The 67,918-nt window shown below is 45.8% G+C and overlaps 2 protein-coding genes and 1 pseudogene across 2 annotated transcripts; all 3 read right to left on the minus strand.

Annotated features, from left to right (window-relative positions):
- Window positions 1–851: 851 nt before the first annotated feature.
- On the minus strand, window positions 852–42,299 carry LOC146643020 (uncharacterized). Its single transcript, XM_085396884.1, is given in 35 exon segments — window positions 852–1,105; window positions 5,006–5,309; window positions 5,595–5,885; window positions 6,523–7,407; window positions 7,504–7,566; window positions 7,687–8,098; window positions 8,627–9,245; window positions 9,363–9,513; window positions 10,708–10,934; window positions 11,766–11,915; window positions 12,021–12,356; window positions 12,579–12,791; window positions 14,514–14,771; window positions 15,129–15,267; window positions 16,015–16,132; window positions 16,274–16,731; window positions 17,794–18,233; window positions 19,146–19,468; window positions 19,634–19,991; window positions 21,474–21,654; window positions 22,648–22,947; window positions 23,152–23,330; window positions 23,445–24,040; window positions 24,182–24,639; window positions 25,702–25,865; window positions 26,004–26,492; window positions 27,522–27,866; window positions 28,056–28,226; window positions 28,722–29,665; window positions 30,356–30,887; window positions 31,110–31,405; window positions 32,363–32,824; window positions 33,509–33,827; window positions 41,689–41,938; window positions 42,083–42,299. Coding segments are annotated over 35 exon segments (11,736 nt in total). The 3' UTR covers window positions 852–1,017.
- LOC146643021 (uncharacterized) lies at window positions 16,781–17,415 on the minus strand (annotated as a pseudogene).
- Window positions 42,300–62,370: 20,071 nt separating the features above from the next.
- On the minus strand, window positions 62,371–66,867 carry LOC146643022 (uncharacterized). Its single transcript, XM_085396885.1, has 3 exons — window positions 66,828–66,867; window positions 62,873–66,740; window positions 62,371–62,806 (listed from the first exon to the last, which is right to left on the minus strand). Exons 1-3 carry the CDS (start codon window positions 66,865–66,867, stop codon window positions 62,371–62,373), a joined length of 4,344 nt encoding a protein of 1,447 aa, XP_085253011.1.
- Window positions 66,868–67,918: the final 1,051 nt, after the last annotated feature.

The raw sequence follows: 67,918 nt of genomic DNA on the forward strand, positions 1-67,918 counted from the left end.
TTCCTGAATATTTTTGTTTTCTTTTTTGTTTTTATGTGATGAGAAAGAAATTATTTTACCTCTCATCACAGCTTTCCCTGCTTCCCATAGAACAGAAGCTGATGTTTCGGGAGTGTCATTATAGTTCAAATATGAAGTCCACTCTTTTTTAAAATATTTAATAAAGTCTTCATCTTTAAGTAGTGATATATTAAATCTCCAGTTTTTTCTTGGCGTAGTATTATTCTTGTGCATTAGTGTTAAAGATACAGGACCATGATCGCTGACAGCTATAGGGTGAATCTCAGTGTCTGAAATGTCACTCAGCAGTGAGCTGCTGACCAAAAAATAATCCAGACGAGAGTAGGAGTGATGGACATGTGAGAAAAAAGTATATTCCTTACTGGTGGGGTGAAGGGAGCGCCATGCATCGCGAAGACCAAAGTCACTCATATACTGTTTGATTATATTTGTGGACTGCCAATTACGCTGAGTTCGCGCTGTATTGAGCCTATCCATGTCTTCATTTAGTCCAAGGTTGAGGTCGCCTCCAAGAACAAGTGTGCCATCTAAGTGTTCAGAGAGTGCACTGAAAAAACCGTGAAAGAATGAGGGATCATCAACATTGGGACCATATACACTTGCAATACATAGCTTTTTATCACGTATAGATAGTTTAATGATTAAGAATCTGCCCTTATTCTCATCCTTAAAAAGTCAGGGGACATTTATTAATCAATGCAAAAAGACTTTATTTATGATAGTTTTGAAAAGTGCCATGATAAGATCAGTGTTGAGATAGCAGACATTACAATATTTTTATCAGTTATCAAATCAAACGTTTGGATGATACATACACAAACATCATCTCGAGGAGGAAAACACTAAAACTGTTAAAATTAACTTTTCTCTGTCAAACCAAAAGTGATGAACCCACAATGAAGACAAATTAAAATTTACATACTTAATTATTTTACATTTCCACATGTATTTTGGTTTGTGACTTCATTTAACGAATGTGAACGTAAGAGAAAAATATTAAAAATATGAGCTAAGAACATGTGGTATTAGAGCCAGAACTAGGGACAAAAAGCTGAAGTTGTTAACAATAGCAGAGGAGGTGGTTTTTGTTGTGGTTGATGATTTAGTTGGGGTTGATTTTGCTGTACTTCGGGTTGTTGTTGGTGCAGTTGTGGTTGTTGTTTTCACAGTTGTGGCTTTTGTTGGGGTGGCAGTTGTGGTTGGCGCAGTTGTGGTTGTTGTTGGAGCAGCTGTGGCTGTTGTTGGGGCAGCTGTACTTGTTGTTGCAGCACCTATGGTTGAGGGTGCAGTTGGTATTGAGGTTGGAGCAGCTGTGGTTGTTGTTAGAGAAGCTGTAGTTGTTTTTGGAGCAGCTGTAGATGTTTTTGGAGCAGCTGTGGTTGTTGTGGGTCCAGTTGTGGTTATTGTTGAGGCAACAGTTGTGGTTGTTGTTGGAGCATCTGTAGTTGTTGTTGGAGCAGCTGTCGTTGTTGTTGGAACAGGTCTAGTTGTTGTTGGAGCAGCTGTGGTTGTGGCCGCAGTTGTGGTTGTTGTTGGAGCAGTTGTGGTTGTTGTTTGATGAGGTGTGGTAGTTGGAGCAGCTGTGGTTGTTGTGGGTGCATCTGCAGTTGTGGGCGCAGTTGTGGTTGTTGTTGGGGAGACAGTTGTGGTTGTTGTTGGGGAGACAGTTGTGGTTGTTGTTGGGGAGACAGTTGTGGTTTTTGTTGGAGCAGCTGTGGTTATTGGTGGAGCAGCTGTGGTTGTTGTGGGTGCAGCTGTGGTTGTTGTGGCGAAAGTTGTGGTTGTTGTTGGGGCGACAGTTGTGGTTGTTCTTGGAACAGCTGTAGTTGTTGGAGCACCTGTACTTGAGGATCTAGTTGTTGTTGTTGGTGGCAAAGCTGTTGTTGTTGATGGAGCAGCTGTAGTTGTTGTTGGAGCAGCTGTGGTTGTTGTGGGTGCAGTTGTGGTTGTTGTTGGAGCAGCTGTGGTTATTGTGGGTGCAGTTGTGGTAGTTGTTGGAGCAGCTGTAGTTGTTGTGGGTGCAGCTGTGGTTGAGGGTGTTGTTGTTGTTGTTGGGGAAGCTGTGGTTGATGTTGGAGCAGCTGTAGTTGTTGTTGGAGCAGCTGTGTTTGTTGTGGGTGCAATTGTGGTAGTTGTTGGGGAGACAGTTGTGGTTGTTGTTGGAACAGCTGTAGTTGTTGTTGGAGCAGCTGTGGTTGTTGTGGGTGCAGCTGTGGTTGAGGGAGTGTTTGTTGTTGTTGTTGTTGAGGAAGCTGTGGTTGTTGTTGAGGCAGCTGTAATTGTGGCCGCAGTTGTGGTTGTTGTTGGCGCAGTTGTGGTTGTTGTTGGAGCACCTGTAGTTGTTGTTGGAGCAGTTGTGGTTGTTGTTGGGGCAGCTGTGGTTGTTGTGTGTGCAGTTGTGGCTGTTGTTGCTGTTGGGGAATCTGTGGTTGTTGTTGGAGCAGCTGTAGTTGTTGTTGGAGCAGCTGTGGTTGTTGTGGATGCAGTTTTGGTAGTTGTTGGGGCGAGAGTTGTGGTTGTTCTTGGAACAGCTGTAGTTGTTGGAGCACCTGTACTTGAGGGTGCAGTTGTTGTTGTTGGTGGCAAAGCTGTGGTTGTTGTTGGAGCAGCTGTGGTTGTTGTTGGAGCAGTTGTGGTTATTGTGGGTGCAGTTGTGGTTGTTGTTGGAGCAGCTGTGGTTATAGTGGGTGCAGTTTTGGTAGTTGTTGGAGCAGCTGTAGTTGTTGTGGGTGCAGCTGTGGTTGTGGGTGCAGTTGTGGTTGTTGTTGGGGAAGCTGTGGTTGTTGTTGGAGCAGCTGTAGTTGTTGTTGGAGCAGCTGCAGTTGAGGGTGTTGTTGTTGTTGTTGTTGAGGAAGCTGTGGTTGTTGTTGGGGAAGCTTTAGTTGTTGTTGGAGCAGCTGTGGTTGAGGGAGTTGTTGTTGTTGTTGTTGTTGTTGTTGTTGTTGTTGTTGAGGAAGCTGTGGTTGTTGTTGGGGCAGCTCTGGTTGTTGTTGGTGTAGTTGTGGCTGTTGTTAGGGCGGCAGTTGTGGTTGGCGCAGTTGTGGTTGTGTTTGTTGGAGCAGCGGTTGTTGTTGTTGGAGCACCTGTAGTTGAGGGTGCAGTTGTAGTTGTTGTTCGGGCAACAGTTGTTGTTGTTATTGGAGCAGCTGTAGTTGTTGTTGGAGCATTTTTGGTTGAGGCCGCAGTTGTGGTTGTTGGGGCAACAGTTGTGGTTGTTGTTGTTTGGGCAACGGTTGTGGTTGTTGTTGGAGCAGCTGTAGTTGTTGTTGGAGCAGCTGTGGTTGTTGTGGGTGCAGTTGTTGTAGTTGTTGGGGCGGCAGTTGTGGTTGTTGTTGGAACAGCTGTAGTTGTTGTTGGAGCACCTGTAGTTGATGGTGCAGTTGTTGTTGTTTTTGGGGAAGCTGTTGTTGTTGTTGGAGCAGCTGTAGTTGTTGTTGGAGCAGCTGTGGTTGTTGTGGGTGCAGTTGTGGTAGTTGTTGTGGCGACAGTTGTGGTTGTTCTTGGAACAGCTGTAGTAGTTGGAGCACTTGTACTTGAGGGTGCAGTTGTTGTTGTTGGTGGCAAAGCTGTGGTTGTTGTTGGAACAGCTGTAGTTGTTGTTGGAGCAGCTTTAGTTGAGGGTGCACTTGTGGTTGTTGTTGGGGAGGCTGTGGTTGTTGTTGGAGCAGTTGAAGTTGTTGTTGGAGCAGCTGTGGTTGTTGTTGGAGCAGCTGTGGTTGTTGTGGGTGCAGTTGTGGTAGTTGTTGGAGCAGCTGTGGTTGTTGTTGGAGCAACTGTAGTTGAGGGTGCAGTTGTAGCTGTTGCTGGGGAGGCTGTGGTTGTTGTTGGAGCAGCTGTAGTTGTTGTTGTAGCAGCTGTGGCTGTTGTGGGTGCAGTTGTTGTAGTTGTTGGGGCGGCAGTTGTGGTTGTTGTTAGGGCGGCAGTTGTGGTTGGTACAGTTGTGGTTGTGGTTGTTGGAGCAGCAGTTGTTGTTGTTGGAGCACCTGTAGTTGAGGGTGCAGTTGTAGTTGTTGTTGCTGTTGGGGAAGCTGTGGTTCTTGTTGGAGCAGCTGTAGTTGTTGTCGTAGCAGCTGTGGCTGTTGTTGGGGCAGCTGTGGTTGTTGTTGGTGCAGTTGTGGCTGTTGTTAGGGCGGCAGTTGTGGTTGGTACAGTTGTGGTTGTGGTTGTTGGAGCAGCAGTTGTTGTTGTTGGAGCACCTGTAGTTGAGGTTGCAGTTGTAGTTGTTGTTGCTGTTGGGGAAGCTGTGGTTCTTGTTGGAGCAGCTGTAGTTGAGGGTGCAGTTGTAGTTGTTGTTGCTGTTGGGGAAGCTGTGGTTGTTTTTGGAGCATTTGCAGTTGTGGCCAAAGTTGTGGTTGTTGTTGGCGCAGTTGCTGTTGTGGTTGTTGGAACAACGGTTGTTGTTGTTGGAGCACCTGTAGTTGACGGTGCAGTTGTTGTTGTTGTTGCTGTTGGGGAAGCTGTGGTTGTTGTTGGAGCAGCTGTAGTTGTTGTTGTAGGAGCTGTGGCTGTTGTTGGGGCAGCTGTGGTTGTTGTTGGTGCAGTTGTGGCTGTTGTTAGGGCGGCAGTTGTGGTTGGTACAGTTGTGGTTGTGGTTGTTGGAGCAGCAGTTGTTGTTGTTGGAGCACATGTAGTTGAGGGTGCAGTTGTAGTTGTTGTTGCTGTTGGGGAAGCTGTGGTTCTTGTTGGAGCAGCTGTAGTTGAGGGTGCAGTTGTAGTTGTTGTTGCTGTTAGGGAAGCTGTGGTTCTTGTTGGAGCAGCTGTAGTTGTTGTTGGAGAAGCTGTGGTTGTTGTTGGAGCATTTGCAGTTGTGGCCAAAGTTGTGGTTGTTGTTGGCGCAGTTGCTGTTGTGGTTGTTGGAGCAACGGTTGTTGTTGTTGGAGCACCTGTAGTTGACGGTGCAGTTGTTGTTGTTGTTGCTGTTGAGGAAGCTGTGGTTCTTGTTGGAGCAGCTGTAGTTGTTGTTGGAGAAGCTGTGGTTGTTGTTGGAGCAGCTGTAGTTGTTGTTGGAGCAGCTGTGGTTGTTGTGGGTGCAGTTGTGGTTGTTGTTGGAACAGCTGTGGTTGTTGTTGGAGCAGCTGTAGTTGTTGATGGAGCAGCTGTGGTTGTTGTGTGTGCAGCTGTGGTTGAGGGTGTTGTTGGTGTTGTTGAGGAAGCTGTGGTTGTTGTTGGGGAAGCTGTAGTTGTTGTTGGAGCAGCTGTGGTTGAGGGAGTTGTTGATGTTGTTGTTGTTGTTGAGGAAGCTGTGGTTGTTGTTGGGGCAGCTGTGGTTGTTGTTGGTGCAGTTGTGGCTGTTGTTAGGGCGGCAGTTGTGGTTGGCGCAGTTGTGGTTGTGGTTGTTGGAGCAGCGGTTGTTGTTGTTGGAGAAGCTGTTGTTGTTGTTGGAGCAGCTGTAGTTGTTGTTGGAGCAGCTGTGGTTGTTGTGGGTGCAGTTGTGGTAGTTGTTGTGGCGACAGTTGTGGTTGTTCTTGGAACAGCTGTAGTTGTTGGAGCACGTGTACTTGAGGGTGCAGTTGTTGTTGTTGGTGGCAAAGCTGTGGTTGTTGTTGGAACAGCTGTAGTTGTTGTTGGAGCACCTGTAGTTGAGGGTGCAGTTGTAGCTGTTGCTGGGGAGGCTGTGGTTGTTGTTGGAGCAGCTGTAGTTGTTGTTGTAGCAGCTGTGGCTGTTGTTGGGGCAGCTGTGGTTGTTGTTGGTGCAGTTGTGGCTGTTGTTAGGGCGGCAGTTGTGGTTGGTACAGTTGTGGTTGTGGTTGTTGAAGCATTTGTTGTGTTTGTTGGAGCACCTGTAGTTGTTGTTGGAGCAGCTGTGGTTGTTGTGGGTGCAGTTGTGGTAGTTGTTGGAGCAGCTGTGGTTGTTGTTGGAGCAACTGTGGTTGAGGCCGCAGTTGTGATTGTTGGGGCAACAGTTGTGGTTCTTGTTGTTTGGGCAACGGTTGTGGTTGTTGTTGGAGCAGCTGTGGTTGTTGTGGGTGCAGTTGTGGTAGTTGTTGGGGCGGCAGTTGTGGTTGTTGTTGGAACAGCTGTAGTTGTTGTTGGAGCACCTATAGTTGATGGTGTAGTTGTTGTTGTTGTTGGGGAAGCTGTGGTTGTTGTTGGAGCAGCTGTGGTTGTTGTTGGAGCAGCTGTGGTTGTTGTGGGTGCAGTTGTGGTTGTTGTTGGAGCAGCTGTGGTTATAGTGGGTGCAGTTTTGGTAGTTGTTGGAGCAGCTGTACTTGTTGTGGGTGCAGCTGTGGTTGAGGGTGTTGTTGTTGTTGGGGAAGCTGTGGTTGGTGTTGGAGCAGCTGTGTTTGTTGTGGGTGCAGTTGTGGTTGTTGTTGGAGCAGCTGTGGTTATAGTGGGTGCAGCTGTGGTTGAGGGAGTTGTTGTTGTGGTTGTTTTTGAGGAAGCTGTGGTTGTTGTTGGAGCAGCTGTAGTTGTGGCCGCAGTTGTAGTTGTTGTTGGAGCAGCTGCAGTTGTGGCCACAGTTGTGGTTGTTGTTGGAGCAGCTGTAGTTGTTGTGGGTGCAGCTGTGGTTGTGGGTGCAGTTGTTGTTGTTGTTGTTGGGGAAGCTGTGGTTGTTGTTGGAGCAGCTGTGTTCGTTGTTGGAGCAGCTGTGGTTGTTGTGGGTGCAGTTGTGGTTGTTGTTGGAGCAGCTGTGGTTGTGGTTGTTGGAGCAGCGGTTGTTGTTGTTGGAGAAGCTGTTGTTGTTGTTGGAGCAGCTGTAGTTGTTGTTGGAGCAGCTGTGGTTGTTGTGGGTGCAGCTGTGGTAGTTGTTGTGGCGACAGTTGTGGTTGTTCTTGGAACAGCTGTAGTTGTTGGAGCACGTGTACTTGAGGGTGCAGTTGTTGTTGTTGGTGGCAAAGCTGTGGTTGTTGTTGGAACAGCTGTAGTTGTTGTTGGAGCACCTGTAGTTGAGGGTGCAGTTGTAGCTGTTGCTGGGGAGGCTGTGGTTGTTGTTGGAGCAGCTGGAGTTGTTGTTGTAGCAGCTGTGGCTGTTGTTGGGGCAGCTGTGGTTGTTGTTGGTGCAGTTGTGGCTGTTGTTAGGGCGGCAGTTGTGGTTGGTACAGTTGTGGTTGTGGTTGTTGGAGCATTTGTTGTGTTTGTTGGAGCACCTGTAGTTGTTGTTGGAGCAGCTGTGGTTGTTGTGGGTGCAGTTGTGGTAGTTGTTGGAGCAGCTGTGGTTGTTGTTGGAGCAACTGTGGTTGAGGCCGCAGTTGTGATTGTTGGGGCAACAGTTGTGGTTCTTGTTGGAACAGCTGTAGTTGTTGTTGGAGCACCTATAGTTGATGGTGTAGTTGTTGTTGTTGTTGGGGAAGCTGTGGTTGTTGTTGGAGCAGCTGTGGTTGTTGTTGGAGCAGCTGTGGTTGTTGTGGGTGCAGTTGTGGTTGTTGTTGGAGCAGCTGTGGTTATAGTGGGTGCAGTTTTGGTAGTTGTTGGAGCAGCTGTACTTGTTGTGGGTGCAGCTGTGGTTGAGGGTGTTGTTGTTGTTGGGGAAGCTGTGGTTGGTGTTGGAGCAGCTGTGTTTGTTGTGGGTGCAGTTGTGGTTGTTGTTGGAGCAGCTGTGGTTATAGTGGGTGCAGCTGTGGTTGAGGGAGTTGTTGTTGTGGTTGTTTTTGAGGAAGCTGTGGTTGTTGTTGGAGCAGCTGTAGTTGTGGCCGCAGTTGTAGTTGTTGTTGGAGCAGCTGCAGTTGTGGCCACAGTTGTGGTTGTTGTTGGAGCAGCTGTAGTTGTTGTGGGTGCAGCTGTGGTTGTGGGTGCAGTTGTTGTTGTTGTTGTTGGGGAAGCTGTGGTTGTTGTTGGAGCAGCTGTGTTCGTTGTTGGAGCAGCTGTGGTTGTTGTGGGTGCAGTTGTGGTTGTTGTTGGAGCAGCTGTGGTTGTGGTTGTTGGAGCAGCGGTTGTTGTTGTTGGAGAAGCTGTTGTTGTTGTTGGAGCAGCTGTAGTTGTTGTTGGAGCAGCTGTACTTGAGGGTGCAGTTGTTGTTGTTGGTGGCAAAGCTGTGGTTGTTGTTGGAGCAGCTGTGGTTGTTGTTGGAGCAGTTGTGGTTATTGTGGGTGCAGTTCTGGTTGTTGTTGGAGCAGCTGTGGTTATAGTGGGTGCAGTTTTGGTAGTTGTTGGAGCAGCTGTAGTTGTTGTGGGTGCAGCTGTGGTTGTGGGTGCAGTTGTGGTTGTTGTTGGGGAAGCTGTGGTTGTTGTTGGAGCAGCTGTAGTTGTTGTTGGAGCAGCTGCAGTTGAGGGTGTTGTTGTTGTTGTTGTTGTTGAGGAAGCTTTAGTTGTTGTTGGAGCAGCTGTGGTTGAAGGAGTTGTTGTTGTTGTTGTTGTTGTTGTTGTTGTTGTTGTTGTTGTTGAGGAAGCTGTGGCTGTTGTTGGGGCAGCTGTGGTTGTTGTTGGTGTAGTTGTGGCTGTTGTTAGGGCGGCAGTTGTGGTTGGCGCAGTTGTGGTTGTGTTTGTTGGAGCAGCGGTTGTTGTTGTTGGAGCACCTGTAGTTGAGGGTGCAGTTGTAGTTGTTGTTGGGGCAACAGTTGTTGTTGTTATTGGAGCAGCTGTAGTTGTTGTTGGAGCATTTTTGGTTGAGGCCGCAGTTGTGGTTGTTGGGGCAACAGTTGTGGTTGTTGTTGTTTGGGCAACGGTTGTGGTTGTTGTTGGAGCAGCTGTAGTTGTTGTTGGAGCAGCTGTGGTTGTTGTGGGTGCAGTTGTTGTAGTTGTTGGGGCGGCAGTTGTGGTTGTTGTTGGAACAGCTGTAGTTGTTGTTGGAGCACCTGTAGTTGATGGTGCAGTTGTTGTTGTTTTTGGGGAAGCTGTTGTTGTTGTTGGAGCAGCTGTAGTTGTTGTTGGAGAAGCTGTGGTTGTTGTTGGAGCAGCTGTGGTTATAGTGGGTGCAGTTTTGGTAGTTGTTGGGGAGACAGTTGTGGTTGTTGTTGGAACAGCTGTGGTTGTTGTTGGAGCAGCTGTAGTTGTTGTTGGAGCAGCTGTGTTTTTTGTGGGTGCAATTGTGGTAGTTGTTTGGGAGACAGTTGTGGTTGTTGTTGGAACAGCTGTAGTTGTTGTTGGAGCAGCTGTGGTTGTTGTTGGAGCAGCTGTAGTTGTTGTTGGAGCAGCTGTGTTTTTTGTGGGTGCAATTGTGGTAGTTGTTGTGGCGACAGTTGTGGTTGTTCTTGGAACAGCTGTAGTTGTTGTTGGAGCAGCTGTGGTTGTTGTGGGTGCAGTTGTGGTAGTTGTTGTGGCGACAGTTGTGGTTGTTCTTGGAACAGCTGTAGTAGTTGGAGCACTTGTACTTGAGGGTGCAGTTGTTGTTGTTGGTGGCAAAGCTGTGGTTGTTGTTGGAACAGCTGTAGTTGTTGTTGGAGCAGCTTTAGTTGAGGGTGCACTTGTGGTTGTTGTTGGGGAGGCTGTGGTTGTTGTTGGAGCAGTTGAAGTTGTTGTTGGAGCAGCTGTGGTTGTTGTTGGAGCAGCTGTGGTTGTTGTGGGTGCAGTTGTGGTAGTTGTTGGAGCAGCTGTGGTTGTTGTTGGAGCAACTGTAGTTGAGGGTGCAGTTGTAGCTGTTGCTGGGGAGGCTGTGGTTGTTGTTGGAGCAGCTGTAGTTGTTGTTGTAGCAGCTGTGGCTGTTGTGGGTGCAGTTGTTGTAGTTGTTGGGGCGGCAGTTGTGGTTGTTGTTAGGGCGGCAGTTGTGGTTGGTACAGTTGTGGTTGTGGTTGTTGGAGCAGCAGTTGTTGTTGTTGGAGCACCTGTAGTTGAGGGTGCAGTTGTAGTTGTTGTTGCTGTTGGGGAAGCTGTGGTTCTTGTTGGAGCAGCTGTAGTTGTTGTCGTAGCAGCTGTGGCTGTTGTTGGGGCAGCTGTGGTTGTTGTTGGTGCAGTTGTGGCTGTTGTTAGGGCGGCAGTTGTGGTTGGTACAGTTGTGGTTGTGGTTGTTGGAGCAGCAGTTGTTGTTGTTGGAGCACCTGTAGTTGAGGTTGCAGTTGTAGTTGTTGTTGCTGTTGGGGAAGCTGTGGTTGTTTTTGGAGCAGCTGTAGTTGTTGTTGTAGGAGCTGTGGCTGTTGTTGGGGCAGCTGTGGTTGTTGTTGGTGCAGTTGTGGCTGTTGTTAGGGCGGCAGTTGTGGTTGGTACAGTTGTGGTTGTGGTTGTTGGAGCAGCAGTTGTTGTTGTTGGAGCACCTGTAGTTGAGGGTGCAGTTGTAGTTGTTGTTGCTGTTGGGGAAGCTGTGGTTCTTGTTGGAGCAGCTGTAGTTGTTGTCGTAGCAGCTGTGGCTGTTGATGGGGCAGCTGTGGTTGTTGTTGGTGCAGTTGTGGCTGTTGTTAGGGCGGCAGTTGTGGTTGGTACAGTTGTGGTTGTGGTTGTTGGAGCAGCAGTTGTTGTTGTTGGAGCACCTGTAGTTGAGGTTGCAGTTGTAGTTGTTGTTGCTGTTGGGGAAGCTGTGGTTCTTGTTGGAGCAGCTGTAGTTGAGGGTGCAGTTGTAGTTGTTGTTGCTGTTAGGGAAGCTGTGGTTCTTGTTGGAGCAGCTGTAGTTGTTGTTGGAGAAGCTGTGGTTGTTGTTGGAGCATTTGGCCACAACTGCAAAGTTGTGGTTGTTGTTGGCGCAGTTGCTGTTGTGGTTGTTGGAGCAACGGTTGTTGTTGTTGGAGCACCTGTAGTTGACGGTGCAGTTGTTGTTGTTGTTGCTGTTGGGGAAGCTGTGGTTCTTGTTGGAGCAGCTGTAGTTGTTGTTGGAGAAGCTGTGGTTGTTGTTGGAGCAGCTGTAGTTGTTGTTGGAGCAGCTGTGGTTGTTGTGGGTGCAGTTGTGGTTGTTGTTGGAACAGCTGTGGTTGTTGTTGGAGCAGCTGTAGTTGTTGTTGGAGCAGCTGTGTTTTTTGTGGGTGCAATTGTGGTAGTTGTTTGGGAGACAGTTGTGGTTGTTGTTGGAACAGCTGTAGTTGTTGTTGGAGCAGCTGCAGTTGTGGCCACAGTTGTGGTTGTTGATGGAGCAGCTGTGGTTGTTGTGTGTGCAGCTGTGGTTGAGGGTGTTGTTGGTGTTGTTGAGGAAGCTGTGGTTGTTGTTGGGGAAGCTGTAGTTGTTGTTGGAGCAGTTGTGGTAGTTGTTGGGGCGGCAGTTGTGGTTGTTGTTGGAACAGCTGTAGTTGTTGTTGGAGCACCTGTAGTTGATGGTGTAGTTGTTGTTGTTGTTGGGGAAGCTGTGGTTGTTGTTGGAGCAGTTGTGGTTGTTGTTGGAGCAGCTGTGGTTATAGTGGGTGCAGTTTTGGTAGTTGTTGGAGCAGCTGTACTTGTTGTGGGTGCAGCTGTGGTTGAGGGTGTTGTTGTTGTTGGGGAAGCTGTGGTTGGTGTTGGAGCAGCTGTGTTTGTTGTGGGTGCAGTTGTGGTTGTTGTTGGAGCAGCTGTGGTTATAGTGGGTGCAGCTGTGGTTGAGGGAGTTGTTGTTGTGGTTGTTTTTGAGGAAGCTGTGGTTGTTGTTGGAGCAGCTGTAGTTGTGGCCGCAGTTGTAGTTGTTGTTGCAGCAGCTGCAGTTGTGGCCACAGTTGTGGTTGTTGTTGGTGCAGTTGTGGCTGTTGTTAGGGCGGCAGTTGTGGTTGGTACAGTTGTGGTTGTGGTTGTTGGAGCATTTGTTGTGTTTGTTGGAGCACCTGTAGTTGTTGTTGGAGCAGCTGTGGTTGTTGTGGGTGCAGTTGTGGTAGTTGTTGGGGCGGCAGTTGTGGTTGTTGTGGGTGCAGCTGTGGTTGAGGGTGTTGTTGTTGTTTTTGGGGAAGCTGTGGTTGTTGTTCTAGCAGCTGCAGTTGTGGCCACAGTAGTGGTTGTTGTTGGAGCAGCTGTAGTTGTTGTTGGAGCAGCTGTGGTTGTTGTGGGTGCAGCTGTGGTTGTTGTTGGAGCAGCTGTGGTTGTTGTGGGTGCAGTTGTGGTTGTTGTTGGAACAGCTGTAGTTGTTGTTGGAGCAGCTGCAGTTGTGGCCACAGTTGTGGTTGTTGTTGGAGCAGCTGTAGTTGTTGTTGGAGCAGCTGCAGTTGTGGCCACAGTTGTGGTTGTTGTTGGAGCAGCTGTAGTTGTTGTGGGTGCAGCTGTGGTTGTGGGTGCAGTTGTTGTTGTTGTTGTTGGGGAAACTGTGGTTGTTGTTGGAGCAGCTGTGTTTGTTGTTGGAGCAGCTGTGGTTGTTGTGGGTGCAGTTGTGGTTGTTGTTGGAGCAGCTGTGGTTATAGTGGGTGCAGTTTTGGTTGTTGTTGGAGCAGCTGTAGTTGTTGTTGGAGCAGCTGTGTTTGTTGTGGGTGCAATTGTGGTAGTTGTTGTTGGAGCAGCTGTGGTTGTTTTTGGAGCAGCTGTGGTTGTTGTGGGTGCAGTTGTGGTAGTTGTTGTGGCGACAGTTGTGGTTGTTCTTGGAACAGCTGTAGTTGTTGGAGCACCTGTACTTGAGGGTGCAGTTGTGGTTGTTGTTGGGGAGGCAGTTGTGGTTGTTGTTGGAGCAGCTGTGGTTGTTGTGGGTGCAGTTGTGGTAGTTGTTGGAGCAGCTGTGGGTGCAGCTGTAGTTGTTGTTGGAGCAGCTGCAGTTGTGGCCACAGTTGTTGTTGTTGTTGGAGCAGCTGTGGTTGAGGGTGTTGTTGAGGAACCTGTGGTTGTTGTTGGGGCAGCTGTAGTTGTTGTTGGAGCAGCTGTGGTTGTGGCCACAGTTGTGGTTGTTGTTGGAACAGCTGTAGTTGTTGTTGGAGCAGCTGCAGTTGTGGCCACAGTTGTGGTTGTTGTTGGAACAGCTGTAGTTGTTGTTGGAGCAGCTGTGGTTGTTGTTGGGGCAGCTGTAGTTGTTGTTGGAGCAGTTGTGGTTGAGGGAGTTGTTGTTGTTGTTGTTGTTGAGGAAGTTGTGGTTGTTGTTGGGGCAGCTGTAGTTGTTGTTGGAGCAGCTGTGGTTGAGGGAGTTGTTGTTGTTGTTGTTGTTGTTGTTGTTGTTGTTGTTGTTGTTGAGGAAGCTGTGGTTGTTGTTGGGGCAGCTGTGGTTGTTGTTGGTGCAGTTGTGGCTGTTGTTAGGGCGGCAGTTGTGGTTGGAGCAGTTGTAGTTGTTGTTGGAGCAGCTGTAGTTGTTGTTGGAGCAGCTGTGGTTGAGGGTGTTGTTGTTGTTAATGTTGGTGGCAAAGCTGTGGTTGTTGTTTGAGCAGCTGTAGTTGTTGTTGGCGAAGCTGTGGTTGTTGTGGCCTCAGTTGTGGTTGTTGTTGGAGCAGTTGTGGTTGTTGTTGGAGCAGCTGTAGTTGTTGTTGGAGCAGCTGCAGTTGTGGCCACAGTTGTTGTTGTTGTTGGAGCAGCTGTGGTTGAAGGTGTTGTTGTTTTTGTTGTTGAGGAAGCTGTGGTTGTTGTTGGGGCAGCTGTAGTTGTTGTTGGAGCAGCTGTAGTTGTTGTTGGAGCAGCTGTGGTTGAGGGTGTTGTTGTTGTTGTTGGTGGCAAAGCTGTGGTTGTTGTTTGAGCAGCTGTAGTTGTTGTTGGCGAAGCTGTGGTTGTTGTGGCCTCAGTTGTGGTTGTTGTTGGAGCAGTTGTGGTTGTTGTGGCCTCAGTTGTGGTTGTTGTTGGAGCACCTGTAGTTGAGGGTGCAGTTGTTGTTGTTGTTGCTGTTGAGGAAGCTGTGGTTGTTGTTGGAGCAGCTGTGGTTGTTGTGGGTGCAGTTGTGGTAGTTATTGTGGGTGCAGCTGTAGTTGTTGTGGGTGCAGCTGTGGTTGTGGTTGCAGTTGTTGTTTTTGTTGTTGGGGAAGCTGTGGTTGCTGTTGGGGAAGCTGTGGTTGTTGTTGGAGCAGCTGTAGTTGTTGTTGGAGCAGCTATGGTTGTTGTGGGTGCAGTTGTGGTAGTTGTTGGGGCGATAGTGGTGGTTGTTGTTGGAACAGCTGTAGTTGTTGTTGGAGCACCTGTAGTTGAGGGTGCAGTTGTAGTTGTTGTTGCTGTTGGGGAAGCTGTGGTTCTTGTTGGAGCAGCTGTAGTTGTTGTTGTAGCAGCTGTGGCTGTTGTTGGGGCAGCTGTGGTTGTTGTTGGTGCAGTTGTGGCTGTTGTTAGGGCGGCAGTTGTGGTTGGTACAGTTGTGGTTGTGGTTGTTGGAGCAGCAGCACCTGTAGTTGAGGGTGTAGTTGTAGTTGTTGTTGCTGTTGGGGAAGCTGTGGTTCTTGTTGGAGCAGCTGTAGTTGTTGTTGGAGCAGCTGTGGTTGAGGGTGTTGTTGTTGTTGGGGAAGCTGTGGTTCTTGTTGGAGCAGCTGTAGTTGTTGTTGGAGCAGCTGTGTTTGAGGGTGTTGTTGTTGTTGGAGCAGTTGTGGTTGTTGTTGGCGAAGCTGCAGTTGTGGCCACAGTTGTTGTTGTTGTTGGAGCAGCTGTGGTTGAAGGTGTTGTTGTTTTTGTTGTTGAGGAAGCTGTGGTTGTTGTTGGGGCAGCTGTAGTTGTTGGAGCAGCTGTAGTTGTTGTTGGAGCAGCTGTGGTTGAGGGTGTTGTTGTTGTTGTTGGTGGCAAAGCTGTGGTTGTTGTTTGAGCAGCTGTAGTTGTTGTTGGCGAAGCTGTGGTTGTTGTGGCCTCAGTTGTGGTTGTTGTTGGAGCAGTTGTGGTTGTTGTTGGAGCAGCTGTAGTTGTTGTTGGAGCAGCTGTGGTTGTTGTTGGGGCAGCTGTGGTTGTTGTGGGTGCAGTTGTGGTTGTTGTTGGAGCAGCTGTGGTTATAGTGGGTGCAGTTTTGGTAGTTGTTGGAGCAGCTGTGCTTGTTGTGGGTGCAGCTGTGGTTGAGGGTATTGTTGTCGTTGGGGAAGCTGTGGTTGTTGTTGGAGCAGCTGTAGTTGTTGTTGGAGCAGCTGCAGTTGTGGCCACAGTTGTGGTTGTTGTTGCAGCACCTGTAGTTGAGGGTGCAGTTGTTGTTGTTGTTGCTGTTGAGGAAGCTGTGGTTGTTGTTGGAGCAGCTGTGGTTGTTGTGGTTGCAGCTGTGGTTGAGGGTGTTGTTGTTGTTGTTGGGGAAGCTGTGGTTGCTGTTGGGGAAGCTGTGGTTGTTGTTGGAGCAGCTGTAGTTGTTGTTGGAGCAGCTATGGTTGTTGTGGGTGCAGTTGTGGTAGTTGTTGGGGCGATAGTGGTGGTTGTTGTTGGAACAGCTGTAGTTGTTGTTGGAGCACCTGTAGTTGAGGGTGCAGTTGTAGTTGTTGTTGTTGTGGCCTCAGTTGTGGTTGTTGTTGGAGCAGTTGTGGTTGTTGTTGGAGCAGCTGTAGTTGTTGTTGGGGCAGCTGTAGTTGTTGTTGGAGCAGCTGTGGTTGTTGTTGTTGGAGCAGCTGTGGTTGTTGTTGGAGCAGCTGTGGTTATAGTGGGTGCAGTTTTGGTAGTTGTTGGAGCAGCTGTACTTGTTGTGGGTGCAGCTGTGGTTGAGGGTGTTGTTGTTGTTGGGGAAGCTGTGGTTGGTGTTGGAGCAGCTGTGGTTGTTGTGGCCTCAGTTGTGGTTGTTGTTGGAGCAGTTGTAGTTGTTGTTGGAGCAGCTGTGGTTTTTGTGGGAGCAGCTGTAGTTGTTGTTGGCGAAGCTGTGGTTGTTGTGGCCTCAGTTGTGGTTGTTGTTGGATTAGTTGTGGTTGTTGTTGGAGCAGCTGTAGTTGTTGTTGGAGCAGCTGCAGTTGTGGCCACAGTTGTGGTTGTTGTTGGAGCACCTGTAGTTGAGGGTGCAGTTGTTGTTGTTGTTGCTGTTGAGGAAGCTGTGGTTGTTGTTGGAGCAGCTGTGGTTGTTGTGGTTGCAGCTATGGTTGAGGGTGTTGTTGTTGTTGTTGGGGAAGCTGTGGTTGTTGTTGGAGCAGCTGTGGTTGTTGTTGGCGAAGCTGTGGTTGTTGTGGCCTCAGTTGTGGTTGTTGTTGGAGCAGTTGTAGTTGTTGTTGGAGCAGCTGTGGTTGTTGTGGGTGCAGTTGTGGTAGTTGTTGGAGCAGCTGTGGTTGTTGTTGGAGCAGCTGTGGTTGAGGGTGCAGTTGTTATTGTTGTTGGAGCATTTTTTGTTGAGGCCACAGTTGTGGTTGTTGTTGTTGGGGCAACAGTTGTGGTTGTTGTTGTTTGGGCAACGGTTGTGGTTGTTATTGGAGCAGCTGTAGTTGTTGTTGGAGCAGTTGTGGTTGTTGTGGGTGCAGTTGTGGTTGTTGTTGGAGTAGCTGTAGTTATTGTGGGTGCAGTTGTGGTAGTTGTTGGAACAGCTGTAGTTGTTGTGGGTGCAGCTGTGGTTGAGGGTGTTGTTGTTGTTGGTGGTGGCAAAGCTGTGGTTGTTGTTGGAGCAGCTGTAGTTGTTGTTGGAGCAGCTGTGGTTGAGGGTGTTGTTGTTGTTGTTGGTGGCAAAGATGTGGTTGTTGTTGGAGCAGCTGTAGTTGTTGTTGGAGCAGCTGTGGTTGTTGTGGGAGCAGCTGTAGTTGTTGTGGGTGCAGCTGTGGTTGAGGGTGTTATTGTTGTTGGGGAAGCTGTGGTTGTTGTGGGTGCAATTGTGGTAGTTTTTGGGGAGACAGTTGTGGTTGTTGTTGGAGCAGCTGTAGTTGTTGTTGGAGCAGCTGCAGTTGTGGCCACAGTTGTGGTTGTTGTTAGAGCAGTTGTGGTTGTTGTTGGAGCAGCTGTAGTGGTTGTTGGAGCAGCTGTGGTTGTTGTGGTTGCAGCTGTGGTTGAGGGTGTTGTTGTAGTTGTTGGGGAAGCTGTGGCTGTTGTTGGAGCAGTTGTGGTTGTTGTTGGAGCAGCTGTAGTTGTTGTTGGAGCAGCTGTGGTTGTTGTGGGTGCAGCTGTGGTTGTTGTTGGAGCAGCTGTAGTTGTTGTGGGTCCAGCTGTGGTTGAGGGTGTTGTTGTTGTTGTTGTTTGGGAAGCTGTGGTTGTTGTTGGGGCAGCTGTAGTTGTTGTGGGAGCAGCTGTGGTTGTTGTTGGGTCAGCTGTAGTTGTTGTTGGGGCGGCTGTGGTTGTTGTTGGGGCAGTTGTGGCTGTTGTTACGGCGGCAGTTGTGGTTGGCGCAGTTGTGGTGTTGGTTGTTGGAGCAGTGGTTGTTGTTGTTGGGGCACCTGTAGTTGAGGGTGCAGTTGTTGTTGTTGTTGCTGTTGGGGAAGCTTTGGTTGTTGTTGGAGCAGCTGTAGTTGTTGTTGGAGAAGATGTGGTTGTTGTGGGTGCAGTTGTTGTTGAGGGTGCAGTCGTGGTTGTTGTTGGCGCAGCTGTAGTTGTTGTTGGAGCAGCTGAGGTTGAGGGAGTTGTTGTTGTTGTTGTTGTTGAGGAAGCTGTGGTTGTTGTTGGGGCGGCTGTGGTTGTTGTTGGTGTAGTTATGGCTGTTGTTACGGCGGCAGTTGTGGTTGGCGCAGTTGTGGTTGTGGGTGTTGGAGCAACGGTTGTTGTTGTTGGAGCACCTGTAGTTGAGGGTGCAGTTGTTGTTGTTGTTGCTGTTGGGGAAGCTGTGGTTGTTGTTGGAGCAGCTGTAGTTGTTGTTGGAGAAGATGTGGTTGTTGTGGGTGTAGTTGTTGTTGAGGGTGCAGTTGTGGTTGTTGTTGGAGCAGCTGTAGTTGTTGTTGGAGCAGCTGTGGTTGTTGTGGTTGCAGCTGTGGTTGAGGGTGTTGTTGTTGTTTTTGGGGAAGCTGTGGTTGTTGTTGGAGCAGCTGTAGTAGTTGTTTGAGCAGCTGTGTTTGTTGTGGGTGCAATTGTGGTAGTTGTTGGGGAGACAGTTGTGGTTGTTGTTGGAACAGCTGTAGTTGTTGTTGGAGCAGCTGAGGTTGTTGTTGGAGCAGCTGTGGTTGAGGGAGTTGTTGTTGTTGTTGTTGTTGAGGAAGCTGTGCTTGTTGTTGGGGCAGCTGTGGTTGTTGTTGGTGCAGTTGTGGCTGTTGTTAGGGCGGCAGTTGTGGTTGGAGCAGTTGTAGTTGTTGTTGGAGCAGCTGTAGTTGTTGTTGGAGCAGCTGTGGTTTTTGTGGGTGCAGTTGTGGTTGTTGTTGGAACAGCTGTAGTTGTTGTTGGAGCAGCTGTGGTTGTTGTTGGGGCAGCTGTAGTTGTTGTTGGAGCAGCTGTGGTTGAGGGAGTTGTTGTTGTTGTTGTTGTTGTTGAGGAAGTTGTGGTTGTTGTTGGGGCAGCTGTAGTTGTTGTGGGTGCAGCTGTGGTTGAGGGTATTATTGTTGTTGGGGAAGCTGTGGTTGTTGTGGGTGCAATTGTGGTTGTTGTTGGAGCAGCTGTAGTTGTTGTTGGAGCAGCTGCAGTTGTGGCCACAGTTGTGGTTGTTGTTAGAGCAGTTGTGGTTGTTGTTGGAGCAGCTGTAGTGGTTGTTGGAGCAGCTGTGGTTGTTGTGGGTGCAGCTGTGGTTGAGGGTGTTGTTGTTGTTGGTGGTGGCAAAGCTGTGGTTGTTGTTGGAGCAGCTGTAGTTGTTGTGGGTGCAGCTGTGGTTGAGGGTGTTATTGTTGTTGGGGAAGCTGTGGTTGTTGGGGAGACAGTTGTGGTTGTTGTTGGAGCAGTTGTGGTTGTTGTTGGAGCAGCTGTAGTTGTTGTTGGAGCAGCTGTGGTTGTTGTGGGTGCAGTTGTGGTAGTTGTTGGGGCGGCAGTTGTGGTTGTTGTTGGAACAGCAGTAGTTGTTGTTGGAGCAGCTGTGGTTGAGGGTGTTGTTGTTGTTGTTGGTGGCAAAGCTGTGGTTGTTGTTGGGGCAGCTGTAGTTGTTGTTGGCGAAGCTGTGGTTGAGGGAGTTGTTGTTGTTGTTGTTGTTGTTGATGAAGCTGTGGTTGTTGTTGGGGCAGCTGTGGTTGTTGTTGGTGCAGTTGTGGCTGTTGTTACGGCGGCAGTTGTGGTTGGCGCAGTTGTGGTTGTGGGTGTTGGAGCAGCGGTTGTTGTTGTTGGAGCACCTGTAGTTGAGGGTGCAGTTGTTGTTGTTGTTGCTGTTGGGGAAGCTGTGGTTGTTGTGGCCTCAGTTGTGGTTGTTGTGGCCTCAGTTGTGGTTGTTGTTGGAGCAGTTGTGGTTGTTGTTGGAGCAGCTGTAGTTGTTGTTGGAACAGCTGTAGTTGTGGCCACAGTTGTGGTTGTTGTTGGAGCACCTGTAGTTGAGGGTGCAGTTGTTGTTGTTGTTGCTGTTGAGGAAGCTGTGGTTGTTGTTGGAGCAGCTGTGGTTGTTGTGGTTGCAGCTATGGTTGAGGGTGTTGTTGTTGTTGTTGGGGAAGCTGTGGTTGTTGTTGGAGCAGCTGTGGTTGTTGTTGGCGAAGCTGTGGTTGTTGTGGCCTCAGTTGTGGTTGTTGTTGGAGCAGTTGTAGTTGTTGTTGGAGCAGCTATGGTTGTTGTGGGTGCAGTTGTGGTAGTTGTTGGAGCAGCTGTGGTTGTTGTTGGAGCAGCTGTGGTTGAGGGTACAGTTGTTATTGTTGTTGGAGCATTTTTTGTTGAGGCCGCAGTTGTGGTTGTTGTTGTTGGGGCAACAGTTGTGGTTGTTGTTGTTTGGGCAACGGTTGTGGTTGTTATTGGAGCAGCTGTAGTTGTTGTTGGAGCAGTTGTGGTTGTTGTGGGTGCAGTTGTGGTTGTTGTTGGAGTAGATGTTGTTATTGTGGGTGCAGTTGTGGTAGTTGTTGGAACAGCTGTAGTTGTTGTGGGTGCAGCTGTGGTTGAGAGTGTTGTTGTTGTTGGTGGTGGCAAAGCTGTGGTTGTTGTTGGAGCAGCTGTAGTTGTTGTTGGAGCAGCTGTGGTTGAGGGTGTTGTTGTTGTTGTTGTTGGTGGCAAAGATGTGGTTGTTGTTGGAGCAGCTGTAGTTGTTGTTGGAGCAGCTGTGGTTGTTGTGGGAGCAGCTGTAGTTGTTGTGGGTGCAGCTGTGGTTGAGGGTGTTATTGTTGTTGGGGAAGCTGTGGTTGTTGTGGGTGCAATTGTGGTAGTTGTTGGGGAGACAGTTGTGGTTGTTGTTGGAGCAGCTGTAGTTGTTGTTGGAGCAGCTGCAGTTGTGGCCACAGTTGTGGTTGTTGTTAGAGCAGTTGTGGTTGTTGTTGGAGCAGCTGTGGTTGTTGTTGGAGCAGCTGTAGTGGTTGTTGGAGCAGCTGTGGTTGTTGTGGGTGCAGCTGTGGTTGAGGGTGTTGTTGTTGTTGGGGAAGCTGTGGTTGGTGTTGGAGCAGCTGTAGTTGTTGTTGGAGCAGCTGTGGTTGTTGTGGGAGCAGCTGTAGTTGTTGTTGGAGCAGCTGTGGTTGTTGTTGGGGCAGCTGCAGTTGTGGCCACAGTTGTGGTTGTTGTTGGAACAGCTGTAGTTGTTGTTGGAGCAGCTGTGGTTGTTGTTGGGGCAGCTGTAGTTGTTGTTGGAGCAGCTGTGGTTGAGGGAGTTGTTGTGATTGTTGGGGCAACAGTTGTGGTTCTTGTTGTTTGGGCAACGGTTGTGGTTGTTGTTGGAGCAGCTGTAGTTGTTGTTGGAGCAGCTGTGGTTGTTGTGGGTGCAGTTGTGGTAGTTGTTGGGGCGGCAGTTGTTGTTGTTGTTGGAACAGCTGTAGTTGTTGTTGGAGCAGCTGTGGTTGAGGGTGTTGTTGTTGTTGTTGGTGGCAAAGCTGTGGTTGTTGTTTGAGCAGCTGTAGTTGTTGTTGGCGAAGCTGTGGTTGCTGTGGCCTCAGTTGTGGTTGTTGTTGGAGCAGTTGTGGTTGTTGTTGGAGCAGCTGTAGTTGTTGTTGGAGCAGCTGCAGTTGTGGCCACAGTTGTGGTTGTTGTTGGAGCACCTGTAGTTGAGGGTGCAGTTGTTGTTGTTGTTGCTGTTGAGGAAGCTGTGGTTGTTGTTGGAGCAGCTGTGGTTGTTGTGGTTGCAGCTATGGTTGAGGGTGTTGTTGTTGTTGTTGGGGAAGCTGTGGTTGTTGTTGGAGCAGCTGTGGTTGTTGTTGGAGCAGCTGTGGTTGTTGTGGGTGCAGCTGTGGTTGTTGTTGGAGCAGCTGTAGTTGTTGTGGGTGCAGCTGTGGTTGAGGGTGTTGTTGTTGTTGTTGTTTGGGAAGCTGTGGTTGTTGTTGTAGCAGCTGTAGTTGTTGTTGGGGCAGCTGTAGTTGTTGTTGGAGCAGCTGTGGTTGAGGGAGTTGTTGTTGTTATTGTTGTTGTTGTTGTTGTTGTGGAAGTTGTGGTTGTTGTTGGGGCAGCTGTAGTTCTTGTTGGAGCAGCTGTGGTTGAGGGAGTTGTTGTTGTTGTTGTTGTTGTTGTGGAAGTTGTGGTTGTTGTTGGGGCAGCTGTAGTTGTTGTTGGAGCAGCTGTGGTTGAGGGAGTTGTTGTTGTTTTTGTTGTTGTTGATGAAGCTGTGGTTGTTGTTGGGGCAGCTGTGGTTGTTGTTGGTGCAGTTGTGGCTGTTGTTACGGCGGCAGTTGTGGTTGGCGCAGTTGTGGTTGTGGGTGTTGGAGCAGCGGTTGTTGTTGTTGGAGTACCTGTAGTTGAGGGTGCAGTTGTTGTTGTTGTTGCTGTTGGGGAAGCTGTGGTTGTTGTGGCCTCAGTTGTGGTTGTTGTTGGAGCAGTTGTGGTTGTTGTTGGAGCAGCTGTAGTTGTTGTTGGAGCAGCTGCACTTGTGGCCACAGTTGTTGTTGTTGTTGGAGCAGCTGTGGTTGAGGGTGTTGTTGTTTTTGTTGTTGAGGAAGCTGTGGTTGTTGTTGGAGCAGCTGTAGTTGTTGTTGGAGCAGCTGCAGTTGTGGCCACAGTTGTGGTTGTTGTTGGAGCAGCTGTAGTTGTTGTTGGAGCAGCTGCAGTTGTGGCCACAGTTGTGGTTGTTGTTGGAGCAGCTGTGGTTGTTGTGGGAGCAGCTGTAGTTGTTGTGGGTGCAGCTGTGGTTGAGGGTGTTATTGTTGTTGGGGAAGCTGTGGTTGTTGGGGAGACAGTTGTGGTTGTTGTTGGAGCAGTTGTGGTTGTTGTTGGAGCAGCTGTAGTTGTTGTTGGAGCAGCTGTGGTTGTTGTGGGTGCAGCTGTGGTTGTTGTTGGAGCAGCTGTAGTTGTTGTGGGTGCAGCTGTGGTTGAGGGTGTTGTTGTTGTTGTTGTTTGGGAAGCTGTGGTTGTTGTTGGGGCAGCTGTAGTTGTTGTGGGAGCAGCTGTGGTTGTTGTTGGGGCAGCTGTAGTTGTTGTTGGAGCAGCTGTGGTTGAGGGAGTTGTTGTTGTTGTTGTTGTTGAGGAAGTTGTGGTTGTTGTTGGGGCAGCTGTAGTTGTTGTTGGAGCAGCTGTGGTTGAGGGAGTTGTTGTTGTTGTTGTTGTTGTTGTTGATGAAGCTGTGGTTGTTGTTGGGGCAGCTGTGGTTGTTGTTGGTGCAGTTGTGGCTGTTGTTACGGCGGCAGTTGTGGTTGGCGCAGTTGTGGTTGTGGGTGTTGGAGCAGCGGTTGTTGTTGTTGGAGCACCTGTAGTTGAGGGTGCAGTTGTTGTTGTTGTTGCTGTTGGGGAAGCTGTGGTTGTTGTGGCCTCAGTTGTGGTTGTTGTTGGAGCAGTTGTGGTTGTTGTTGGAGCAGCTGTAGTTGTTGTTGGAGCAGCTGCACTTGTGGCCACAGTTGTTGTTGTTGTTGGAGCAGCTGTGGTTGAGGGTGTTGTTGTTTTTGTTGTTGAGGAAGCTGTGGTTGTTGTTGGGGCAGCTGTAGTTGTTGTTGGCGAAGCTGTGGTTGTTGTGGCCTCAGTTGTGGTTGTTGTTGGAGCAGTTGTGGTTGTTGTTGGAGCAGCTGTAGTTGTTGTTGGATCAGCTGCAGTTGTGGCCACAGTTGTTGTTGTTGTTGGAGCAGCTGTGGTTGAGGGTGTTGTTGTTTTTGTTGTTGAGGAAGCTGTGGTTGTTGTTGGGGCAGCTGTAGTTGTTGTTGGAGCAGCTGTAGTTGTTGTTGGAGCAGCTGTGGTTGAGGGTGTTGTTGTTGTTGTTGGTGGCAAAGCTTTGGTTGTTGTTTGAGCAGCTGTGGTTGTTGTGGCCTCAGTTGTGGTTGTTGTTGGAGCAGTTGTGGTTGTTGTTGGAGCAGCTGTAGTTGTTGTTGGGGCAGCTGTAGTTGTTGTTGGAGCAGCTGTGGTTGTTGTTGTTGGAGCAGCTGTGGTTGTTGTGGGTGCAGTTGTGGTTGTTGTTGGAGCAGCTGTGGTTATAGTGGGTGCAGTTTTGGTAGTTGTTGGAGCAGCTGTACTTGTTGTGGGTGCAGCTGTGGTTGAGGGTGTTGTTGTTGTTGGGGAAGCTGTGGTTGGTGTTGGAGCAGCTGTGGTTGTTGTGGCCTCAGTTGTGGTTGTTGTTGGAGCAGTTGTAGTTGTTGTTGGAGCAGCTGTGGTTTTTGTGGGAGCAGCTGTAGTTGTTGTTGGAGCAGCTGTGGTTGTGGCCACAGTTGTGGTTGTTGTTGGAACAGCTGTAGTTGTTGTTGGAGCAGCTGCAGTTGTGGCCACAGTTGTGGTTGTTGTTGGAACAGCTGTAGTTGTTGTTGGAGCAGCTGTGGTTGTTGTTGGGGCAGCTGTAGTTGTTGTTGGAGCAGCTGTGGTTGAGGGAGTTGTTGTTGTTGTTGTTGTTGAGGAAGTTGTGGTTGTTGTTGGGGCAGCTGTAGTTGTTGTGGGTGCAGCTGTGGTTGAGGGTGTTATTGTTGTTGGGGAAGCTGTGGTTGTTGTGGGTGCAATTGTGGTAGTTGTTGGGGAGACAGTTGTGGTTGTTGTTGGAGCAGCTGTAGTTGTTGTTGGAGCAGCTGCAGTTGTGGCCACAGTTGTGGTTGTTGTTAGAGCAGTTGTGGTTGTTGTTGGAGCAGCTGTAGTGGTTGTTGGAGCAGCTGTGGTTGTTGTGGGTGCAGCTGTGGTTGAGGGTGTTGTTGTTGTTGGGGAAGCTGTGGTTGGTGTTGGAGCAGCTGTAGTTGTTGTTGGAGCAGCTGTGGTTGTTGTGGGAGCAGCTGTAGTTGTTGTTGGAGCAGCTGCAGTTGTGGCCACAGTTGTGGTTGTTGTTGGAACAGCTGTAGTTGTTGTTGGAGCAGCTGTGGTTGTTGTTGGGGCAGCTGTAGTTGTTGTTGGAGCAGCTGTGGTTGAGGGAGTTGTTGTGATTGTTGGGGCAACAGTTGTGGTTGTTGTTGTTTGGGCAACGGTTGTGGTTGTTATTGGAGCAGCTGTAGTTGTTGTTGGAGCAGTTGTGGTTGTTGTGGGTGCAGTTGTGGTTGTTGTTGGAGTAGCTGTAGTTATTGTGGGTGCAGTTGTGGTAGTTGTTGGAACAGCTGTAGTTGTTGTGGGTGCAGCTGTGGTTGAGGGTGTTGTTGTTGTTGGTGGTGGCAAAGCTGTGGTTGTTGTTGGAGCAGCTGTAGTTGTTGTTGGAGCAGCTGTGGTTGAGGGTGTTGTTGTTGTTGTTGGTGGCAAAGATGTGGTTGTTGTTGGAGCAGCTGTAGTTGTTGTTGGAGCAGCTGTGGTTGTTGTGGGAGCAGCTGTAGTTGTTGTGGGTGCAGCTGTGGTTGAGGGTGTTATTGTTGTTGGGGAAGCTGTGGTTGTTGTGGGTGCAATTGTGGTAGTTGTTGGGGAGACAGTTGTGGTTGTTGTTGGAGCAGCTGTAGTTGTTGTTGGAGCAGCTGCAGTTGTGGCCACAGTTGTGGTTGTTGTTAGAGCAGTTGTGGTTGTTGTTGGAGCAGCTGTAGTGGTTGTTGGAGCAGCTGTGGTTGTTGTGGTTGCAGCTGTGGTTGAGGGTGTTGTTGTAGTTGTTGGGGAAGCTGTGGTTGTTGTTGGAGCAGTTGTGGTTGTTGTTGGAGCAGCTGTAGTTGTTGTTGGAGCAGCTGTGGTTGTTGTGGGTGCAGCTGTGGTTGTTGTTGGAGCAGCTGTAGTTGTTGTGGGTCCAGCTGTGGTTGAGGGTGTTGTTGTTGTTGTTGTTTGGGAAGCTGTGGTTGTTGTTGGGGCAGCTGTAGTTGTTGTGGGAGCAGCTGTGGTTGTTGTTGGGTCAGCTGTAGTTGTTGTTGGGGCGGCTGTGGTTGTTGTTGGGGCAGTTGTGGCTGTTGTTACGGCGGCAGTTGTGGTTGGCGCAGTTGTGGTGTTGGTTGTTGGAGCAGTGGTTGTTGTTGTTGGAGCACCTGTAGTTGAGGGTGCAGTTGTTGTTGTTGTTGCTGTTGGGGAAGCTTTGGTTGTTGTTGGAGCAGCTGTAGTTGTTGTTGGAGAAGATGTGGTTGTTGTGGGTGCAGTTGTTGTTGAGGGTGCAGTCGTGGTTGTTGTTGGCGCAGCTGTAGTTGTTGTTGGAGCAGCTGAGGTTGAGGGAGTTGTTGTTGTTGTTGTTGTTGAGGAAGCTGTGGTTGTTGTTGGGGCGGCTGTGGTTGTTGTTGGTGTAGTTATGGCTGTTGTTACGGCGGCAGTTGTGGTTGGCGCAGTTGTGGTTGTGGGTGTTGGAGCAACGGTTGTTGTTGTTGGAGCACCTGTAGTTGAGGGTGCAGTTGTTGTTGTTGTTGCTGTTGGGGAAGCTGTGGTTGTTGTTGGAGCAGCTGTAGTTGTTGTTGGAGAAGATGTGGTTGTTGTGGGTGTAGTTGTTGTTGAGGGTGCAGTTGTGGTTGTTGTTGGAGCAGCTGTAGTTGTTGTTGGAGCAGCTGTGGTTGTTGTGGTTGCAGCTGTGGTTGAGGGTGTTGTTGTTGTTTTTGGGGAAGCTGTGGTTGTTGTTGGAGCAGCTGTAGTAGTTGTTTGAGCAGCTGTGTTTGTTGTGGGTGCAATTGTGGTAGTTGTTGGGGAGACAGTTGTGGTTGTTGTTGGAACAGCTGTAGTTGTTGTTGGAGCAGCTGAGGTTGTTGTTGGAGCAGCTGTGGTTGAGGGAGTTGTTGTTGTTGTTGTTGTTGAGGAAGCTGTGCTTGTTGTTGGGGCAGCTGTGGTTGTTGTTGGTGCAGTTGTGGCTGTTGTTAGGGCGGCAGTTGTGGTTGGAGCAGTTGTAGTTGTTGTTGGAGCAGCTGTAGTTGTTGTTGGAGCAGCTGTGGTTTTTGTGGGTGCAGTTGTGGTTGTTGTTGGAACAGCTGTAGTTGTTGTTGGAGCAGCTGTGGTTGTTGTTGGGGCAGCTGTAGTTGTTGTTGGAGCAGCTGTGGTTGAGGGTATTGTTGTTGTTGGGGAAGCTGTGGTTGTTGTGGGTGCAATTGTGGTAGTTGTTGGGGAGACAGTTGTGGTTGTTGTTGGAGCAGCTGTAGTTGTTGTTGGAGCAGCTGCAGTTGTGGCCACAGTTGTGGTTGTTGTTAGAGCAGTTGTGGTTGTTGTTGGAGCAGCTGTAGTGGTTGTTGGAGCAGCTGTGGTTGTTGTGGGTGCAGCTGTGGTTGAGGGTGTTGTTGTTGTTGGGGAAGCTGTGGTTGGTGTTGGAGCAGCTGTAGTTGTTGTTGGAGCAGCTGTGGTTGTTGTGGGAGCAGCTGTAGTTGTTGTTGGAGCAGCTGCAGTTGTGGCCACAGTTGTGGTTGTTGTTGGAACAGCTGTAGTTGTTGTTGGAGCAGCTGTGGTTGTTGTTGGGGCAGCTGTAGTTGTTGTTGGAGCAGCTGTGGTTGAGGGAGTTGTTGTGATTGTTGGGGCAACAGTTGTGGTTCTTGTTGTTTGGGCAACGGTTGTGGTTGTTGTTGGAGCAGCTGTAGTTGTTGTTGGAGCAGCTGTGGTTGTTGTGGGTGCAGTTGTGGTAGTTGTTGGGGCGGCAGTTGTGGTTGTTGTTGGAACAGCTGTAGTTGTTGTTGGAGCAGCTGTGGTTGAGGGTGTTGTTGTTGTTGTTGGTGGCAAAGCTGTGGTTGTTGTTTGAGCAGCTGTAGTTGTTGTTGGCGAAGCTGTGGTTGTTGTTGGCGAAGCTGTGGTTGTTGTGGCCTCAGTTGTGGTTGTTGTTGGAGCAGTTGTGGTTGTTGTTGGAGCAGCTGTAGTTGTTGTTGGAGCAGCTGCAGTTGTGGCCACAGTTGTGGTTGTTGTTGGAGCACCTGTAGTTGAGGGTGCAGTTGTTGTTGTTGTTGCTGTTGAGGAAGCTGTGGTTGTTGTTGGAGCAGCTGTGGTTGTTGTGGTTGCAGCTATGGTTGAGGGTGTTGTTGTTGTTGTTGGGGAAGCTGTGGTTGTTGTTGGAGCAGCTGTGGTTGTTGTTGGCGAAGCTGTGGTTGTTGTGGCCTCAGTTGTGGTTGTTGTTGGAGCAGTTGTAGTTGTTGTTGGAGCAGCTGTGGTTGTTGTGGGTGCAGTTGTGGTAGTTGTTGGAGCAGCTGTGGTTGTTGTTGGAGCAGCTGTGGTTGAGGGTGCAGTTGTTATTGTTGTTGGAGCATTTTTTGTTGAGGCCGCAGTTGTGGTTGTTGTTGTTTGGGCAACGGTTGTGGTTGTTATTGGAGCAGCTGTAGTTGTTGTTGGAGCAGTTGTGGTTGTTGTGGGTGCAGTTGTGGTTGTTGTTGGAGTAGCTGTAGTTATTGTGGGTGCAGTTGTGGTAGTTGTTGGAACAGCTGTAGTTGTTGTGGGTGCAGCTGTGGTTGAGGGTGTTGTTGTTGTTGGTGGTGGCAAAGCTGTGGTTGTTGTTGGAGCAGCTGTAGTTGTTGTTGGAGCAGCTGTGGTTGAGGGTGTTGTTGTTGTTGTTGGTGGCAAAGATGTGGTTGTTGTTGGAGCAGCTGTAGTTGTTGTTGGAGCAGCTGTGGTTGTTGTGGGAGCAGCTGTAGTTGTTGTGGGTGCAGCTGTGGTTGAGGGTGTTATTGTTTTTGGGGAAGCTGTGGTTGTTGTGGGTGCAATTGTGGTAGTTGTTGGGGAGACAGTTGTGGTTGTTGTTGGAGCAGCTGTAGTTGTTGTTGGAGCAGCTGCAGTTGTGGCCACAGTTGTGGTTGTTGTTAGAGCAGTTGTGGTTGTTGTTGGAGCAGCTGTAGTGGTTGTTGGAGCAGCTGTGGTTGTTGTGGTTGCAGCTGTGGTTGAGGGTGTTGTTGTAGTTGTTGGGGAAGCTGTGGTTGTTGTTGGAGCAGTTGTGGTTGTTGTTGGAGCAGCTGTAGTTGTTGTTGGAGCAGCTGTGGTTGTTGTGGGTGCAGCTGTGGTTGTTGTTGGAGCAGCTGTAGTTGTTGTGGGTCCAGCTGTGGTTGAGGGTGTTGTTGTTGTTGTTGTTTGGGAAGCTGTGGTTGTTGTTGGGGCAGCTGTAGTTGTTGTGGGAGCAGCTGTGGTTGTTGTTGGGTCAGCTGTAGTTGTTGTTGGGGCGGCTGTGGTTGTTGTTGGGGCAGTTGTGGCTGTTGTTACGGCGGCAGTTGTGGTTGGCGCAGTTGTGGTGTTGGTTGTTGGAGCAGTGGTTGTTGTTGTTGGAGCACCTGTAGTTGAGGGTGCAGTTGTTGTTGTTGTTGCTGTTGGGGAAGCTTTGGTTGTTGTTGGAGCAGCTGTAGTTGTTGTTGGAGAAGATGTGGTTGTTGTGGGTGCAGTTGTTGTTGAGGGTGCAGTCGTGGTTGTTGTTGGCGCAGCTGTAGTTGTTGTTGGAGCAGCTGAGGTTGAGGGAGTTGTTGTTGTTGTTGTTGTTGAGGAAGCTGTGGTTGTTGTTGGGGCGGCTGTGGTTGTTGTTGGAACAGCTGTAGTTGTTGTTGGAGCAGCTGTGGTTGAGGGTGTTGTTGTTGTTGTTGGTGGCAAAGCTGTGGTTGTTGTTTGAGCAGCTGTAGTTGTTGTTGGCGAAGCTGTGGTTGTTGTGGCCTCAGTTGTGGTTGTTGTTGGATTAGTTGTGGTTGTTGTTGGAGCAGCTGTAGTTGTTGTTGGAGCAGCTGCAGTTGTGGCCACAGTTGTGGTTGTTGTTGGAGCACCTGTAGTTGAGGGTGCAGTTGTTGTTGTTGTTGCTGTTGAGGAAGCTGTGGTTGTTGTTGGAGCAGCTGTGGTTGTTGTGGTTGCAGCTATGGTTGAGGGTGTTGTTGTTGTTGTTGGGGAAGCTGTGGTTGTTGTTGGAGCAGCTGTGGTTGTTGTTGGCGAAGCTGTGGTTGTTGTGGCCTCAGTTGTGGTTGTTGTTGGAGCAGTTGTAGTTGTTGTTGGAGCAGCTGTGGTTGTTGTGGGTGCAGTTGTGGTAGTTGTTGGAGCAGCTGTGGTTGTTGTTGGAGCAGCTGTGGTTGAGGGTGCAGTTGTTATTGTTGTTGGAGCATTTTTTGTTGAGGCCGCAGTTGTGGTTGTTGTTGTTGGGGCAACAGTTGTGGTTGTTGTTGTTTGGGCAACGGTTGTGGTTGTTATTGGAGCAGCTGTAGTTGTTGTTGGAGCAGTTGTGGTTGTTGTGGGTGCAGTTGTGGTTGTTGTTGGAGTAGCTGTAGTTATTGTGGGTGCAGTTGTGGTAGTTGTTGGAACAGCTGTAGTTGTTGTGGGTGCAGCTGTGGTTGAGGGTGTTGTTGTTGGTGGTGGTGGCAAAGCTGTGGTTGTTGTTGGAGCAGCTGTAGTTGTTGTTGGAGCAGCTGTGGTTGAGGGTGTTGTTGTTGTTGTTGGTGGCAAAGATGTGGTTGTTGTTGGAGCAGCTGTAGTTGTTGTTGGAGCAGCTGTGGTTGTTGTGGGAGCAGCTGTAGTTGTTGTGGGTGCAGCTGTGGTTGAGGGTGTTATTGTTGTTGGGGAAGCTGTGGTTGTTGTGGGTGCAATTGTGGTAGTTGTTGGGGAGACAGTTGTGGTTGTTGTTGGAGCAGCTGTAGTTGTTGTTGGAGCAGCTGCAGTTGTGGCCACAGTTGTGGTTGTTGTTAGAGCAGTTGTGGTTGTTGTTGGAGCAGCTGTAGTGGTTGTTGGAGCAGCTGTGGTTGTTGTGGTTGCAGCTGTGGTTGAGGGTGTTGTTGTAGTTGTTGGGGAAGCTGTGGTTGTTGTTGGAGCAGTTGTGGTTGTTGTTGGAGCAGCTGTAGTTGTTGTTGGAGCAGCTGTGGTTGTTGTGGGTGCAGCTGTGGTTGTTGTTGGAGCAGCTGTAGTTGTTGTGGGTCCAGCTGTGGTTGAGGGTGTTGTTGTTGTTGTTGTTTGGGAAGCTGTGGTTGTTGTTGGGGCAGCTGTAGTTGTTGTGGGAGCAGCTGTGGTTGTTGTTGGGTCAGCTGTAGTTGTTGTTGGGGCGGCTGTGGTTGTTGTTGGGGCAGTTGTGGCTGTTGTTACGGCGGCAGTTGTGGTTGGCGCAGTTGTGGTGTTGGTTGTTGGAGCAGTGGTTGTTGTTGTTGGAGCACCTGTAGTTGAGGGTGCAGTTGTTGTTGTTGTTGCTGTTGGGGAAGCTTTGGTTGTTGTTGGAGCAGCTGTAGTTGTTGTTGGAGAAGATGTGGTTGTTGTGGGTGCAGTTGTTGTTGAGGGTGCAGTCGTGGTTGTTGTTGGCGCAGCTGTAGTTGTTTTTGGAGCAGCTGAGGTTGAGGGAGTTGTTGTTGTTGTTGTTGTTGAGGAAGCTGTGGTTGTTGTTGGGGCGGCTGTGGTTGTTGTTGGTGTAGTTATGGCTGTTGTTACGGCGGCAGTTGTGGTTGGCGCAGTTGTGGTTGTGGGTGTTGGAGCAACGGTTGTTGTTGTTGGAGCACCTGTAGTTGAGGGTGCAGTTGTTGTTGTTGTTGCTGTTGGGGAAGCTGTGGTTGTTGTTGGAGCAGCTGTAGTTGTTGTTGGAGAAGATGTGGTTGTTGTGGGTGTAGTTGTTGTTGAGGGTGCAGTTGTGGTTGTTGTTGGAGCAGCTGTAGTTGTTGTTGGAGCAGCTGTGGTTGTTGTGGTTGCAGCTGTGGTTGAGGGTGTTGTTGTTGTTTTTGGGGAAGCTGTGGTTGTTGTTGGAGCAGCTGTAGTAGTTGTTTGAGCAGCTGTGTTTGTTGTGGGTGCAATTGTGGTAGTTGTTGGGGAGACAGTTGTGGTTGTTGTTGGAACAGCTGTAGTTGTTGTTGGAGCAGCTGAGGTTGTTGTTGGAGCAGCTGTGGTTGAGGGAGTTGTTGTGTTTGTTGTTGTTGAGGAAGCTGTGCTTGTTGTTGGGGCAGCTGTGGTTGTTGTTGGTGCAGTTGTGGCTGTTGTTAGGGCGGCAGTTGTGGTTGGAGCAGTTGTAGTTGTTGTTGGAGCAGCTGTAGTTGTTGTTGGAGCAGCTGTGGTTTTTGTGGGTGCAGTTGTGGTTGTTGTTGGAACAGCTGTAGTTGTTGTTGGAGCAGCTGTGGTTGTTGTTGGGGCAGCTGTAGTTGTTGTTGGAGCAGCTGTGGTTGAGGGAGTTGTTGTTGTTGTTGTTGTTGAGGAAGTTGTGGTTGTTGTTGGGGCAGCTGTAGTTGTTGTGGGTGCAGCTGTGGTTGAGGGTGTTATTGTTGTTGGGGAAGCTGTGGTTGTTGTGGGTGCAATTGTGGTAGTTGTTGGGGAGACAGTTGTGGTTGTTGTTGGAGCAGCTGTAGTTGTTGTTGGAGCAGCTGCAGTTGTGGCCACAGTTGTGGTTGTTGTTAGAGCAGTTGTGGTTGTTGTTGGAGCAGCTGTAGTGGTTGTTGGAGCAGCTGTGGTTGTTGTGGGTGCAGCTGTGGTTGAGGGTGTTGTTGTTGTTGGGGAAGCTGTGGTTGGTGTTGGAGCAGCTGTAGTTGTTGTTGGAGCAGCTGTGGTTGTTGTGGGAGCAGCTGTAGTTGTTGTTGGAGCAGCTGCAGTTGTGGCCACAGTTGTGGTTGTTGTTGGAACAGCTGTAGTTGTTGTTGGAGCAGCTGTGGTTGTTGTTGGGGCAGCTGTAGTTGTTGTTGGAGCAGCTGTGGTTGAGGGAGTTGTTGTGATTGTTGGGGCAACAGTTGTGGTTCTTGTTGTTTGGGCAACGGTTGTGGTTGTTGTTGGAGCAGCTGTAGTTGTTGTTGGAGCAGCTGTGGTTGTTGTGGGTGCAGTTGTGGTAGTTGTTGGGGCGGAAGTTGTGGTTGTTGTTGGAACAGCTGTAGTTGTTGTTGGAGCAGCTGTGGTTGAGGGTGTTGTTGTTGTTGTTGGTGGCAAAGCTGTGGTTGTTGTTTGAGCAGCTGTAGTTGTTGTTGGCGAAGCTGTGGTTGTTGTGGCCTCAGTTGTGGTTGTTGTTGGAGCAGTTGTGGTTGTTGTTGGAGCAGCTGTAGTTGTGGCCACAGTTGTGGTTGTTGTTGGAGCACCTGTAGTTGAGGGTGCAGTTGTTGTTGTTGTTGCTGTTGAGGAAGCTGTGGTTGTTGTTGGGGCAGCTGTGGTTGTTGTGGTTGCAGCTATGGTTGAGGGTGTTGTTGTTGTTGTTGGGGAAGCTGTGGTTGTTGTTGGTGCAGCTGTGGTTGTTGTTGGCGAAGCTGTGGTTGTTGTGGCCTCAGTTGTGGTTCTTGTTGGAGCAGCTGTGGTTGTTGTTGGAGCAGCTGTGGTTGAGGGTGCAGTTGTTATTGTTGTTGGAGCATTTTTTGTTGAGGCCGCAGTTGTGGTTGTTGTTGTTTGGGCAACGGTTGTGGTTGTTATTGGAGCAGCTGTAGTTGTTGTTGGAGCAGTTGTGGTTGTTGTGGGTGCAGTTGTGGTTGTTGTTGGAGTAGCTGTAGTTATTGTGGGTGCAGTTGTGGTAGTTGTTGGAACAGCTGTAGTTGTTGTGGGTGCAGCTGTGGTTGAGGGTGTTGTTGTTGTTGGTGGTGGCAAAGCTGTGGTTGTTGTTGGAGCAGCTGTAGTTGTTGTTGGAGCAGCTGTGGTTGAGGGTGTTGTTGTTGTTGTTGGTGGCAAAGATGTGGTTGTTGTTGGAGCAGCTGTAGTTGTTGTTGGAGCAGCTGTGGTTGTTGTGGGAGCAGCTGTAGTTGTTGTGGGTGCAGCTGTGGTTGAGGGTGTTATTGTTGTTGGGGAAGCTGTGGTTGTTGTGGGTGCAATTGTGGTAGTTGTTGGGGAGACAGTTGTGGTTGTTGTTGGAGCAGCTGTAGTTGTTGTTGGAGCAGCTGCAGTTGTGGCCACAGTTGTGGTTGTTGTTAGAGCAGTTGTGGTTGTTGTTGGAGCAGCTGTAGTGGTTGTTGGAGCAGCTGTGGTTGTTGTGGTTGCAGCTGTGGTTGAGGGTGTTGTTGTAGTTGTTGGGGAAGCTGTGGTTGTTGTTGGAGCAGTTGTGGTTGTTGTTGGAGCAGCTGTAGTTGTTGTTGGAGCAGCTGTGGTTGTTGTGGGTGCAGCTGTGGTTGTTGTTGGAGCAGCTGTAGTTGTTGTGGGTCCAGCTGTGGTTGAGGGTGTTGTTGTTGTTGTTGTTTGGGAAGCTGTGGTTGTTGTTGGGGCAGCTGTAGTTGTTGTGGGAGCAGCTGTGGTTGTTGTTGGGTCAGCTGTAGTTGTTGTTGGGGCGGCTGTGGTTGTTGTTGGGGCAGTTGTGGCTGTTGTTACGGCGGCAGTTGTGGTTGGCGCAGTTGTGGTGTTGGTTGTTGGAGCAGTGGTTGTTGTTGTTGGAGCACCTGTAGTTGAGGGTGCAGTTGTTGTTGTTGTTGCTGTTGGGGAAGCTTTGGTTGTTGTTGGAGCAGCTGTAGTTGTTGTTGGAGAAGATGTGGTTGTTGTGGGTGCAGTTGTTGTTGAGGGTGCAGTCGTGGTTGTTGTTGGCGCAGCTGTAGTTGTTGTTGGAGCAGCTGAGGTTGAGGGAGTTGTTGTTGTTGTTGTTGTTGAGGAAGCTGTGGTTGTTGTTGGGGCGGCTGTGGTTGTTGTTGGTGTAGTTGTTGTTGAGGGTGCAGTTGTGGTTGTTGTTGGAGCAGCTGTAGTTGTTGTTGGAGCAGCTGTGGTTGTTGTGGTTGCAGCTGTGGTTGAGGGTGTTGTTGTTGTTTTTGGGGAAGCTGTGGTTGTTGTTGGAGCAGCTGTAGTAGTTGTTTGAGCAGCTGTGTTTGTTGTGGGTGCAATTGTGGTAGTTGTTGGGGAGACAGTTGTGGTTGTTGTTGGAACAGCTGTAGTTGTTGTTGGAGCAGCTGAGGTTGTTGTTGGAGCAGCTGTGGTTGAGGGAGTTGTTGTTGTTGTTGTTGTTGTTGAGGAAGCTGTGCTTGTTGTTGGGGCAGCTGTGGTTGTTGTTGGTGCAGTTGTGGCTGTTGTTAGGGCGGCAGTTGTGGTTGGAGCAGTTGTAGTTGTTGTTGGAGCAGCTGTAGTTGTTGTTGGAGCAGCTGTGGTTTTTGTGGGTGCAGTTGTGGTTGTTGTTGGAGCAGCTGTGATTGTTGTTGGAGCAGTTGTGGTTGTTGTTGGAGCAACTGCAGTTGTGGCCACAGTTGTGGTTGTTGTTGGAGCAGCTGTGGTTGAGGGTGTTGTTGCTGTTGTTGTTGTTGAGGAAGCTTTGGTTGTTGTTGGGGCAGCTGTAGTTGTTGTTGGAGCAGTTGTGGTGGTTGTTATGGTAGCTGTGGTTATTGTGGGTGCAGTGGTAGTTGTTGTTGGAGCAGCTGTAGTTGTTGTGGGTGCAGCTGTGGTTGAGGGTGTTGTTGTTGTTGTTGGGGAAGCTGTGGCTGTTGTTGGAACAGCTGTAGTTGTTGTTGGAGCAGCTGCAGTTGTGGCCACAGTTGTGGTTGTTGATGAAGCAGTTGTGGTTGTTGTTGGAGCAGCTGTAGTTGTTGTTGGAGCAGCTGTGGTTGTTGTGGGGGTAGCTGTGTTTGTGGGTGCAGCTGTTGTAGTTGTTTGAGCAGTTGTTGCTATCACTGTGGTTGTTGTTGGAGCATCTGTAGTTGTTACCGCAGTTATGGTTGTTGTTGGGGCTGCAGTTGTTGATATTGGTGTGGTAGCTGTGCAGACTTAGTAGAAACTATTTTGTTATTTTTACATGTGGTTAGATAATTAAACTAAATATAACAGTTTCTCATGAATATACGTTTGTCTTACCAACAAATAGAAGAAATCTGACACCAATCTTTTCACCCATGGTGATCGTGTTTCCCTGTTGCCTTCTCTAAAAATGATAATTGATGTGGATAACATGTATTAGAGAGCCTAAAAACATAATCTGTCCACAATAGAAATTTTATTTTGTTTAACCATCCATAGAATAAAAAATTTTATTTCATTAAAAACTTTAAACATTAAAGTTCTAACATATTCCTTTTTTAATTCATGATGGAAACTTTACATTTAAAAGTCCCTTGTATTCTTTCTAGTCATAAATATTTTTCCTACCAGGGCTTTCTCGGTATACTTCTGCAACTTTTCACTTTTCTTTAGTTCATAATAGTTTCACAATTAGTCTACATGTTTCAGTACACTGTTTGTTTGAACGAAAAGCATAGTATTAATAATGGATGACAGAAAAAACTTTATAGTTGATTGGTCATCAAAGTATCATTGAATATTAGAGAAAGGGATGATTATGGATCCGAGATTCAGTTAGACATGCTGTACATCATGTTGAATGCGATATTGTAAACCATTATTCTCTCAAACACCTTAAGTTTTCTTCCTAGTATTTTTGAAACAAAAAACTTTCCAGGAGAAAAAAATAGGCAAAGAAGTTATAAATAAATACATTTTTGTTAATATTTTATCAGTGATTTTTTGAACGTCGTTGAGTAACTCATGTGTGACTCAATATATTCTAAACTGATTACAGAAGGAAAAAAGAACACACAAAAACAGTTCACCTTAAATATCACATGTTGATGTCAGTTATTTCTTTTTTTATAGGATTACTTACATATTACTTCTCTGCTTGTATGTCGTCTTCTGAAGTGGAAGAAAGTGCTTTCTGATTTGAGCTCCTCCTTTTATGAGCAGGCAAATATGTGCAGGTGGAGCAATGGTAGTTATTGTCATGGTTAAAGGTGTGTGCATTAACCATCCAATTACCTTTCTCCTATTGTCCTCCTGCCAAATCTTGATTGAGGTTTTCATTATAATGCATGACAGGTTAAATAAAAATAAGTACAATGAACCATCATACATCTATAGTAGCATTAAACAACCAGTAGGTGGCAGGGTATGGAATGGCACATCAGTGACACAAATACACTGACACAAATACAAGAAAACAAACAGAGAACAAAAAATCAAAATCCTTATCCGAAAACTACAAGACTTCAGCCATAAAGAATGCAAGATTAAGGATACTCTTAACTAAGAATAAGGAATTGCAATTCAAAATACTGAGTCAAAGACCCAGGACCATGACATAGAATGCCTTTTGGACACCTCCTAGGTGAGGTGCGGCTCACCTCACCTAGGAGATATTCTTGATCCCTACTGGGAGGAGCTCCCAGGGCAGACTCAGGACTTTGTGGAGAGATTATATCTGAACGACTCTGTGTTCCTCCTGATCAGCCAGAACAGCCAGCTGGTGAGAGGTAAGTCCGGGTTCCTCTGCTCAGACTGATGCCCCACAGCAAAAACCTGAATAAGCGGTGGAAAATTAATGGATTGATGCTTTTAAAGTAGACCCTAAACTTAAGGAAAAGGCTCATCATAACACTCCAAAGTAAGTTAAGGAACAAGTTGTAGTAAAGCACATAAAACAAGTAAAATGCCAAGCATTGTTTTAGTCTCTTTTACATCAAGTTCATACAAACCCTACCTTTATTCTGCAGATTCTACTCTTGGTTCCGAGAGGAGAAAAATAGATTTCAGTGTAGTGGCAGCCTATCCTATCCTATCCTATCCTAGCCAACCCATCTGAGATGGCAAAGCACTTTACACAACTTGCCTCATTCACCCATTCATACAAGCACTCTTTTTAGACACTTCTTCTGCACAAGTGCTTTCTATCTAACATTTATTCTTTGATGGATCCATTGGACAGCAACTTGCCCAAGGACATGTAGCGGACTGGAACAGATGAGGATCAAACCACAGAGCTTCCCATTAGTAGATGAGCTGTTCTACGTCCTTAGCCGCAGCCAGGAGCCACACGGGTGACTGCGGAATAAATGCTACCATTCATATCAATCCATAAGTTCTTTTTCAAATGTCCACTGACATTTTAAGAGTGCTACAGGAAAGCACACAAAACATTCATCAAATGCTTGTCAAAATCATTTGGGGATTTTTTTTTCACCCATTTTTATGAGGTGATTTTATGTTGTTCCACCTAACTTCACTAACTCCCCATCTGCTCACCTCATTTTTCCTTCCAGTCTCTAACTTTGACTACCTTCACTGTTACCTGTTTCTTTTCGGTCTCTCCTTTTGTCTTTTTGCTGTTTCAGCTTCTCTGTCCTTCATCTGCAGTATTTGTGCTGTCACAATATATACCAGAATATAAAATATACACACAGTAAGACAATAAAAGTACATCAGCTCCTTGGCTGGCAGCTACCGATATACCAGTGTACTGTGGCTCAGAAAGCTAATAATAATAAGCTAATAATGGCTAGTGATGTAGCTGATCCAGCTAACGTGTACTATTACCTATTTAGAGAACAAATATAGATAAGCAGACGTTATTCAATTTACAGTATATAAAGTTTCGGCTGTGCAGCAGCATAAGTCATATTTGAGAATAACAAGGCATTCACAACGCCTCTGTGTGAGAGCAGTGTAACATCATTTTTTGTACTCTGTTATAGCCTTTTATCTTATATCTTGTATTTAAACCTTGTTGTAAAGCTCTTTGGTGTACCTTCGGTTTTAAATGTGCTTTATAAATAAAGTTGTATTGTATTGTATCATGAGATCAAGAATAGTGGAATTAAAAGTTGTTTTCATTCTGACCTGCAGTAGCTTCAATAAACAAAAAAACATTAATCAAACTATGTCAGAAAAAAATTATAATCAAATGCATGACTTTTGCTTCTGTTCTACTTAGTTTTAGGACTTGAAAGATTTAAGCCAATAGAGCAAATATTCTGTTTATTCAGTAGTTTGCTGGGACCTAGCAGGAAACACACACACACACGCAGATTCAGTGTCTGTAACCCTGTGATCTCTCCAGGGTGTTCCCTGCTTCTCTTACAGCAGTTACAGTATATACCACATTGCTACGTACTGAATAGTGATGTGTCGGTCGCGAACAAAATGGCTCTTAGAGCAGTCTTTGAAGTGAACGACGCAAGCTGGCTCCTTAGTGGGAGCCATGTTTTGTTTTGTTTTTTCTTTCTCTCACCCTCTCTCTTGCACTTTTTCCCGCTTCACTCCGCACGTGAGCCTTGTGCTTGCACTGGGCACAGGAACAGAGCGGGAGGGAAAGAGAGAGAAAGAAGGCCAGGGACAACAACGTCACATTAGAAAGGTATGGTAATCATCCACAACTATATACAGTTGATAAAGGATTCAGAAAGTTTATTCATGCAGGCCCATATGACAGATAATGTGCATCTTCTTTTTGTTTTCATATTATAATTTAGATTTAATTGTGTTGTGGTTTGCTATGTTTTGTGTTGTTTCACTTTAAATTTGTTTAAAAGGAAAAAGCTGAAAATTTAAATAGTTAAAAGTTGAAATGTTCTTTGTATTATATGATTTATTTATTACATTTTATGTGGAGTGAATAAATGAAAGTATATTTAAGGTGGCCCATGAGACAAAACACATACAAGCTCCAAAACACGTAAAAACTCAGAAGCACGTACAAACTCCAAAACACAACAGAAGTGCTCCAGGATGCTAGGGGGCAGTGTTGAGCTTTTGTTACCTAGAGGCTACACAAGCCAAGAAGTACCAACGACCGGATTTGGTGTGTGGTACTAACAGGTAAATAAAAATAAATTGTAAATTATTTGAATATATATGAGTGCTTGTGTATAAATATACACATATCAGGGCTCTAGAGTGCGACCAATTTGGTCGCAAATGCGACCAAATTTTTCAGTGGTGTGACTAAAAAAAAAAATTTGGTTGCACCTGTGCGACCAACTGTTCGGGTAGCAAAAAAAAAAAAAAAATCTGCAACCTTCCCTGTGGTCAACAACAGACACACATTTTGCCCCTATCATGGACTAAACCAATCAGAGATGGTAAGGGGCGGGACCTCTCTGATTGGCCGTGGTCCAGTTGAAAGTGCAGGTGGAAGTGGGAGGTGAGTAGCTTGAATAAAGCGATATCAATTCATTAAATCCTGAATCGACTTTTAAATATAACCGTGTTTTGCCAGAAACGCCAGATTCTCAGATTAAAGCTCACAAAACCATTTCAACAACAACCAAACAGCAGATGAGAGCAGGTACACGGACTCCGCACAAAGACGTAAACACAGACCGACGCATCAGAATCAGCTTTGTCTTTCTCGGCTTTCTCACCCGACGGCCCGCAGACGGACACGCTGTCGGAGCTCAGCGATTCTGATGCGTCCGGTCCGCGCTGTGTTTACGTCTTTTTGCGCTGATTCTGAGCTGCAGGTTTTGTCTCTCCAACCAAAATTCACCGAGCCAGCAGCAAAAGAAGCAGCAAACTGCGCTTCACATTTGATCAATGCGTCATGAATTTTGCTGTTTTGCTTCCACGACTATTAAAATCACACTCCATGCACAGCTTTCTTTCAAAAGAGGAGTGAAATGTCATGAACCGAAGTTCCACGCACAAGCTGGACCCAGGAGCAGAACACACACACACAGCAGTACAAGAGAACAAAAAATAAACTTTATTATAACTGAGGGTGTCCCGGGAGGGTAGAAGGGAAAAAACGCACGGAACCAGAAAAACCGAGGGACCGGGAGGTGAATCGCGCAGGAACGCCGAGAGCGGGACTGTGGGAGGCTGAAACAGAAAAGGGAAAAAAGGATTATTGGGGTGTGGGAAAACGGCAGCATACGAAGGGAAGTAGAGTACGCGTCTTACGATGATAGCGGGGCCGAGGGAACCGGAGGGAGGGGTGAGGGTCCGTGGGGAGAAGCTTCAGAAAGGTCGAGGCGGCTGGGGCTGATTTTGATCCAAATTCCGGACAGGCAGGTGGACAGGCTGGTGGCTCAAACACGCCGAGCTGTGATCTGAGTATACAAGGCAGAGTTAGTGTTAGTTCACACGGATAGGTTTACATAAGGGCTTTCCCGCAGGTGTACGTTACCGCAGAAGGACGACTACGGACTGGCGTGGAGCAGCAGGCTGGGCAGGATTAAATAGTCCACCTGGTGATCGCCCGGGATGGGATGCAGGTGTGGAGTTAGCAGCCACGCCCACGGGAGTGGGCATCCCATCAGCACCTCGGACGCTGGGCCGCGGACCATGACATGAAAGAAGCCATCTATGTCCACTGTGAGCGACCATCTTTGAACAGAGGCGGGGTTTACGACACCAACTCTCTGCCATCTATAATCCAGTTTTGAGATCCTCCCCAGGCGCCTTAACGCCCACTCACATCCTGGGCCATCTGACCTCAGGAATTCGCATGATAAGGTGGGGCCAGGTTTCACAATGAACACACCCAAAACTGTGGCTGATTGGGACCCACACCCAGTTTCACACCTTGGCTCAGGCGATTAGAGGGTCCTTTTGTCCCTCTGTGGGGGGAAACTCCCACTAGGTTTATATCTGGGACTCTCCACCATTTGACCTTAGAACTGAAGAAGCTTCTCGGATGAGAGGTGAAACGTCTTCAAGTAACTTAAAGAAGTCCAGACGCTTTTCTTTGCAAGCTCCTTTGACTTTACTAAACATAGATGTTTACATTTTTCATTTATTTTTTATATTGCAAACATTTGCACTGTTATCAGTATTTGCACACTATTTTATATTATTTTTTGAGCTTTTGATGTTTAAAGTCATTATTCAATACATTGTTATTGTTAAATAAATATCGTCAAATAATCGAGATCTCAATTTCAGTGAAAATAATCATGATTATCATTTTTGCCATAATCGAGCAGCCCTTCTCTCGGTGTTTGCTGATATCAAACTGTGGTATGAGGACCACTGTGGGTTAATCTTTCTAGTGATACTCAAAAGGTCTATCTTATAAAGTCTTTTTTTTTTTATTAAGACCTGGTTTAATTCTGGTATAGAACCAATTGAATATTTGTATATAATCCCTGCAACTGTCAGATTCTATAACAGGGATCACCAGCCTTTTTTAAAACTGAGAGCTAGATAAAATTGTGAACAGTTTGGTTCATCTTTAGTTATATGATAATAACAATTCTATCTTGATATGCTGTCTTATCACAGGTTAATTTTTCAAAAAAGGCCTGGGTCGTGTAGCAGCCAAAAACTCCTCCAGAGAGGCTGTCCTGGTGAGGGAGAAGTTCATGGCCCACTTCTCGGCGGAGGGAGCAGCGTCTTGGCAAACAAAAAAATAGCCCATTTAAAGTCTCAGTGACTTCCCCCACAACGGCTCTGAGCCACCCACAAACCTCTAAAGAGCGTTCCTGCCTTTCTAAAAATATTCTTAATAAATGGAGCTTGCCTCCAAAATAAACTAACCTCTCTTTATTCTCTTAAATAATTGGTCTTCACTATGTTCCTATATAGCAATATTTTTTTTTTATTAGTATAATATGAAATTAATTCTACATGTGTCAAATTGTGTGCCAATATTTGCTGGGTAGTAGAACTGAGACATTAGTCATTACAAAAATTTATTTGAAATAATATTAAAATTCTCAAACAGAAAAACATTAAACATAAATATATAAAATATAACTATTTACAGAGAAAGTATATACAGTGGTCCCTCATTTATTACAACAGGGGTTCTCAGAATAACTAGCCCTTCACCACGCACTTTATACACTTTTTGTCACACACATAAACATTAGTCACAGTTCTCACAAGTTGATTCTCAAAGTGCAAACTTTTCTAGATTTTAAAACGTAAAAGTATTATTATGCCGCGTTTTTTCTTTGTCTATGTGCCACTTTTGTGCGCCTTTTTCCCTCCCGGTGCAGGGGTCTATTTCCGAATGAGGGTTCATAGTTATGGGTGTTTTTGTGCTGTTTTTTTTTATTGGACGTGATGGTTATCAAAACCAAACATGATAAATTTGGCAAGCGCAGGAGACACGACACAGAAGGAGATTTGTCAATCAGGCTGCAGAATGCAATGTGCATTGTTGAAAGTTGTACCGTGCAATAAAAAAATCTGTGAAAAAGCAATTCAGCGACAGATGAACAGTGGGACCACTGTATACTGTTTATTAATAAACAATAACATATATACCTATATGACAACATACATAAATGAACTGCCTACATTAATTCATTGTAAACATACCTTCTGACTGGGACTCCCCTGCTGCCTCTGCGGGCTGTCCCTGGTCCTCGGGGGGGGATGTTCTCCACGGTCTTCACCATATTGCTGCTAATCTCCCGCGGGGTGAGGAAGGAGTCCAGAAACCCCATGACCACGAAGAACTTCCATCTCCTCCCTGATCCTGCTGCAGACCCACTCCTCTTTCCTTCTCCGTCCTCTTCTCTTTGTTGTATGTGTCCCTGAGGCTCTTCCACTTTCTCCTGCAGATGTCCTCTGAATAAACACATTATCTTGTTAGCGGAAAGGTATATGTTCATCAGTGGGAAAATAGCGGGACAGTAAGCGGGCTTGCTAGCTTTTGTGCGGCTTCCACGGGTCAGTCAAAAAATTTTAAAAGAGAAATGAATGAACTTACCAGGTTGCCCGATCTCTTCGCTTATCTTCTTCCAAGCTAGGTCCTTTTTATTCCTGTCACGGTACAGAAAGGAGATGGCGTCGTAAACCGTCACCAGGCTTCTGATTGGTTGTCGTGGCGCGACTTGACGCTGGAGTTCAGATTTTTCCAACTTGAGCGGTAGACGCGATACGGGCGAATACACAAAATATACTACTTGGACGCGTGACTGAGGCATTTTCGAGACACAAATCTGATTCTGAATTATCTGGTCGCGTCTATTGCGTTTGGTGTGAACGCACCGTTACACGCCTCTATGCAGCTTCTCTCTTCCTGTTACACCCCCCCCCCCCCCCCCCCCAAAAAAAAAAAAAAAACATCTCCACTGAGACTGTGTCAGCTCCAAAAAAGACAAAAAACAAACTAAAACCAGCAACAAACAACTTAACTAACCCTAACATAAAAAAATCACAAAGAAAGAACAATACAGTATCCACATCTGAAGCAAAGAGTAAAACAGTGAAATGTGGATTATTAAATATTAGGTCTCTCTCCTCCAAGTCTCTGTTAGTACATGACTTAATAATTGATCAACAAATTGATTTGCTCTGCCTTACAGAAACCTGGTTGCAGCAGGATGATTATGTTAGTTTAAATGAATCAACACCCCGAGTCATTCTAACTACCAGAAACCTCGAAGCACAGGCCGAGGGGGCGGTGTGGCAGCAATTTTTCACACCAGCCTATTAATCAACCAAAGACCCAGACAGACTTTTAATTCATTTGAAAGCCTGATGCTTCGCCTCGTCCACCCCAGCTGTAAAACTCAGAAACCAGTCTTACTTGTTATCATCTATCGTCCACCTGGGCCTTACACAGAGTTTCTGTCTGATTTCTCAGACTTTTTATCTAATTTAGTTCTGAGCTCAGATAAAATAATTATTGTGGGTGATTTTAACATCCATGCAGATGCTAAAAATGACAGCCTCAACATGGCATTTAATCTGTTATTAGTTTCCTGAAAACCCTCTCCTGTCTGATCATTTCCTGATAACATTTACATTTACAATAATTGATTACACAGCAGTGGAGAGTAGACTTTATCACAGTAGATGTCTTTCTGAAAGTGCTGCAACTAAATTTAAGAATATAATCCACCCACTGTTATCAGTTCTCTGACGACTCTGCAATAGTCGGCCTCATCACTGATGGGGATGACAAAGAGTACAGAGAACTGATCCATGACTTTGTGGACTGGTGCCAGCAGAACTACCTCCAGATCAACACTAATAAAACCAAGGAGCTGGTGGTAGACTTCCACAGGCACAAACATCCTCCACTGCAACCACTGAACATTCAAGGTATGGACATTGAGACTGTGGACAGCTACAGGTACCTTGATGTTCATCTAAACAATAAACTAAAGTGGACTCATAACTCAGACGCCCTCTACAGGAAAGGGCAGAGCAGGCTGTACCTGCTGTGGAGACTCAGGTCGTTTGGAGTGAAGGGCCCACTCCTGAAGACCTTCTATGACTCTGTGGTGGCCTCAGCCATCTTTTATGGTGTGGTCTGCTGGGGCAGCAGCATCTCTGCCGGGGTAAGGAAGAGACTGAAAAGGCTGATCCGAAGGGCCAGCTCTGTTCTAGGATGCCCTCTGGACCCAGTGGAGGTGGTGAGTGACAGGAGAATGGTGGCTAAGCTGTCACCCCTGTTGGACAACATCTCCCACCCCATGCAGGAGACTCTGACAGCACTGAGCAGCTCCTTCAGTGGCTGCAGCACCCACGGTGTGGGATGGAGAGATTTTGCAGGTCTTTCTTCCCCACTGCTGTCAGACTCCATAATAAAGACTTTAACTGATCAAGCACACACATCCATAAATATGCAATAATACTAAGTGCAATAATCCTTTCTGTCATTGTTGTATTTTTACTCAGTTGTATATAGTATTTGTATTCTATTTTTATCCTATTGTTTATAATATTTTATTTTATTCTATTCTATTCTGTACGGTTGTGTACAGTATCTTATTCTTATTGTATTCCAGGGTTCTCTCATTTTTGCTATATATCTTTGCACTGACCACTTTCTGCTGTGACAAAACAAATTTCCCACGTGTGGGACTAATAAAGGTTATCTTATCTTAATGATATCCATTTAGACTCTTTTTCTCCAATTGATCTTTCTGAGTTAACTTCAATAATTACTTCCTCCAAACCATCAACCTGTCTTTTAGACCCCATTCCTACAAAACTGCTCAAAGAAGTCCTGCCATTAATTAATGCTTCAATCTTAAATATGATCAACCTATCTCTAATAATCAGCTATGTACCACAGGCCTTCAAGCTGGCTGTAGTTAAACCTTTACTCAAAAAGCCTCTCTAGACCCAGCAGTCTTAGCTAATTATAGGCCAATCTCCAACCTTCCTTTATATCAAACATCCTTGAAAGAGTAGTTGTCAAACAGCTAACAGATCATCTGCAGAGGAATGGTTTATTTGAATAGTTTCAGTCAGGTTTCAGAGCTCAGCACAGCACAGAAACAGCTTTAGTGAAGGTTACAAATGATCTTCTTATGGCCTCTGACAGTGGACTCATCTCTGTGCTTGTCCTGCTAGACCTCAGTGCAGCGTTCGATACTGTCGACCATAATATCCTATTAGAGCGATTAGAACATGCTGTAGGTATTACAGGTACTGCACTGCAGTGGTTTGTATCATATCTATCTAATAGACTCCAGTTTGTGCATGTAAATGGAGAGTCCTCTTCACACACTGAGGTTAATTATGGAGTTCCACAGGGTTCAGTGCTAGGACCAATTCTGTTTACATTATACATGCTTCCCTTAGGCAGCATCATTAGAAGACATAGCATACATTTACACTGCTATGCAGATGACACCCAGCTCTATCTGTCCATGAAGCCAGATAACACACACCAATGAGTTAAACTGCAGGAATGTCTTAAAGACATAAAGACCTGGATGGCCGCTAACTTTCTGCTTCTTAATTCAGATCAAACTGAGGTTATTGTACTCGGCCCTGAAAAGCTTAGAAATATGGTATCTAAGCAGATTCTTACTCTGGATGGCATTACCTTGGCCTCCAGTAACACTGTGAGGAACCTTGGAGTCATTTTTGACCAGGACATGTCCTTCAACGCACATATTAAACAAATATGTAAGACTGCTTTCTTCCATTTGTGCAACATCTCTAAAGTTAGAAATATCCTGTCTCAGAGTGACGCTGAAAAACTAGTTCATGCATTTATTACTTCCAGGCTGGACGACTGCAATTCATTATTATCAGGAAGTCCAAAAAACTCCCTGAAAAGCCTTCAACTGATCCAAAATGCTGCAGCAAGAGTCCTGACAGGGACTAGAAAGAGAGAGCAGATTTCTCCTGTTTTGGCTTCCTGTTAAATCCAGAATTCAAAATCCTGCTCCTCACATGCAAGGTCTTAAATAATCAGGCCCCATCTTATCTTAATGACCTTGTAGTACCATATCACCCTATTAGAGCACTTCGATCTCGCTCTGCAGGCCTACTTGTTGTTCCTAGAGTATTTAAAAGTAGAATGGGAGGCAGAGCCTTCAGTTTTCAGGCCCCTCTTCTGTGGAACCAGCTTCCAGTTTGGATTCAGGAGACAGACACTATCTCTACTTTCAAGATCAGGCTTCAAACTTTCCTTTTTGCTAAAGCATATAGTTAGGGCTGGACCAGGTGACCCTGAATCCTCCCTTAGTTATGCTGCAATAGACGTAGGCTGCCGGGGGATTCCCATGATGCATTGAGTGTTTCCTTTCCAGTCACCTTTCTCACTCACTATGTATTAACAGACCTCTCTGCATTGAATCATATCTGTTATTAACCTCTGTCTCTCTTCCACAGCATGTCTTTATCCTGTCTTCCTTCTCTCACCCCAACCAATCACAGCAGATGGCCCCACCCCTCCCTGAGCCTGGTTCTGCTGGAGGTTTCTTCCTGTTAAAAGGGAGTTTTTCCTTCCCACTGTCGCCAAAGTGCTGCTCATAGGGGCTCATATGATTGTTGGGTTTTCTCTGAATCTATTATTGTAGGATCTACTGTACAATATAAAGCGCCTTGAGGCGACTGTTGTTGTGATTTGGCACTATATAATTAAAATGGAATTGAATTGAATTGAACCAGCAACACACACCAGACAACACAGGGCTTATATACACAAAGAGACAAAGAGACACTGACCTTCAAAATAAAGCAGGAACTCTCACATTCAAAGAAACACAGACTTACACGGAGGGAACACACAGGCAGGGATGACTAACACTAAACTGAGGAAGAACTGAACCCAAACCAACGAGCTAGAAACCACAACCAGAATATATTACAATAATAGTTCATACTGTCACGGTTAGCAGGGCAAACCATGTGGAATTATTAAAGGACCCAAGATGCAGGCACTACTGATGTGAGGGAGCTGTATTTATGGAGAGGGAACATACAAGAAAGGCGAGGGTGGCAAAAACAGAACTGAGAAAGAACCGAACCAAAACCAACGCGCAAGAAACCATGACCAGAATATATTACAATAATAGAAAACACAAAACGATGGGTCAAATGACCCAGGACCATGACAATTTTTTATCGTATTGCTATAGAAGAAATAAAGACACATATGAGTTGACGGAACTATCAGAATCCTCACGTAATCGTCTAAACTAAAGACTCCAGCCAGCGTACATATGATGGTGTTTAGATTTGCTTGATACTCATTTACAAACATATTTGTTTAAGTTCATTGTGTCCCAGAAAGAGAAAAACAAATATTTTCTGAATATCTACAAAATATTTTGGAATACAAATTTATTGATGCTCATTTGTTGCTATCGAAACCTTTAAGAACACCAAACAGTTTACACAAGTGCTACAGTTTATAATTGTGAACTGCAGTGACGGCTGCAGGTGCCTGTGGCGTCCCTGTTTTGTATTGTGCAGTCAGCTAACTCCACAAAGAGCACTAAACCTCAGAGCTGGATCGGCAGCATGTCAGCTGAACACAGCCTGGCCGCAAAAGAAACCAAACTATTGGAGCTCACAAAGTCTTTTTCTTTTTTCTTCACTTCTTTCACACTGCACTTTTACACAGGACAAGGTTTAGAAGGTCGCCCTTTTAATAGTCCACTTTAACCCCTTGAACTAGTTATATTTTTGTTATTTATTATGTTTTGGAGTAATTCAACTTATCAGAAGCCAGGAAAATGTATCTTTTTATTTAGATATTTTTTCCTCACAGTCTGACTGCAACACCTGCAAACACATATGCATTGACGTTAAGGTTTGTCGGGACAGTGACTAATTGTCCCATTTGATGTGGAACCTCACAGCCTTTTTTTCTCGCTTATTGCCATATCCCATAAAGAGACACAATATCCCAGATTACCATTGCCTACAGCTTAAACTTGTGAATAACTAAGAAATCACAAGCAATATGGATTTTAGCCAGTCTCAGAAAACCTAATGGTTATATATGTATGTATTTTAAATCTAAAATATATGTATATGCTATAAATAAATATGCATGTCTAATACACAGATTCATGTTATCATAACAAGGAAGGCTATGACTCTTAGTATATTTCATTAGACTAAATAAAAAGCTTCCATATATGTTTATTGTATTTACTTTTACCTGTGAAATATAATGGTGATAAAATATGAAGCACGACAGATTAAGTAAATCCCAAACCTGTTGTGTGCGATTCTCAGTTCAATAAGGAAATGGTCAATGGCATTTAGACTGCTCTTATTTTTCTACTCTATCTGATCTCTGAGCACTTTACACAACTTGGCTCAGTCACTCAATCACAGCAGCACTTTGTCGAACTAAGTGCTTTCCACCTGACATTCACACACATTCACACTCAGAGAGATGGACGCATCGAAAAGCAATTTAGGGTTAGTATCTTGCCCGAGGATATTTGGCTTTGCAGACTGGAAGGATGGAACCACCAACCTTCTAATTAGCAGATGACCTACTCTACCACCTGAGAGATTATTAGAAAGACATGAACACGATTTATTGATGTACAGAATTTAGATAGAGGTGTTTGGCAGTTAGACTTCGATGGCCGTCTTGGTGGAACGGAACCCCAGGGATAGGCGACAGGCATTAGGGGAGGACCCCTAGAATCTAGACGCTGGTGGAGGTGAAGATGGAGGCTTGAATGGAGGTGATGGGGAGAAGGTGGTTTCACAAAGGTGCCTGCAAAGGAGAATGACAGATGCACAGAGAGATTAAAAGTACGAGGCATGAAGGCTGCTTGGCCTGGGGAAGGCTTGCAGAAAGATGATAGGACTGGACCAGTGATGTCACAAACAGCTTGACAGTGTGGGAAAGTGGACGTGATGCGAAGCTTAGATTTGGCTGGGAGCACCTGGGAGCAGACAAATGTGAGGCCATAGATCTTCCTTACTGAACTTGCACATAAGCTTCATTTTCAATTCATGGCATACAACCTTTTCAAAATAAAACTACCCTGTCACTGCTGAATGAGCACTCACGGCTCGCTAACAAACTGGATGGATCAGTATTAGTTTATTAGCGCCCTATTTGCTAAGACAATGAAGAGTTCCTGGTCTGTCTGACAAAGGGCAGCATTTTGGATCCAAACCATATACAACTGTGCTTTTTTTCTTTCTAGCAGCAGCTTTTATGGAAGGGACAGAATTTCACTGTTTTTGGTGATGAAAGCTTATAATGCTCAAAACTTGCACCAGTATCTTTTTTCTTGTTCTTGTCCTGCGAATGAACTGAAAAATATATCATGAAACTTCAGTTTGGACTTGACCCCGTGTATTTCACGTTTAGCACTTTTGCAAAAATGAATAAGGGGAAATCATGGGGTGCTAAATTCCAGCTTGCATGTGGTAGATCTGGTAACAGTGGGATCCACATGAACCTTTTCCTGTTTGTGAAAAAAACAACACTGACTATATGATTCATCATATTTTGCAAACAAGGGCTTCAAATGCAGGTAATAAAGTCATAAGTTAAAAATAGATTCTGACACAGGATCCATTTATTATTAGGCTAGATGTGGTTTAGGCTAGATATCAGGCTCATGTGGTTATTTTTAGCAAAATTTATAATGATTTATAATGAAAGACACAACTAAGCAAATATTTTTTTTATTGTAATTATTTATTAATTTTATTGCATGATTTGTATAGAAGACAAATACCACTAAGGTCTTACCTTATGTATATAAGGACTTATTGGTGCTTTTATTACAGGGTGGAGATTCAAATGAGTCAGTTCTCCACTATTTAGTGAGTGAGTCAACATTCCTCTTTTTATTAAAGAAGTATTCAAAGGAATGTTGAGCAACCAGCTTCTGCAGGCCATGCTTAATAGAATAATAGGAGGCTGAACCAAAGGAACTTTAATAAAAACCGTGCATTATCCATTCGGGTTTTTCCTGTACAGACTTTGGACTGTGCCAGGACCAACCCTGCATTCACTGCGTAAGCCAGGTATTATACCGCCCATGAAATTCTGCAGCAATATTTCAAGGTTCTTTTCATCACAGATTAGTCAGTAGAAGGGAAGGGGGGGGAGGGGGGGTTACTGCAGCCACTTTGCAGTTTCCAAGAACAATTCTGTTTTTAATCCAAAAGGGAAAAGTTTTGTATTTCTAATAGTTTTTTTTAATGATTGTGATTTAAACATGAGCAAATGCATCTTTTGACCTAATGTTTTCATTTCAGTTTCACTGTCGGCAACAACAATCAGCTGATCCGAGCAGAGTCGGGCAGAGTGTGAACCAGTAATACACGACTAGTAGTGACATTAAATCAAAGTTATCCTTGAACTGCAATATCATATGATCTTATTAAGGACTCATAAATAACAACCTCTGACAAATTTTATGTTTCATGTGACTGAAAAAAACAACAACCAATAAATAATTTTGGCCAATATATCATCAAATGTGAGTATCGGTCTTTCATACTCTACAAACACGTTCTTTCATTGTTTGCACTGAAGCAAAATCTTACTGAACTAACAGGTCGAGCATGAAAAAACCAAATTCAATCATACAATAATAAAAATTAATATATACAAATAGCTCTGTTTTTAAATATCCCAGTATATTACAAACAATTAAATATACACTGAAGTGCCCCTCCTGTCATACTGACTTTGTTATTTTCTCTGTAGAAGATGTGCAGATATTAAGGTTGTGCAACTACTGCAGTGTGTGGACTGTGCTTAAGATGGCTGTTGCTTTTAAAGATTAAAGCTTAATTTTGGACATCACTATTAAAGGTGGGTTGATTGCCCTCTCTGCCACTCCACATTGCTGCTCCCCCTCAGGATGTGGGCGCTTGCTGGTTGTGGGCCACCTGGCTGGGTGTTTTGGCAATGTTGCTGGGGTTTTTCATACACACTCTCATGCTCTCTCTCTCTTTCTGTTCCATTTCTTTTCCTATTCCTCCAGCTTCTTCTCCTCTTTTGCCAGGCCTCGAGGGCCGGTGTCCCTGCAGGTTTTAGATGTGTCCTTGATCCAACACAGCTGATTTAAATGGCTAAATTACTTCCTCAACATGTCCTGTAGTTCTCCAGAGGCCTGTTAATGAACTAATCATTTGATTCAGGCGTGTTGACCCAGGGTGAGATCTAAAACCTGCAGGACACCAGCCCTCGGGGCCTGGGGTTCCCTACCCCTGCTTTTGAAGCCCACTGTCACAGTCCTCGGTCTGTGACCCGCTTTTTGTCTTTGGACTTTGATTTTTGCTTATTTAATATTGTGAGGAAAAGATTCTGTTCCTTGTGTTGGTTGTTTCGTATTTGTGTTCTTAGGTCCATGTACAGTCATGTCTCTCTGGTTGTCTATCACTGTTGTGCAGCTGTGTTTCCCGGGTGATCTGTCTCTGCTCCGATTCCCTTGTGTGGATATATGTGTCCTTGTGTTCCTTGCCACGATCTCCCTCATCCTCCATCTGGTTAGTGTATCTCACTTTAGGTTTCTTATGTCTTCTTTGGTTTATGTACACTCAACAAAAATATAAACGCAACACCTTTGTTACTGCTCCCATTCCCCATGGGATGGACGTAGAGACCTAAAATTCATTCCAGATACACAATATAACCATCCCTCCCAAACAGTGGTCACAAATCAGTCCAAATGTGTGGTAGTGGGCACATCTGCTTTATTGAGATAATCCATCCCACCTCACAGGTGTGCCACATCAGGATGCTGATCTGACATCATGAGTAGTGCACAGGTGTACCTCAGACTGCCCACAACAAAAGGCCACCCTGGAATGTGCAGTTTTGTCTCACAGCAAAATGCCACAGATGCCACAAGCAATGAGGGAGCGTGCAATTGGCATGCTGACAGCAGGAATGTCAACCAGATCTGTCGCCCGTGCATTGAATGTTCATTTCTCAACCATAAGCCGTCTCCACAGGCGTTTCAGAGAATATGGCAGCACATCCAACCGGCCTCACAACTGCAGACCTCGTGTAACCACACCAGCCCAGGACCTCCACATCCAGCAGGTTCACCTCCAAGATCGTCTGAGACCAGCCACCCAGACAGCTGCTGGAACAATTGGTTTGCACAACCAAACAATTTCTGCACAAACTGTCAGAAACCGTCTCAGGGACGCTCAACTGCATGCCCGTCGTCTTCATCGGGGTCTTGACCTGACTCCAGCTCGTCGCCGTAACAGACTTGTGTGGGCAAATGCTCACATTCGATGGCGTCTGGCACGTTGGAGAGGTGTGCGCTTCACGGATGAATCATGGTTCACATTGTTCAGGGCAGATGGCAGCTGAGAATGTCCCAGTTCTTGCATGGCCAGCATACTCACCGGACATGTCACCCATTGAGCATGTTCGGGATGTGCTTGACCGGCGTATACGACAGCGTGTACCAGTTCCCACGAATATCCAACAACCTCGCACAGCCATTGAAGTGGAGTGGACCAACATTCCACAGGCCACAATTGACAATCTGATAGACTCCATGCGACGATGTGTTGCACTGCATGAGGCAAATGGTGGTCACACCAGATACTGACCGGTTCTGGGTCCCCAGACCCCCAATAGCGCAAAAAACTGCACATTCCAGGGTGGCCTTTTGTTGTGGGCAGTCTGAGGTACACCTGTGCACTACTCATGATGTCAGATCAGCATCCTGATGTGGCACACCTGTGAGGTGGGATGGATTATCTCAATATAGCAGATGTGCCCACTACCACACATTTGGACTGATTTGTGACCACTGTTTGGGAGGGATGGTTATATTGTGTATCTGGAATGAATTTTAGGTCTCTACGTCCATCCCATGGGGAATGGGAGCAGTAACAAAGGTGTTGCGTTTATATTTTTGTTGAGTGTACTTGGAAATTCAGCAAGAAAGCTGCATTGAAGGTTAGTTCTGCCTGTGAGTCCTGCATCTTTGGAGCCATTTCTGCCTGCCTCACACAGCAATATATGACACTCAGCAGTGTTTTCAAAAAATAAACAATGAACATAATAATTGCCTTGACCTAGAATTCGGTGAAAAAGAACTGGTTGAGGGTGTGAAAGTTTTATTTGTCATGCAGTTAGAACAACTATTTTTGTGTTTATAGGTGTGCCCAAAGAAATACACCCTAATACACTTTGATATGACTGTGAAGCCTTTTCTTTGTGTTCAAGCTCCAGAGGTTTCAGTAGCATAACAACTGCAGCAAATGGGAGTAGGAACATGCAATACGAGGCAAGTTATTTAAAGTCTATGATCCCCTTAAAATAGTATCTCGACATTGTACAATGTAAAACCTAAAGTTTGGAACACAGACGGACAAAAATGGAAAAAGTGGAGAACGAGACGGAGAAAAGGAGAAACTCGTGACAGCTCAGTGGACAGCCTTCTTTTCAGCATTGGGGAATTTTGGCAAGCTGTCCTTTGTGCACCAGGCTTGCATAAATGACTCCTGTTGAGGAAATGTTTTCTTTTTCAGTTACGCTGAAGGGAGTAATGTTTCAGAGACACCACATCGCTGTTTGCATTAAAGGGTGCAGCCGCTTCTGGCGTCACATCAGTGACAGCTTAGGAGCGAAAACATTCTGATGTTTTGTATTTGATAAATAGACGCTGTTGTTTTGCAAATCTGATGATGTATGCCCAACATAACACACCTTTGATCGTGGAAATATTCTCAAGTGTTTGCTGGTGATTGTCTCAACTCACGTTGCTTTGTTGCTTCAGCAAGCTTCAAAGAAATTTTAAAACAATCCAATTGTAGTTTTTTAATCTGTATTAAATCATAAATATGAAGCAAACAGAATGAAGCTAACCCTATAGCAGAAAGAGATACAGTATTGTGCAAAAGTCTTGAGCCACCCCTGATTTCTTTATGTTTTGCTCCCAAGCAGCCAGACTTTAGTTTTTAGTTAGTCCTGAGCAGCAGTACTGATGCTTTCTGCTTTCAAAGTTCTTCTTTGTGCATTGGTGTTTTTTTTCAGTTTCTAGCCTTTTACCGGACAATTGTGCGTGTGTGTGCGTGTGTGTGTGTGCGTGCGTGCGTGCGTGTGTGCGTGTGTGTGTGTGTGTGTGTGTGTGTGTGCGTGCGTGTGTGCGTGTGTGCGTGTGTGCGTGTGTGTGTCTGTGTGTGCGCGCGCGTGTGTGTGTGTGTGTGTGTGCGTGTGTGTGTCTGTGTGTGTGCGTGCGCGTGTGTGTGCATGTGTGTGTGTGTGTGCGTGCGTGCGTGCGTGTGTGTGTGCGCGCGCGTGCATGTGTGTGCGTGTGTGTGTGTGTGCGTGTGTGTGTGTGTGCGTGTGTGCGTGCGCGCATGCGTGCGTGCGTGCGTGTGTGTGTGTGTGTGTGTGTGTCAGAGAGAGAGAGTGTTTGTGTGTGCGTAGTGTGCGTGTTAAGCCACTTAAACTGACTTGCAAAGCATTCAAGCACAAAGGTTCCCAACTCAAGGGGTGAATTAGTGTTGTGTCTGTAGGACCCACTTTAAGTGATTTCTTTTCTTTTCTTTAGCACAGTATTGTATAACAGCACTACTTAAGTTTACTGCAAACTTTAGCAAATTTTGTAAAGTAAGTAAATAAACTCACAAAACGTTTTTTTTACATTTGTACACTCATCCGTAATACTGGCCAGTATAACGCTGACAGTTTTCCTACTGATTTGACATTTTCTGGCTTCTCTCTGCTACACTGACCCACATCACCACCTTCCTCTCACATAGGCAGCCTGTATCCCATGTTAATAAAAAAAAAAGTAGGCTACATACTGTTAGAGCCTTGTTGTCACTACAGCTATATGATTTTTTTAAACAATAATATTTCAATCAGTTTTGAACTGAAATTGTATTCATATACCAGTCCAAGATGCGGCAAACTGTGAAGTAATCAGTCAACCAACCAAGTACAAGTACTTGACGATAGTGAGAAAGAAGAGCTCTTTTACCTACAGACCGAGGCTCAGGGAGAGGCAGCAATCCGTCATGTCATTTAGTGGCTGAGGGGAAACCAAAGAACCATGAAACACAGAACAAACAGGACAAAACATACACCACAGGAGAGGGTGGACAAAAGAAAATGGTATGCAATTAACCCTCCTGCCTTCTTGGGACCTTTTTGTGCCACTGCTATGTGTTAAATGGCTGCCATTTCCACTGTGTTCAGTGGAATATAACCAAACTTGCCACAGGATAGTTTTTACCTGTCAATGTTAATATTCCAGTGTGAATTCCTTAAATCAGCCTAAAATGGCTGAGCAGCAGAAATCCCCACACCCATCACCCTGGGGACCATTTTCTGCCCATTGACTTCCATTATAAACGCTATTTTTCAACCCCAAATTATCATCATATGATTTTATTTTTTCTTCTTTTCTTGGATGTCAATGAAGACTCAGGGCCTTGAAGTTTTAATTTTTAAATTGCAAAAAAAATGCAAAAAAAATAATGGCAGGTCAAAATGTATGTTGGTGCCAATCTTTGGTCCATCTAAAGGCCTACTTATAATGACAATCACATATTACTTCAACTGGTTTTTTGTGGAAATATTTAGTTTCGTTTTTTGGTTTTTGGGGCTTATAACACAGGGCGCTCATGTAATAACACTGGGATTTGAAGGGTTAAAACAACGAAAATATAATTAAAACTTTACATGAATATTTCAGGGAGGAGTAGTTTTACAAGGTTGGCTAATTTAAAGTGGAATAAAATATGGATATATGGTCTTTTTATGGCGTGGCTGAGAATGGTCCCTAGGGTGATGGGTGTGAGTTTTTTAAAGGATGGCAGGAGGGTTAAATGAATGAGGAGTGAAAAGAAGGGGTGGAGGAGAAGTCATAGGAAACTTGAACCTATAGCAGCCTAATAAGTCATGGTTAAGCATCATTTGAGCTTGTAATTCTAATCATAAAATAAAAACATAAGTCTAATCTGAAAAGTAGAGAGGCTGTTTGTCTACTGAACCCTGGCTGGGAACAGATTCCACAGGAGAGGGGCCTGACAAAGGAACGCTCTGCCTCCCATTTAGCTTTGGAATAGGCAACGTGCTGGACTGAGAAAGAAACTGCTTTGATCACAAGTACATTACAGTTTTTCTCAATCAATTTGGTTCAGCTCTCACAGCAGAAAAGTCATTCTCACCAATCTTCATTCAGTTCTCAAAACAGTCAGAGTCAAACAATCTGTCACATTTGTCAAAGCATGAAAAGTCAATCACTTCACCACCCTTTGAAGTCTGAGTCATCTAAACATTTAGATTTTTACTCAAAACCCAACCGACTCTGGAAAGAATTCAGCTAAAATGTGGCACTAGAAGGAAGCAGGAACTCAAACAACCAGTCACTACAAACAAGCTTTGCAAAAGAGCATCCCTGAAAGCATGACACACCTGACCCTGATGATGGTCTACAGGAACAGGAAGAGGAATCTAAGGCTACATGTAATACCGACTCACCAACATTAAACAACAGAAGACTGAAAAACACTCCGATAGACTCCACAAACACCAGATCTCAGTCCAGTAGAGCATCCTTGGGATGTGCTTGAAAAGGAAATTTGGAGAACAGCTAAAGTAATTTGACTGAAAACATTAGTGCAATGCTAGTGTCATGATTCACATGACGTATGCACACATGACTGACTGAATATGAACCATGGAACACAGAGAGGACGCAGTGACTGAAACGAGAAGCTAAAAAACAACAAATTTAACATGACCAGAAAACCATCAAGAGAGCTCAAAACTGTGAATAACAGTAATCAGACACAAAACACTGGGTTGCAGAGTCAGTGCAGTGACAGCTGGACAGTAGTCAGGAAAGTGAGAGATTTTGAACTGTACCTGACAAAAGTGCAAACTGTTTGGATGAGTTGTGAGATTCAAGTGAGGAGTCCATCGACAGGCTAACACGTATTTTTCATAGTGAAGTCTGTGTAGAAACAATATCAATGTAATGTGCAATAGCAACAGCAATGTGTGTAAACCCAATGACAATGTCTAATGTGGGCGAGGAAATACTCTACTGATTTGAGAACTGCATCATGGCAGTGGATTGAACCGAAGGTCGGACGGTCCTGATCCCCAAGGACCCCAAGAAGGGACCGGTCCCCTCCAACTACCGACCAATAACCTGCCTCAGTACTACATGGAAGCTCCTGTCAGGCATCATATCGGCTAAGATGAACAGGCACATGGGTCAATACATGAGCGGGACACAGAAAGGAATTGGCAAGAATACCAGAGGCGCAAAACACCAGCTACTGGTAGACAGAACAATCAGCCGAGACTGCAAGACCAGACTGACCAACCTGTGCACTGCATGGATTGATTACAAGAAGGCCTATGACTCAATGCCCCACAGCTGGATACTGGAATGCCTAGAATTGTACAAGATCAATGGGACCCTAAGAGCCTTCATCAGGAACTCAATGGGGATGTGGCGTACAACACTAGAGGCCAACTCCAAGCCCGTAGCACAAGTCACCATCAAGTGCGGGATCTACCAAGGAGATGCTCTGTCCCCACTGCTGTTCTGCATAGGCCTGAACCCCCTCAGTGAGATAATTAACAAGACTGGCTACGGATACCGACTACGGAACGGAGCAGTTGTCAGCCACCTCCTGTACATGGATGACATCAAGCTGTATGCCAAGAGTGAACGAGACATCGATTCACTGATCCACACTACCAGGCTACCCTTCCTTCCGCTTAGCGTACAGCCTCAGGGTGCTGGACTTCTCCTCCCCCTCTGCTTTGACCCCCTCTGCTAGGCGACAGGAGGGGAGAAACATACACAAGCCCTCTCATGAAATCTGAGTAAATAAGGGGTTTTATTACAAACATTAAACTAAAAACCGACGGGGCTGTTCAACAGACCACCGGGGAAACAATTAATACACAATAAAAAGAACAGGCAAGAGTAAAAGCTAAGGGTTAACTAAGGCAAGCCAGCATCACAAAACTCTAATGAAACAAAGTTCAGCTGTATACCAGGTTTAAACAAAGAGCAACACAGCAAACAAGTTTAACAAACAAGCTTCACATGCAAAGCAGACGAGGAGGACACTGCATGTTCACTTCAGAACAGCAGTTCCCCATAGTGTGAAGGATCTTCAGCCTTTTATACTCCCAGGTGCAGACAATCAGCCAGTCAATTGGTCATTATTGAGAGTAGAGAGATATTTTGCTGCTATTGTTAATAATAATCATCATGACCATTGCATTAATAATATAATCTACAGCATTGATAGTGCATTCAAATGTTGAAACATTTTGGTACCCAATTAGCCTTTATTACAGGTGCAGTTATAACCACTTTAAACTGTTGAGTTGAATCTATAATCTTAGATGCTTTTGAATGCTTGTTATAATCTTAAGTGTGTATGTGCTGATTCTGTTGATTTTGAGTACGCTCTGTACAGAGTCAGAGTGACAGGAAACTGCAGGTTTCCAGAGCGTTTGCAGAACTGAAACTGAAACCAGAGTCTAAGTGCAGGTTATTCTGAGGAGCTGGTTAGACGAGGCTATTTGAATTACTAGGTTATTCAAATTGTCTGTTATACTTTTATATTCTTTTATTAAGCTTTTAGTAGAGGTTCTTGATTAAAACATTTATTCAATATAGTACATATAGTTTCAGTTAGGTTATTACACATAAGGATGAGCCTCTGTTCTGGTAAAAGGTCAGAAATGCAACGGGTGAATTGAGAGAGCATGTAAGGTCAACACATACACGAACACACACATTCGTTAGACATGGAGTGGTCATGGGATCTCCAGGCAGCCAATCGTCCGCGAGGTCTGGCACACTGTGATCTGCATAAAAGAAGGCTGGCACAGGACTCCCAGAAGCCAGTCATCCACGAGTACTGGCACACCTAGATTTGCATAAACAAAAGGGTAGTCTGACTCTCTCCAAGGCCCAGGGCCGTAACACCCCTCCCCTTAAAATACAAGACTACGTTTTGTATACACAGATTTCAATATTCATGACAGACAACAAAACAAGTCATACTCACAACCGGGAGAGGTCATCAACTAGTACTTTATCAGTACGTTTGTTTTTTGTCTTTTTTTAAATGCCAAATCTCTGAATTGTTTTCTTGCAGCAGTGCGGCCCATCGCATGAGGCATTTATTGTGGCTAAACATTCGGGCAAGAAATACAAGTGGATTATGATCAGTGTACACTACAATGGGTAATGTGCCAGACCCCAAGTAAACATGGAAGTGCTGAAGAGCTAGCAACAGAGCCAATGTCTCCTTCTTAATGGTGGAGTAAATTACCTGATGCTTGTTAAACTTGCAGGAGAAGTAACAAATGGGGTGGTCCAATCCCTGCAAGTCTTTTTGCAACAGTACTGCTCTAGCCCCAACAGCACTGGCGTCAATTTCTAACTTGCATGGTTGCATCAAGTCGGGTGCAGTTAACACAGAAGTGTGGCATAGGAGGGGTTTTGTACTTTCAAGGTAACCAAGTAAAAATGAGTAAGTGAGTAAAATAAGTAAGACAAGTACTTTATCACTTACTCTGAAGTGTCTTTTGAGAGAAGCCTTATCATAAGTGCTGGACTTGGGGTGAAACCCTCCATGCATGGTAAGGAGCTTTCTTGTCTTGATGTCCGTGGCTTCTATCTCCTCCTTTGGCCAGCCTATTACCCCAGCAAGGTACCTGATCACGGGCAGGGCGTAGGTGTTGATAGCCCGGATCTTGTTCTTACCATTCAGCTGACTCCTCAGGACTTGCCTGACCCTACTTGGTGGTTGCAGCTTTCCTGGCGGCCTCTTCATGGTTCCCATTCGCTTGCGGGATCCCCAGGTACTTGTAACTGTCCTCTACGTCTGCAATGTTGCCTTCTGGTAGTTCAATCCCCTCAGTTCTGACTACCTTCCCTCTCTTTGTTACCATCCGACTACACTTCTCCAGTCCGAACGACATCCCGATGTCATTGCTGTATAGCCTGGTAGTGTGGATCAGTGAATCGATGTCTCGTTCACTCTTGGCATACAGCTTGATGTCATCCATGTACAGGAGGTGGCTGACAACTGCTCCATTTTGTAGTCGGTATCCGTAGCCAGTCTTGTCAATTATCTCACTGAATGGGGTTAAGGCCTATGCAGAACAGACAGAGCATCTCCTTGGTAGATGATGTACTTGATGCTATGGGCTTGAGGTTGGCCTCCAGTGTTGTCCGCCATTGAGTTCCTGAGGAAGGCTCTCAGGGTACTGTTGATCTTATATAGTTCTAGGCATTCCAGGATCCAGGTGTGGGGCATTGAGTCATAGGCCTTCTTGTAATCAATCATCATGGGACTGATAGCAGGGTCTCTACTGATGAACAGCATAGCTCTGGTTTAAATACAGGTCCCCAGAGAGACAGAGAGTTTTACAGCCTTTATCTCCTCTTACTGTGTTATCTAAAGATTGCCCCCTGCCTCTTCTGGAGACATGTAAAAACTGGGTGTCTCCAGCTGTCTCCACAACACGCAACTGTGTGCATGCAATAAAGTTGAAACTTAATGGTATCCCACATGTGTACAATTAAGTGACAGAAAACTGATATCAGTGCGCCCCAGGGCAGCTGTGGCTACAATGTAGCTTGCCATCACCAGTGTGTGAATGTGTGTGTGAATGGGTGGATGACTGAATGTAGTGTGAAGCGCTTTGGGGTCCTTAAGGACTAGAAAAGCGCTATACAAATGCAGGCCATTTACCATTACTAAAACATGTGACTAATACATCAAATGAAAGAAATTCCATTACACTCAGTTCCCTGAAGCCACTCCAACACCTCCCTAACTTTCTAACTCCATTCAGAGAACATTAATACAACTGGACAATTATGATTCCATTACTTGTAAGCTGTCCACTACAGTGAAAGAAAGTGTTATGTTTTATGAGCCAGACATGTGATAATATCAGCATCCAGATAATAATGTGCAGGTGGAGTAAAGGTAGATATCGTCCTGGTTAAAGGTGTGTGCAGAAACAGCTTGAATGCAAGTGTCTCTCTGCTTTTGTCCTCCTGAAACAGCCAACAACACTGACTGTTGCAGTGCTGTTTCACACATGCTCTGTGACATTTTTCAGAAGTGACCTGCTACATTTTACCGCTGTGACTGTGAACAGGTTCAGTCCTCTAATTAGAATTCTCGTACCTGCAGTAAGATTCGTATTGGTCTTCTTTGAGGTCTCGTTTATTTAAGGGGAAAAGTTGTGTCAGTTACCTGTTGCATTAAAGTGTGATGACAACAGGTCCTGACCAAATGTCCATATGTGGCGCAGTGGGAGTGAGACGCCTTCCACTGAGCCCTTATTCTCAGTGTGTAATGTAATGTGTGAAACACTGTTTTGGGCTGAGGGACAGTGCAGTAAATCTTGTGCAAACACAAAGAAAGACAGAGACAAAATCAACACAAAGTTTCTGCTTACATCACATTCTTCTGCACCTCTGTGGTTGTAAAAGCAGCTGTATGTGAGTGTCAAATGTTAGTTGTGTTAGATTACCACTGTCAAGTTTAATAATCAAATTGGATATTTGAGTTGATTGTTTACATTACAATGTCACGGTCCTGGGTCGTTTTGACCCAGCGTTTTGTGTTTTCTTGAAGTTCATTTTTGTGCCTTGTGTTTGTTCTGATTTGTATTGGTTTAGGGTTGAACCTGAAGTTAGTGTATATTCAGCCCTACCTGTGTCTGTCCTTAGTGTTGTGTTGTAAATCAGTCCGTGTGTTCCCTGCTTTACTTTGTAGGCTCGTGTCCTAGAGTTCCTGTCTTATTCTGAAAGTCTGTGTCTCCTCCGGTTCTGATGTGTATTAGGTTCAGCTGTTCTTCCCTCCTGTGTGTGTGATTACCTGATTACCTTGTGTGTGTATATTTAGTGGGTGTCGGTCTGTGTTCTTTGTCGGCTCGTCTGCGTTCATCTGCGTTCTATGGTGTTCCGTTCCTGTCTCTGCGTCTCTCTGCCCCGCACCCCTTTTGTATGGTCTCAGGTTTGTCATTTAGTTCTCCCAGTTTAGGTTTCTTCAGTTGTTTTGTCATGCTTCACTGCCTGTTTTTGCCACTGCCACCTTGTAAATAAACGTCACTCGAATCATCAGTCACTGCCGCATTTTGGGTCCTCCTTTTCCTCCAACACCACACGGCTCACCCCGCCAGCCGTGACATACAAGGAGATATCAGACCCCATAAAACCACAGTCATATAATCTGGATTATCAGAATCACTCAGACTTTTGCTTTGAAATATCATAATTTTTATGCGTATATACTCTCTCTGTGTGTGTTTACATATAACACCAGGATGTCACTCTATATTCTCCCACAGTTTGTGCTTACTTGTTTTGTCTTCCAAATACTGCACGGTCTTTAATTTACAAAATGTGATGAGAGAACTATTGTGAGTTGCAGCAAAATAAAAAAAGCTGAATAAGTTAGTATTAACACTGACTATTGTAGAGAAATTGTTATTATGAGAAATTATTCTCAACCTTGAAAAGTCAGGGGACATTTACTAATCAATGCAAAAAGACTTTATTTATGATAGTTTTGAAAAGTGCCATGATAAGATCAGTGTTGAGATAGCAGACATTACAATATTTTTATCAGTTATCAAATCACACATGTTTGGTTGATACATCCACAAACATCATCTCGAGGAGGAAAACACTAAAACTGTTTAAATTAACTTTTCTCTATCAAACCAAAAGTCATGAACCCACAATGAAGACAAATTATTTTACATTTCCACATGTATTTTGGTTTGTGACTTCATTTAAAGGATGTGAACTTAAGAGAAAAATATTAAGAATATGAGCTAAGAACATGTGGTATTAGAGCCAGACCTAGGGAAAGAAAGCTGAAGTTGTTAACAATAGCAGAGGAGGTGGTTTTTGTTGTGGTAGTTGTGGTTGATGCTTTAGTTGGGGTTAATGTTGCTGTAGTTGTTGTTGGAGCAGCAGCGGTTGATGCCGCAGTTGTGGTTGTTGTTGGAGCCGCAATTGTAGTTGTTGTGGGAGCAGCTGTAGTTGTTGTTGGAGCAGCTGTGGTTGTGGGCGTAGTTGTGGTTGTTGTCGGTGAGGAAGCTGTGGATGATGCCGCAGTTGTGGTTGTTGTTGGGGCGGCAGCTGTGGTTGTTGTTGGAGCAACTGTAGTTGTTGTTGTAGCAGCTGTGGTTGTTGTTGAGGCGACAGTTGTGGTTGTTGTAGAAGCAGCTGTGGTTGTTGTTGGGGCAGTTGTGGTTGTTGTTGGGGCAGCTGATGTTGTGAGGGCAGTTGTTGTTGTCGGTGAGGAAGCTGTGGATGATGCCGCAATTGTGGTTGTTGTTGGAGCCGCAATTGTAGTTGTTGTGGGAGCAGCTGTAGTTGTTATTGGAGCAGCTGTGGTTGTGGGTGTAGTTGTGGTTGTTGTCGGTGAGGAAGCTGTGGATGATGCCGCAGTTGTGGTTGTTGTTGGGGCGGCAGCTGTGGTTGTTGTTGGAGCAACTGTAGTTGTTCTTGAAGCAGCTGTGGTTGTTGTTGGAGCCGCAATTGTGGTTGTTGTTGGAACAGTTGTGGTTGTTGTTGAGGCGACAGTTGTGGTTGTTGTAGAAGCAGCTGTGGTTGTTGTTGGGAAAGCTGCAGTTGTTGTTGGAGCAGCTGTGGTTGTGGGTGCAGTTGTTGTTGTTGTTGTTGTTGTTGTTGGGAAAGATGTGGTTGTTGTTGGAGCAGTTGTGGTTATTCTTGGGGTGGCAGTTGTGGTTGTTGGTGGGGCAGCTGTGGTTGTGGGTGCAGTTGTGGTTGTTGTTGAAGCTTCTGTAGTTGTTTGAGCAGCTGTGGTTGTGGCCGCAGTTGTGGTTGTTGTTGTGGCGACAGTTATGGTTGTTGGTGGTGCAGCTGTAGTTGTTGTTGGAGCAGCTGTGGTTGTGGGTGCAGTTGTGGTTGTACTTCGGGCAGCTGTGGTTGTTGTTGGAGCTGCTGCAGTTGTGGCAACAGTTGTGGTTGTTGTCGGAGCAGCTGTAGTTGTTGTTGGGGCAGCTGTGGTTGTGGGTGCAGTTGTTGTGGTTGTTGTTGGAGTAGCTGCAGTTGTGGCCGCAGTTGTGGTTGTTGTTGGAGCAGATGTCGTTGTTCTTCGAGCAGCTGTGGTTGATGTGGGTGCAGTTGTGGTTGTTGTTGGAGCCGCAATTGTGGTTGTTGTTGGAACAGTTGTGGTTGTTGTTGAGGCGACAGCTGTGGTTGTTGTAGAAGCAGCTGTGGTTGTTGTTGGGGCAGTTGTGGTTGTTGTTGGGGCAGCTGATGTTGTGAGAGCAGTTGTTGTTGTCGGTGAGGAAGCTGTGGATGATGCCGCAATTGTGGTTGTTGTTGGAGCAGCTGTGGTTGTTGTTGGAGCCGCAATTGTAGTTGTTGTGGGAGCAGCTGTAGTTGTTGTTGGAGCAGCTGTGGTTGTGGGTGTAGTTGTGGTTGTTGTCGGTGAGGAAGCCGTGGATGATGCCGCAGTTGTGGTTGTTGTTGGGGCGGCAGCTGTGGTTGTTGTTGGAGCAACTGTAGTTGTTCTTGAAGCAGCTGTGGTTGTTGTTGGAGCCGCAATTGTGGTTGTTGTTGAGGCGACAGTTGTGGTTGTTGTAGAAGCAGCTGTGGTTGTTGTTGGGAAAGCTGCAGTTGTTGTTGGAGCAGCTGTGGTTGTTGTTGGGGATGCTGTAGTTGTTGTTGGAGCAGCTGCGGTTGTGGGTGCAGTTGTTGTTGTTGTTGTTGTTGTTGGGGAAGCTGTGGTCGTTGTTGGAGCAGTTGTGGTTATTCTTGGGGTGGCAGTTGTGGTTGTTGGTGGGGCAGCTGTGGTTGTGGGTGCAGTTGTGGTTGTTGTTGTGGTTGTTGTTTGAGCAGCTGTGGTTGTGGCCGCAGTTGTGGTAGTTGTTGTGGCGACAGTTATGGTTGTTGGTGGTGCAGCTGTAGTTGTTGTTGGAGCAGCTGTGGTTGTCGGTGCAGTTGTGGTTGTACTTCGGGCAGCTGTGGTTGTTGTTGGAGCAGTTGTGGTTGTTATTGGAGCTGCTGCAGTTGTGGCAACAGTTGTGGTTGTTGTCGGAGCAGCTGTAGTTGTTGTTGGGGCAGCTGTGGTTGTGGGTGCAGTTGTTGTGGTTGTTGTTGGAGTAGCTGCAGTTGTGGCCGCAGTTGTGGTTGATGTGGGTGCAGATGTCGTTGTTCTTCGAGCAGCTGTGGTTGATGTGGGTGCAGTTGTGGTTGTATTTGGGGCGGCAGTTATGGTTGTTGTTGGAGCAACTGTATATGTTGTTGGAGCCGCAATTGTAGTTGTTGTGGGAGCAGCTGTAGTTGTTATTGGAGCAGCTGTGGTTGTGGGTGTAGTTGTGGTTGTTGTCGGTGAGGAAGCTGTGGATGATGCCGCAGTTGTGGTTGTTGTTGGGGCGGCAGCTGTGGTTGTTGTTGGAGCAACTGTAGTTGTTGTTGGAGCAGCTGTGGTTGTTGTTGGAGCCGCAATTGTGGTTGTTGTTGGAGCCGCAATTGTAGTTGTTGTGGGAGCAGCTGTAGTTGTTGTTGGAGCAGCTGTGGTTGTGGGTGTAGTTGTGGTTGTTGTCGGTGAGGAAGCCGTGGATGATGCCGCAGTTGTGGTTGTTGTTGGAGCAACTGTAGTTGTTCCTGAAGCATCTGTGGTTGTTGTTGGAGCAGCTGTGCTTGTGAGTGCAGTTGTGGATGTTGGTGGGGTGACAGTTGTGGTTGTTATCGGAGCAGGTGTGGTTGTTGTTGGGGCAGCTGTAGTTGTTGTTGGAGCAGCTGTGGTTGTTGTTGAAGCAGCTGAAGTTGTTGTTGGAACAGCTGTAGTTGTTGTTGGGGTAGCTGCGGTTGATACCGCAATTGTGGTTGTTGTTGGGGCAGCTGTGGTTGTTGTTGGAGCAGTTGTGGTTGTTGTTGAAGCAGCTGAAGTTGTTGTTGGAACAGCTGTAGTTGTTGTTGGGGTAGCTGCAGTTGATACCGCAATTGTGGTTGTTGTTGGAACAGCTGTCGTTGTTGTTGAAGCAGTTGTGTTTATTGTTGGGGCAGTTGTGGTTGTTGTTGGGGAAGCTGTGGTTGTTGTTGGAGCAGCTGTGGTTGTTGCTGCCATTGTGGTTGTTGTTGGGGCAGCTGTGGTTGTGGGTATAGCTATTGACGTTGTTGTTGGTGTGGCAGTTGTGGTTGTTGTTGGGGCAGCTGTAGTTGTTGCTGCCATTGTGGTTGTTGTTGGGGCAGCTGTGGTTGTTCTTGGAGCAGTTGTGGTTGTTGTTGAAGCAGCTGACGTTGTTGTTGGAACAGCTGTAGTTGTTGTTGGGGTAGCTGCGGTTGATACCGCAATTGTGGTTGTTGTTGGGGCAGCTGTCGTTTTTGTTGAAGCAGTTGTGTTTATTGTTGGGGCAGTTGTGGTTGTTGTTGGGGAAGCTGTGGTTGTTGTTGGAGCAGCTGTAGTTGTTGTTGGAGCAGCTGTTGTTGTTGTTGGGGCTGCTGCAGTTGATTCCGCAGTTGTTGTTGTTGTTGTTTGGGTGGCAGCTGTGGTTGTTGTTGGAGCAACTGTAGTTGTTGTTGGAGCAGTCGTGGTTGTTGTGGGTGCAGTTGTGGTTGTTGTTGGGGCATGTGTGGTTGTTCTTGTGGCAGTTGTGGTTGTTGTTGCAGCAGCAGTTGTGGTTGTTGTTGGAGCAGCTGTGGTCGTTGTTGGAGCAGGAGTGGTTGTTGTTGGAGTAATTGTGGTTGTTGTTGGGGCAGCTGTGGTTGTGGGTGCAGTTGTGGTTGTTCTCGGGGCAGCTGTAGTTGTTGTTGGTGCAGCTGTGGTTGTAGTTGGCACAGCTGTTATTGTAGTTGGTGCAGCCGTTGTTGTAGTTGATGAAGCTGTGGTTGTAGTTGGTGTGACTGTAGTTCTAGTTGGTGGACCTGTGGTTGTAGTTGGTTCAGCTGTTGTTGTTAATGAAACTGTGGTTGTAGTTGGTGCAGCTATAGTTGTAGTTGGTGGAGCTGTAGTTGTAGTTGGTGGAGTTGTGGTTGTAGCTGGTTGAGCTGTAGTTGTTGTTGATGTTGGTGTTACTGTAGTTGTAGTTGGTGGAGCTGTTGTTGTAGTTAATGGAGCTGTGGTTGTAGTTGGTGCATCTCTTGTAGCTGTGGTTGGTGATGTTTCAGTTGTAGTTTCTGTAGCTGTGTTTGTTGTTGTAGCGTTTGCACCACCTATGCCAGTGTGAGATTGATATTGTTTTCACACTACTTTTTTTTTTATTCATTAATATTCTGTAATGTTTTTCATAATTAACTTACCAACAAACAGAAATAAGATGACAACGACCCTCACCATCATTTTGGGAAAATGTTACAAACCTTCAAAAGCAGAATCACCACTTCAATATTTAAATTATCATATATTTCATAATAAAATATCTTTTAAAAGATCCTAATCATAATTACAACAGCATTCTGAATTTGTTCTCCTATGCTTATCTATAATTTTTTTTATAACTGTACAATTTGCTCGTGAAAATTGCAAGCTTCTAAAACGCTACAGTGCCGTATCTAAAGAGAAGCACCTTTTGAAAAAAAAAAACAAGCTAAAGTGCAGCTAATGCCCTAAATGCTGTATGTTTGGACTTTATAAGAACACTTTTGTAGACCTTTTATATTAGCTTTTTTTCCCAGAAAATTACTCAACTGATCAAAGATAATTAATAAATATAAAAAATAATAAACAATTGAATATATTTATAGAATATATTTAACATCTTGTAACAAATAACTGAATCATTGTGAAATTAGGACATATATTCAAGATTTATTTACAAGTTACTTACAAGTTACTTGTGGTTCTAGGTTGTCTTTGCTGATGTTATTAAAGTTGTAATGCCCACTGATTCCAACTGTCCAACTTTTTATGTCACACAAAACAGGTTTGGTTCCATCACACCGTCAACAAAGAGATAAAGTATTTACATACAGTGTATCCGGAAAGTATACACAGTGCTTCACTTGTTCCACAGATGATCATGTTACAGTCTTATGGATTTATTATCACCTCAAAATCCTACAAAATTTAGTAGATGATGGGCATTTAGGATGATTAGGAAAAGCACACACCTGTCCATATAAGGTCCCATAGCAGACTGTCCATGTCAGAGAACTAACCAAGCCATGAAGTCCAAGGAAATGTCTCAGACTCAAAAACAGTTTGGGCTGTAAATGATTATGTAAATATTGTATTTTTATCTTATCATTTGAATAAATTTACAAGAATTTAAAACAAACTTTTTCACTTTGGTATTTTGTGTGAGACAACTTAAACATTAATAACTAAAGTCTTTCTTTTTATTGTTTTTATCTGTTTTATCGTTTATTATAGTCTTTTATTGATGTGAATA

The sequence above is a fragment of the Rhamphochromis longiceps genome, linkage group LG22 (assembly GCF_057381845.1).
Source record: "Rhamphochromis longiceps isolate RC_006_pf linkage group LG22, R_longiceps_female_GT1.1, whole genome shotgun sequence".
Lineage (NCBI taxonomy): Eukaryota > Metazoa > Chordata > Actinopteri > Cichliformes > Cichlidae > Rhamphochromis > Rhamphochromis longiceps.

Excerpts from the sequence above, each read along its gene's own strand:
- LOC146643022 (XM_085396885.1), bottom strand. The coding sequence starts at position 66,867 with ATGATGGTGAGGGTCGTTGTCATCTTATTTCTGTTTGTTG. Across the intron at positions 66,741-66,827 it reads CATCTTATTTCTGTTTGTTG|GTGGTGCAAACGCTACAACA; the intron begins GTAAGTTAATTA and ends ACACTGGCATAG. Across the intron at positions 62,807-62,872 it reads ACAACAACCACAATTGCGGC|CACAACTGCCCCAACAACAA; the intron begins ATCATCCACAGC and ends CCCAACAACAAC.